This window comes from Phocoena phocoena, chromosome 10, assembly GCF_963924675.1.
Source record: "Phocoena phocoena chromosome 10, mPhoPho1.1, whole genome shotgun sequence".
Taxonomy (NCBI): Eukaryota; Metazoa; Chordata; class Mammalia; order Artiodactyla; family Phocoenidae; genus Phocoena; species Phocoena phocoena.
The window spans coordinates 71997716-72067706 of NC_089228.1; the positions used below are offsets into that span (position 1 = coordinate 71997716).

General features: G+C 51.9%; 2 protein-coding genes across 2 annotated transcripts; one reads left to right on the plus strand and one right to left on the minus strand.

Moving 5' to 3' along the window:
* Positions 1–7945: 7945 nt before the first annotated feature.
* On the plus strand, positions 7946–24253 carry TAF8 (TATA-box binding protein associated factor 8). Its single transcript, XM_065886052.1, has 8 exons — positions 7946–7990; positions 8767–8923; positions 11252–11350; positions 11697–11759; positions 13141–13265; positions 15494–15641; positions 17088–17230; positions 24110–24253. The coding sequence occupies exons 1-8, from the start codon at positions 7946–7948 to the stop codon at positions 24251–24253; spliced, it is 924 nt and encodes a 307-aa protein (XP_065742124.1).
* Positions 24254–42811: 18558 nt separating this feature from the next.
* Positions 42812–59734, minus strand: C10H6orf132 (chromosome 10 C6orf132 homolog). The gene is made up of 5 exons (XM_065885964.1): positions 59608–59734; positions 58217–58323; positions 48814–48889; positions 43563–46761; positions 42812–42929 (listed from the first exon to the last, which is right to left on the minus strand). Exons 1-5 carry the CDS (start codon positions 59732–59734, stop codon positions 42812–42814), a joined length of 3627 nt encoding a protein of 1208 aa, XP_065742036.1.
* Positions 59735–69991: the final 10257 nt, after the last annotated feature.

The window sequence follows — 69991 nt, forward strand, 5'->3', positions numbered from 1 at the left end:
AGGGTTCAGAGAAAATCCACACAATAGATTCGTACAAGGAATACCAAAAATGACTCCTAGAAGCTGCGATAGAGGAGAAGCAGGGGAGATGCAAGACTTTTGAGGACCACCCAGGAAGCACCAAGCTCATGTCCAATGGTTGGAAACAGTTTTGAGTTAGAACCCAAGAGGCTGGGCCCCGGACAGAAAAAGACTTGGAGACCAAGAGACCCAAGAGGAAAAACTCAGCCTGGTCCTAAAGGTAGAATTCTAAGAAAAGGTGGTGGCTGCCCCTAAGACCAGCAGGTACCAGCTGACTGGAAAGAAAAAGAGAGAGGGCCTGGGAAAACTACTAAAATGTTCTACATCCTGGCCTACGCTCAGCCATCCAGTACATCTGAGAGTTTGTAACCCCAAGATCCTTACTCACTGGGATGAAAATAGATTCCACCTCTGAACAGTCTCCAAGTTTGTGGTTCTGTAGTAGATACTGCTTAGAGAAAAGGGAATAGGGCTGGAAGGAAAGGAAAAAGCAGCCCTGACTCTCAGAGGCCTGGTGTTGGGAGGAAACAGCACTCTTCCCCTCCATAATCCAAAGACAGCTTGTGATATTCACTTGCCAGAGAAGAGTAAATCCTCCCCGGCGTCTTATTCCAAGCTGATTCCTCAGCACCCAGCAGAGTGACCTTAATAAACCAGAGCTCAGGAAGAAGAGTCTGTGAAGGACAGACAGGGGAAGGCAGCCTCGGGGCCTTCTGTGCCCCATCCTCCTGTCCCCTGGCCAGTCCTCTCCTCCTCCCACAGCCTCTAACACCTCCAGCTGGAGCCCAAGTTGGAGCCCAAGGTCTGCATCTGTCAGAGGCCCTGCTCCGGCTTCCTTTCCCAGAGCTCGGGGCCCTCAGAGGAGGGGCCAGGAGACGCAGCCTGGAGGGAAGAGAACAGAGAACAGAAGGCAGGACGAGCTGCAGCAGACGGCACTGGGGCCAGAACTGGGAGTTTCTGTCCCAATTTCAACTATTCTGTCCAATTGTCTGACCACAGGCCAGAACTGGTGGGTCGATTTTTATTCTAGAAAAGAGGATGAGATGAAGTCATTGGTGGGATGGTGAGGAAAGAAACCAGGGCTGCCCCCTTGTTTTTGGATAGCCCTCCACGCCCAGCGCCAGGAGCTCAGTCTTCGAGATGGTCGTGATGATGATATGATGGCGACAGAGGTATCACGTATAAGGGTCTATGACCTGTCTGGCACTTGGCAGGGCTTTGAGTGTATTAACTCCTAAGCCTGGTGCAGAGTGTGGGCCCTGAAGCCTCGGCTCCTTACCCTGTGTATCCACTCTGTGCCTCAGCTTCCTTGTCTGTAGAGACCTAATGATAGTACCTCTCTCACAGAGCTGCTGTGAGGACACAAAAATTTCACACCTGGCAAGGGAATCCCCTGGCAGAGTCCAATGGTTGGGACGCCACGCTTTCATTGCCGAGGGTATGGGTTCAATCCCTGGTCAGGGAACTAAGATCCCACAAGCCACCCGGTGCAGCCAAAAAAAAAAAAGAAAAAAAAAATCTACAGTGAAAAAAAAAAAAAAAATCTACAGTGAAAAAAGATCACACCTGGCATATTGTAAGCACTCGACGAATATCAGTACAATTAATCCTCACAAAGAGCCAGTGAGGTAGGAACTACAGTTACACCCACTTGACAGGTAAGGAAACCGAGTTTCACACAGCCAGGAAGAAGCCAAGCTAGGACTCAAACCTGGGTGGTTTCTGCACAGAGCACAGGCCCTCTGAGCCACTCCATGAGAGAAAGCACGGATTAGTGGTCATGTGTACAAACCTTACAGCCAAATGGCCACGTCAGACTTCCAGTTCGGCCACTGTCCTTCTGCGTACATGGAAGCCAGCTACTTAACCCTCGGTGCCTTGGTTTGCTCTTCTATAAAACGGGCCTCCTGCCTGACAGGGTTGTTTTTGGCGGGTGGTGGGTAGTGAGTTCCTAAGTGCTTGAAACATGCTGGTTATGGCCTTGCTCTCTGGGCCTGGCCTCTATGGCGCCCTCTGGCCACAGGGCTTGGAACTGCACTCTCTGTCCTGGCACACGCAGGGCCCCGCCTGCTGTGCCCCTGGGGCCCCAATGGCCCTGGGCCTTTCTAAGGGGCGGCAAGGGTTGGAGGGGGGCAGAGAACAGCAAGCAGATCTGAGTCAACAAACGAGGCACCAGGCAAGCCCTCTGCTGCCCCTCCTTCGTAGGGACAACGTCTGGGCCCCTGCTGTCTCTCCTTAGGAGTGGCTGTCCTGGGGTTGTTTAAGCAGGGTGGGAGAACTGGTCAGGCCGCTGAGGGCAAATAGTTTCCGAGAGGTGCGGCTTTCGAGTATCTTAAAAGAGATGACATGACATGGGTGTCATGCCCTCGAATGCTAGGAAAGGCCATGCCCATGAGGGCTACGGGTCTTACCCTCTGCTCCTGACACAGATCCTTCTATTTCAGAGCAAAGGAAGGTCAAGGAGGGGGAAGCGAAGGAAGGGAGGGAGGGGAACCCTTGACCTGGGGAAGGGAGACTGCCCCAGGGGCGGAGGCCTGCTTGTTCTGGCCTGAGCCCAGAGGAAACCTGAGAGCGCATTTTACAGGGGCTGTGCTGGGTCAAAAGTGGCTCTCTGGCCCCTGGCGTGTAGATTGCTGAGGAAGGGGTGGGGGATAGGCCCCAGGAAACCAGCTGGTGGCTGAAGGACCAGGTGGCGCTCTTCACCCCACCCAGCAGCCCTGGAGCCACACACTGGGCAACAGCTCCACCTGGTGGACAGATGGGGAGGGAAGCCGGTCAATAATCACATGGGAGGCTTAGAGGTGGAAGGGGCTCTGAGGCCTTACTTGTTCACAGAAGCCCCTCCCAGGCATGTGCTCTAGACTCCCCTAGATGAGGAATTCACTTCTGCAGAAGGGGATTAGGCAATTATTTGTTAGAAAGTGCTTATGTTTTTTGGAAATCTGTCTCCACCAGTCCCCTAATTGGGGGCTACCAAAGGCAACCTTTCAAATGTTTGAACACAGCTACAGAATCCCTCCCAAATCTTCTCCCCATTTGCTTCAAAATTCCAGTTTGGCCTTAACCTTTCACCCACTACATCTTCCTTTCCCTTGGGTATGTTTTTTTAATATATTAACTTCCAGAGAATCTCTCTTCCAATTCTATACCCAAACCACTCCCCACACACACTAGTAGCACCATTTTAAAACACCTTTGGATCTCAACCTCCTATTGTGCAGGGTCTGATATGTTGGGGAAGTTGATGCTCTAATTTGAGAATTAAATAGATGTCAAGAGCACAGCCTCTGAAGTCAGATAGACCAGTGTTCAAATCTGGGCTCTGCCACTTACTAGCTGTGTGACCTCAGGCAAGCTTCTAAGCCTTTCTGAGCTTCAGTTTCCTCATCTATAAATTGGGAATAGAGGCATTTACTACCTGGAGTTACGGTGAATATCAAATGAGATAAGGCAGGTAGGACACTTAGGACAGCTCCTGGCAACATCAGTCAGCTCCTATGTGGCCATTATAAACACATTTTTCTCATGTTTGGGGCTGTAGGGAGCACTTTGAGGAAGAGTAAGGTGAAAGGGCAGAGAGGAAAAAAGAAGACTTTGTGGAGTTAGCCTTTCCCATCTAGCACAAATCCCAGGTGAAATCCAACAAATGAGTACCTTGTTGCAATCCCATTTCCAGGGGTGTCTGACCACCTCCACACCCCCACCGACCCACACATAAACACACACACACACACACATAAACACGGGCGGGCCTTGACAGTTCTTTGACACTCAGAGGGTTTAAAATTTAAATGTCTTTGAAGGCAAGAGAAACACACCAAAATAAACACACCTCCGGCTCAGCAGAGAAAGGGAAACTTGGCAGGGGCCCCAGAACTTTCCCCACCCCCAGCCCTCCCTAAACTTCCTCTTGTGGTTTCTCAAGAGTACAACCTGTTCTCAACCTAGAGAACAGCGCCTGGGGCAGGGGGCTGGGGCTTGCTGAGGCTTCCATCGCACCCCACCCTATGATGAGAAGGAAGGAGGGTGTCTGTGTAGAGGAGTGGCCTAGAGGTCCACATAGTTCTGACCTTCACATCCTGCTTACCAGTGATCTCGGTGTGGCCGCCCTCTACCCTCAACTCCCAGCATCAACACCCATCCCCCCAACCCACACCCCTCCCTCAAAGGTAGAGGCTAGAGGTAGTTTGACTGCAGGCAGAGAAGGACAGCCTCTGGGCCTCCCCAGATCTGTTTAGAGGGCTAATGTGAGAAATCTAGAGTTTCAGAAAAGTAGTGGAAAAATGGCTGGAATCCATGGAACCTCTGCCCTGTGGCCCGGCTGGCATCATGGGCAAGTCCCGGTCTGCCTAGAGGGATGGGGTCAGATGCGTGGATGCAGCTTTGGGATGCAACAGCTGTGAGGAAGTAAGGTGTGCATCTTAAGATTGCTTCTACTCCCTGACCATCTTCCTTACTCAGCTACAAAGCTGGATTGTTCCCCTTGGAATCTAGAATATGAGGGTCTCTGCTCTTAAAGATTCCCAGCAAAAGAGGTATCTTGGTTTCTCATCTCCCCAGATTCTGGCACATCACCTCCATGCATCTTTCTTGCATGAAACCTTGATTTGTTCCTCTTGGTGACTGAGGCTTACTCAGGAGAAAACAGACACAGACACACACACACACACACACACACACACAGCCATTAGGAAAGGATACCAGCTCTGTGTAGTCTCCACAATTCCAGGCCTGCTGGGGCTCCCTGTAAACAGCACCAGTGCCCACACTCAGCTAACAGATTGCTCTCCTCTGTATCTCCCGAGACACAGGACCATAGCCTCCCTTTTGGAAATTCCTAAGCCCCTGGCTCAAGGGCACATTCCATGTGGTCAGTCAAGGAGGCAGGCTAGCCAAATGGTTAAGAACAGGATCTCCCAAGTCAAGTGACCCGGGTTTAAATCCCAACCCTGTCCTCTTTAGGAAAATTATCTCCTCCATGCCTGAGTTTCCTCATCTATAAGATGGAGATAAGCCTAGTGCTTACCTCATAGAACTGTTAGGAGGATTAAATGAGACATTACATCTAAAACATTTAGAAGAGTACCTGACAGTGCTATATAAGCCTTAGCTAGTATTCTGAACCTTTGAAGGAAGGAAATGGGAAAGAAAAGCCACTTGGGATCATGGAGATCATGGTCTCAAGGACGGATCCTGCTGGAATTCTCAGATATGCTTTTGCTCCTAAATTCCAGGGTAGTAGAAGCTCTGACTTGCTCACCATTATATCCCCAATATCTAGCCTGTGCAGACAGTGCAGCCACAGCAAACAGGTGGTGAAAGAATTCACCATGTCAGCCATCTCTCAAACGAGCCTGGGAATTGAAAGAGCAGAAGAATCTTCAGGAAAGCAATGGTAGATCCAGTTCTTTTCACTCATGTCTAGTTCCAAAGAGAATTGAGGGGGGGGGCAGAGAGCAAGGATTTGTTAGAAGAAACAGTCCTAGCAACCAGGGATGGGGGGAGGGTGCCCCAGGATTGTATGACTGTTACATCACCCTGGGGTAGACTCTCCCAGCTGCACCTAGCTGGGAATTTCTGGGGTCTTGGGGACCAGCCCAGAAACATGCCTTTCCCTGAATTCATCCAGTTCATTCCTATCTCTTCTTCAGGTCTAGACAGTGGGTTAAAGAGAGGAAGAGCTGTTTCTGGGTCCCTATTGTTTCCCAACGCCCAACACCACAGTCAGGGTTCAGTCCAGCTCTGCAGAATTAGTAAGTTCCCACAAAGACTTCCCCCCACTTCTCTGCCTGGTGACTATTCATCATTCAGAACCAACTCAAATGTCCTCTTCTCTCTGAAGCCTTCCCAGCCACCCCAACGTGACACTTTGTCTCTGTTGTTCTATGACTCAGGCGAGATCACTGCGGATGAATAACATCACTGCGCGCTCAGCATCCCATCCAATCCCACACACAGTAGGTGCTCAATGTTTGCACATGAATACATTAAGGCTCCCTCAGTAACAGCAACCAATTTCTTCAGTTATTCCTCTTGTTGACACATTAAAAGACACAGAAGAGGGTAAGGCCGTCACTTGCGTACCCATCAGACACCAGAGGGACCACCACTGAGAGGTCCCTCTTTCCAGTCCTGTCCTCTGGCCTCCTCCCTCGGCCCTGGCTGGCGGGATGACCCCAAGGCTCCCTGCCCACACGGCTTCTGCCCTCCTTCCGCCTCCCACCTCATCTCTGAGGTATGAAGAACGACAACAGACAGCCCAGTGAGGTCACTGGGCTTCCAGATCAGCTTGGAGGGTGGCTGTGCAGACACAGAGAAAGCTCAGGGCTTTGGGGGGCTTCTCCGCCCTTCAGCCACGTGCAACTCAGAAAGAAACTGACCCGAGCTTTGAGAGACAACCGGGAGGTGATGAGGACACCATGACCTTCTTAACCCCCCCACCTCAGACCCCCCCGCCCAGGTGTCCAGCCTCAGCTTGGAGGCTCCAGCGAAGAGGGCAGACGCTGACACCCATCTGTCTTGGCTTCTCCAGCCCTCGAGCCTACCTCCTCGGCAGGTGAGCCCCCCGGAGGACCGACTGTGGCTGCACACACTCTCTCCCGCTGCCTCTCGCTTCTGTCTTTGGGGAGATGGGGAGGGGGTCGCCACCTCCAGCCACGGCGAGGGGCGTGCACCCCTCCCCCAGGCGCCCAAACAGAACCAGTTTCCACCGCCGCAGGCGCGGCGTGTTTACAAAGTCGCCGCCGCGCCGCCAATCCCGAGTTTAAAGCTGGGCAGGAAGTGGGGAAGAGGGGGCGGGGGAGACAAAGGGGCTGGGTGCTCCGCTCAGCTAAGGTTTGGGCCCCGACTCCCCCCGGCGGCTCAGCCTGCGCAGCGACCCCAGCCCGCACATCCCGCTGCACGTTCCCCCGGTGAGGGGCGGGGGTGCCCCCCAGGCGCAGGTGCGCCCCGCGGGCAGGCGCGGCGCAGTTTTCCAGACATCTGCCTGTGAGCGTCTTCCACTCATCCACTCGCTCAGGAAATAACATTAGGCGCTGCTTCTTGACCTCTTACTCTACGTCTGCACAGTGATAGACTCTTTGAGTGTATTAGCTCATTTGCCCCCTGCTATCCATCCCATCCCAGTTTCGCAAAAGACGAAACCGAGGCACAGTGAGATTAGGTAATGTGCCCGAAATCCCACAGCTGCCGAGTGCTGGGATTCGAACCCAGCTTCTGCGCCCTGCCAGACACCCGCAAACGGAGACGAATGAGGCGTGGTGCACGAAGGACTCCCATCCGGAGAGGCTGACCCGCGAGTGAACCGCAGAAAACCACACGCACCACGTTGACGCAACGGCCCGGGAGTAAGGCGGGCAAGGGACAGCCTCTTACCGCCGGCGCTTCCCGGCTCGCCCGACAAATACCTACGGATTAATACACGGCGAGAAGGCAGCGGGATGCGTTGGAACCCCTGGACTGGGTGGCTGTTGGGATCTAGTTCCAAGTGGGCTGCGGGACCGCCAGCACAAAACAAGGTTTCCCCAAATTTCCCGCTCAGAAGAATCACCTGGAGGTTTTAAGAATACAGAATCCCAGACCCCTCCCCTAGAGAGTAAATGATGGGGACCCAGCGGGACCCAGGCAGAGGTTGCTATCAAGCACCTTTGGAGTGTTCCAGGGATATGCTTTTTACGAAAAGCGACTTCATTTCAAAATAGGTGTAAAACCGAGAGCTCATTTTCCTGGCCACTTCCGGGGCTTACTGAACGCACCGCTCACAGAAGGCCAAGTGAGCGGGGTCAACCAACACACCCTCCCGACCCCGCTGGGCCTAGGAAAGCCCAGAGGGGCGCGTGTCGCCCCGCCCCCTAGCCGCTCCTCCCCGCCCGGTGACTACAAGCCCCATCCTGCCCTGCGCTCATGCACATTACGCTAGAGCAAGATGGCCGACGCGGCGGCCACTGCCGGGGCTGGCAGCTCCGGAACGGTAAGGGCGGGAGGCGCGAGGCCGAAGCCGAGAGAGTCGGGGCATTCTGTAACTTTCCCCTAGCCTGGGCTACAATCTTATACCCAGAAATCCAGCCCCACCATGAGCTCTGAGTGGAGGAGGGTCTTTCAGGTCGTACGTGACCCCTTTCTCGAGACTCTGCGGTTGCCTCCTGAGTTGGTGGACTTGTATACTGATTGGCCCGTTCTCTGTTGGGGGTTGGGAGCCCGGAACACCTCCTGATTGGTGCAACGAGGCCGCTTTCGCCTTCTTATTGGCTCGCCAAAGTTGGGAGGGATTCCCGTTTCAAAATACTTCCTACTTGTAGGTCCTCTACTTAGCATCATGTGTTGTTTGTTGTTTTAATTTTCCTCGTTAGCAAAATGGTGTGGAGGTGGAAGGAACAAGAGAGAGGTCACTTTTTTTCTGGGAGATGGATATGAGTTCAATCCCATCGTGCGTGTTTCTTCAGCTATATATTCTGATAATCTGCTAAAATAGAAAGTAGAAAACAGCCGTTTTGTTATTGGAATTGTAAGTATTAGGTAGGCAGAAAGGCTGTCTCCGAATTTAGAGCCCCCGGGGTGCTCAGTTATTACTCATTTGGCCAAGAGCTGTAAGTCTAAACATCAGGGACTACCACATCTTATTAAGCACTAATAAATAAGTATTTAGCAAAAGAACCTTTGCTTGCCGTTGGCAGTATGTGAACTCTGTGATTGCATCCTTGTCCTCTGGATGAAAACGTTTTCTCTTTCTGGGCTGCTGATTCACAGAGATCAGGAAGTAAACAGTCCACTAACCCTGCTGATAACTACCATCTGGCCCGAAGGCGAACCCTGCAAGTGGTTGTGAGCTCCCTGCTGACAGAGGCAGGGTTTGAGAGTGCTGAGAAAGCATCTGTGGAAACATTGACAGAGATGCTGCAGAGCTGTAAGTACCAGGAAACAATAGGCCTTCCTCGAGTCAACCAAACATCTGTTCTGTGTCCTGCATTGTGATAGTGTTAGAGAGGATTTAAGAAAAAGAAGAACATTGTTAAGTGACTTACAGGCTTTAGAATCAGATAGACCTGGGTGTAGGTCATCACTCTGCTACCTAATAGCTTGGGTTAACCACTCGACCTCCTGAACCTCAGTTGCCTCCTTTGTGAAAAGGAATAATAATTTGTACCTCCTGGAGTTTTGAGTATAAGTGAGATGTATATGTAAAGCAGTCAAAGCTGGGAACGTTGTAAGCTCTCGATGACTTGTAGGTGCTGTTATTATTGCTGTTTGTTCTCTATGCTCAAAGAACTTACAGTTTCATTGGAGAGTCAGGATTAATTCCCGTGAAATAGATGCTGCACATTATATAATCAAATGCTATATTATGTGATACAAAGAGTGAGGGTGAATAAGTTTTAGAAAATGGAAAAAAGAAAAAAACGCTCTTTTGAAAGGAAGTATCTTGAGGTTTAGGAGCCTGGAACGGTCTCACATAGGCTTGTGCATGTACATTGTATTTCCCTCTTTGGGCCTTTGGAGGGAGGATGGAATGAGGGTTGTGGGTATTTAAGGTGTTTGAGGGCGGAATCAACCCTATGAATGGAAGGGAGAGAAGAGTTTAGGCAGAGAGAGAAGTTGAGCTGCAGTACAGGCCAAACAAAGAATTGGCCAACTCAGTGGGGTGCTCTGGAGCAATTATTGCCCATCAGAGTATCTGACATCAGTCCCCCAAAGCCCTGCCTTTGTAGTCTGGTCTTGATCAGTCACTAGATGTGGGCTGCCCCAGGAAGGTTGTGATCTGGGTTGAGGTGACTCTCTGCAGCTGATGTTTGGAACTTCAAGATACCAAATGTTTTCCTAAAGCAGCCATCAAACCCCATTAGACTCTTAAATATTGAGGACCCCGAGGAATTTTGTGTACATGGGCTCTATATATAGAGATTTTTGTCACATTAGAAAATAAAACTGAGAACATTTTAAAACCTAAGAATGCACAAGCACACATTCCATTATCCAGCAGAGCCATGATGTCATCATCATAGGGGACATAGCCTCCGGAAAACTGCATGAGAGAATGAGACTAAAAAAGTCAAAGGATGTCTCGTTTTATTATGAAAATGGTTTTGACTTGTGGACCCATCCCAGAAAAAGGCTCTTTTGTATGTAAAATTCACAATTTCAGAATTTTCCTGGAGCTGCCCGTCTACCTCTGAAACCCACTCATGGAGCCCAGCTTCATGCTTCCCCGTTCCCCTGAAGGAGTTTAGCATGGCTGAAAAGAGGTTCAGCTTCAGGTAGAAGAAACAAAAACTTGACAACCAGATAATAAGACCTTTTTTTTTTTTGTGGTGGCACAATGTACGTATCATAAAATTACCATTTTAATTATTTTTCAGTGTACAATTCAGTAGTGTTAAATATACTCACAATGTTGTACAACCATCAGCATTATCCATTTCCAGAACTTTTTCATCATTCTAAACAGAAACTGTATCCGTAAACAGTAACTCCCCATTCCTCGTTCCTCCCAACTCCTGGTAACCCCTAATCAATTTTTTTGTCTCTGAATTTTTTTTAAAATAAATTTTATTTACTTAGCTGCGTTGGGTCTTTGTTTCTGTGCGAGGGCTTTCTCTAGTTGCAGCGAGCAGGGGCCACTCTTCATCGCGGTGCGCGGGGCTCTCACTGTCGTGGCCTCTCCTGTTGCGGAGCACAGGCTCCAGACGTGCAGGCTCAGTAGTTGTGGCTCACAGGCCCAGTTGCTCCGCGGCATGTGGGATCTTCCCAGACCAGGGCTTGAACCCGTGTCCCCTGCATTGGCAGGCAGATTCTCAACCACTGCACCACCAGGGAAGCCCTGAGTTTTTTTTTTCTAGATACCTCATATAAGTGGAATCTTAAAATATTTGACTGTCTGGTTTATTTCATTAGCATGATGTTTTCAACGTTTATTCATGTTGTAGCTTGTATCAGAATGTCATTCCTTTTGAAGGCTGAATAATATTCCATTATATGGATAGACCACATTTTATGTATCCATTCATCTGTGGATGGACACTGGGTTATTTCTACCTTTTGTCTACTGTGAATAGTGCTGCTATGAACATGGATGCACAAGTAGTGCTGCTATGAACATCATGCACTCTGTTTGAGTCCCTGTTTTCCGTTCACTTGGGTGGATATCTAGGAGTGGAATTGCTGGCTCACATGGCAATTCTGTGTTTAACTGTTTGGGAACTGAGAGTAAGACTTTCTGCCTTTGATCCTTTCCTAGACATTTCAGAAATTGGGAGGAGTGCCAAGTCTTACTGTGAGCACACGGCCAGGACGCAGCCCACGCTGTCAGATATTGTGGTCACACTTGTCGAGATGGGTGAGTACACCTCCAGTTTCCATTTCTTCAGTGCAGCTGAGTTGGAGGCATGAGAGAGAGAGAGAGAGGAGTCCCCAGGAGGCAGCCCCCTCTGCTGAGCATTCTTAAATCCCCTCATGAGTCTCCTGGTTTGCTTTTAGCTTGAGAGAGTTATCAAAAGAGGGTTCCTCTGAACCCCTTTAAGAGGCCTCCTAACTCCCTCTTCGGGGATTCTGCTGGAGCTTCTTTTGAGCGGCAGCAAAGCTTTTGAGTTGGGAGTTTAAACTATTTCACCACAGTATTACTTCCCCTTCCATGTTCAGTATCCAGTGGTCTGGGCAGTGATTTTTGTTCTCCTGTTTCTTAGGTTTCAATGTGGACACTCTCCCTGCTTATGCAAAACGGTCTCAGAGGATGGTCATCACTGCCCGTAAGTGACTCTGAACTGAGGTACTCAGGAGTGCTCAGTTAATGCTGGTGGAATGAATTGGTTGACTAGGGCAGAGATTGGTGTGTAGCTACTACCTCGTTGCAGGCTCCCTTCCATTATTTGGGGCTACCTACCATGTAATCGTTATTTGGGCTAGTCAGATTAGGATGTGAAGTCCAGTCACCAGAAAGGTGAACCATCTCGATGCTACTTGAAAAATGTGAGAGTGCTTGTTCTTGCTTAGATCAAGGGTCAGTAAACTATGGCCTATAGGCCTAACGTGGTCCACCTCCTATTTTGTAAATAAACTTTTTTGTTTGTTGGTACACAGCCATGTTTACTTATTATCTATGGTTGTTTTCATGCAGTAATGGCAGAGTTAAGTAGTTGTGACAGGCTGCACAGCTTGCAAAACCTGAAATATTTACTTCCTGTCCCTTTATACAAAAAGTCTGATGATCTCTGCCTTAGATACACTGAGTGCCATAAACTGAGTTGATTGGAGTAACTAGTGTGGGTTTGCAGGACCTCGGGAGAATTCACTAGATTTTTTTTTCCATCACTCCTTTCAGGCTGGCATCTTTTCTTTTTTGGCTGTGTTGGGTCTTTGTTACTGTGCACGGGCTTTCTTTAGTTGCGGCGAGCGGGGGCTACTCTTCGTTGTGGTGCACGGGCTTCTCATTGTGGTGGCTTCTCTTGCTGCGGAGCACGGGTTCTACGCGCGCGTGGGCTTCAGTAGTTGCAGCACGACACAGGCTCAGTCGTTGTGGCTCTCGGGCTCTAGAGCGCAGGCTCAGTAGTTGTGGTGCCCGGGCTTAGTTGCTCCGCGGCGTGTGGGATCTTCCCGGACCAGGGATAGAACCTGCGTCCCCTGCATTGGCAGGTGGATTCTTAACCACTGCACCACCAGGGAAGTCCAGCTGATATCGTTTTAAGATGCTCCTCTCAAAGTGGCAGTGAAAGGTGCCATTTTCAACCCCTCTTGCTTTCATTGGCCCTCGCTTAACTTACCCTGGCTCCATGTCTGTCTTTGTTAACTGGGTTCTTGAAAGGACTTAGCAGCCCACCTAACTTCCTTAGGTCCTCAACCTGCTCTTTGTGTAGTTAGCTTGTCTCAGCCCCGCACTCACCGCCCCAAGAGGCATGCAGTCAGGATTGTTGTAGATGGGAATGTCACCCCAGGTCATGCCGTGCCGGGTGTTGTTGGGGGGCGGAGGCACCTTTTCAGGTCCTCAGGCCATTAAAGGCCTTTTATTGGTAGAATTACAAAGTGCCTGTTGCATAGAACATTGAGGTCCAGGATTTACTTTGAGAAAAGGAGGGTGTGGGTAGAGACGCGAGGCCTTGGGTGGAAGAGTAACCGCCGGTGACTCTGTTGCAGCTCCAGTGACCAATCAGCCGGTGACCCCCAAGGCCCTCACTGCAGGACAGAACCGACCCCACCCGCCACACATCCCCAGCCATTTTCCCGAGTTCCCTGACCCCCACACCTACATCAAAACTCCGGTGAGTGACAAGGCCACCCTGGGGGCTGTGACTGACGCAAAAGCAGACTCCATTTTCCTGGCTGTCAGACTGGAGTCCAGAAGTTTTTTGGTCACAGGGTAGTTCAGAACTCAGAATGTCTTTCCTCACTGGAAAACAATTCGGCAAAGGAGAATTATCTACTCCAGTTTGCTGGCAAAAATATACTTAATAAATAAGCTGAAAGTGGCACCGTTTCGCCTGTCCCACCCAAACACAGAAGTACCTAGCCACGTAGAGCAAAGACACATTCCACAAAATGCTGGTAGTAATTCTGGGTGGGATTATAGGTAACTGTTGTTTTGTGTGTGCTTTTCTGGGTTTCCCAAATTTTCCATAATAGGTAAGAGTTATTTTTGAAATCAGGGAAAGAGTTACTTAAAACATACTTGGGGGAATTCCCTGGCAGTCCAGTGGTTAGGACTCCGTGCTTTCACTGCTGAGGGCCTGGGTTCAATCCCTGGTCTGGGAACTAAGATCCCACAAGCTGCATGGTGTGGCCCCCCCCAAAAAAAACAATAAATGAAACTTGGTAATATGAAATGGAACTTATCGTAACTGTGAGCTCTGGGTCTGTATGGGACAAGTCTAGTTGTCCTCCTTAGTTCAGATGTCCTCCGAACATGTCCTCCGTGTTCCAATTTGCCTTCTAGCAATTTCACCTTCCTTTGGGAAGGTACAGTGTGCATAGGAGTCCCCAGAGGCTCTTCTGCTCGCTTCCTGTGTCCCCACCTCCACACTGCGTCCTGGTGCAAATATGGCCACGATGCAGGGTTGGGGCAAGTCCTCCAGGAGATTTTTCCACACCTCAGGATACGGGGGGAAAGGAGCAGGTGGTCAGCCACCATTGCAAGGCGGCCATTGCTCTTGACCAGGATTTCCTGTATTAGTGTCCTAGGGCTGCTGTAAAGTGCCACAAACTCGGTGCCTTAGAACAACAGAAATGTATTATCCTGTAGTTCCAGAGGCTAGAAGTCCAAAATCAAGGTGTCGGCAGGCTCCCTGTGAAACCTTTGCCCAGCCTCAGGTGGTTTCTAGGCAGTTCGTGGCACCCCTTGGCTTGTAGATGCATCACTCCAGTCTTCCTCTTCACACGGCCCTCTCTCTGTATCTCCGTCTTCACGTGGCCATTTCTTATAAGGACACCAGTCATATCGGATTCTTACCACCCTACTCATATGACCTCATGTTAACTGATTACATCTTGCAATGACCCTATTTCCAAATGAGATCATATTCTGGGGTCCTGGGGGTTAGGCCTTCCACACGTCTTTTTCTTAGGGGGCTATAATTCAACCCACAGCAGTCTCTAGCTCTTTTGTAGCATATGTCTGTCAGTACAGCGTTAAGCACACACTTCAGTATTTGTTTGCTCGTTTACGTGACTGTTATAACGTAACACAGTACGGAAACAACGTACGTTGAAAGATCATCTGACCCTTATTAAGGATTCAGGAAACTGGTGCTCCTTTTTCGTGGCAGCCATGTTATAGCCTCAGCTTTTGTATTCTTTGAAATCTTGGTTTAATACCTGGTGGAATACGAAGTAGGAGGTCTGGTTCTAAATTCAATTTATTTTGATACTTTCACAGCTGTCATAGTTGAAAAAGGTACAGTACAAAGATAGGTGGGATCTTAGGCTGCCCTTAATAAATCATAAAACTAATTTTTTTCATTCTCATCTACCAATTATTTGAAGACTTACGTTAAAATTTTCCTATTAAATTTCCAACTTTTTAAATGTCAAACGGTTATCTTAAAAATAATTGTAAGACCTTGCATTTTAATGTGTTTAACCAGCGTGTTCAGAATCCTGTCAAATTCTTCATCTTGGGAAGACTTCAGACATGTCAGAAAGTTCTGTTGTCATGTTACACTGAGGGCCCCTGGGTGGTCCCCGGCAGGGCTTCCCCAGCAGGTGTGTGGGGCTGAGAATTGCCTGAGTCCAGCTGTTGCTGGAGCTAAATGAAGGCCCGGGATCACGTAAATGTAAATGTTTGTATATTTCTTAACTTTTAAGATTCAAAGTAAATGTTAATCATAGTTATATTGTTTCTTTCTGCCCTTCCTCTGCCCTTGGGGATCTCTGCTCTCAGTGATGGTAGGGGTCATTTAAAGGGTGGGAGGACAGAGCAACAGCAAGGCAGGAACCCGAGGAGGGCAGTGTAGTCATTGGTATTTCTCTAGTGTCTTTGCTGTTCTCCCTTTAGACGTACCGTGAGCCTGTGTCGGACTATCAGGTCCTGCGGGAGAAGGCCGCATCCCAGAGACGAGACGTGGAGCGGGCACTCACCCGTTTTATGGCCAAGACCGGCGAGACCCAGAGTCTTTTCAAAGATGACGTCAGCACGTTTCCCTGTGAGTGTCTCCCCTCTGTGGACCCTGGCTTGTCCTTTGAGATCATCGCCCCACCTTCCCTCTCTCTCTGTGTCATTGGAAAAAACGAATAAGCTTTGTCCTTGTCTTGTGGAACTTGTTCTTCATTTCTGGCTCCTTTTTCTAGGTCTTAAGGGCCTGTCCCTAACTGATGACTCCAAAACAGTAATGGCCTCTGTTGGGATTGGGCACTTGAAGTGCATTGAGTTGAGGTTACCTCGAGGGTGACTGAGCCCCAGGCATCAGAGAGGCTCATTAGCAGAAGGGGCAGCCCTGGTGGTAGAAGGACCCTGGTGGCAGGGGGCAGGGCAGTTAAAGAACCTCTGCCAGGCTTTGCCTTCACTACGTCCTCTCACAGGACTCACCATATAATTTCTCATCTCAGCACTATCGTTTCACTGTGTGACCAAGTGTCTTCCTCTCCACAGGCCTCAGTGTTTCCAAAGGGGAGTGAGGGAGATTGGTTTAGATGATTCATTCAGTCAGCAAGCTCCTGTTGGATTCTCGCTCTGTGCCTTGCCCCGGAACCGCAGCGGCTAAGTTACTAAGTCCAGACACTGTGCTGCTCACTTTCCCTACGTTATCTCATGAGCTCCTCGAGTGAGCCTCTGAGTTAGGAACTGTTACTTCCACCATTCCAGGAGCCAAGGCTTAGAGAGAAGAGAAATGAAGTAATTTGCCCAAGGTCACACGGAGAGTAGATAGCATTCAAACCTAGCTCTTTCTGTCTCCATATCTGAGCCATGTTAAAAATAATCTTAGAGTGTCTCCTGATAATGACATTCTACCATGGAAGTATGCACAGAGACTTTCTTTTTATTATTTATTTATTTACTTATTTACTTACTTATTTATTTATTTATTTATTTATTTAATAATTTCTCCTACTCAGCCTCGGTGCTTTTTGGAGGAATTGGGTCACTCATGTACCTGAAGTGCCCTCTAGCTCAGTGGATATACTTCCATGCAGAGAGTTCTCAAGTCCGCTATCGGGACTTGAGTCCTTCAGGTTGAAGGGATCCATATCCCTGCTCTAGTAATGAGGCTGGGGGGGTTAACTGACCTTGGGTATAAGATCACTAAGCTGATGCTTTGCTAGGATTCAGCCCTAGTTCTCTCTGATTTTAGTGGTACTTGGTAAAAGTAGGCTGTGCCGTCATATTGCCCGAGTTCAAATCCCACTCCACCACTTCCGGTGTGCTTGAGGAGGTCACGTAACCTCTCCGGGCCTCAGGTTCCCCATCTGTAAAATGGGGTTGTTAATTGTACTTACTTAATAGGGTGGAGGCGAGAATTAAAGATAACACGTAAAGCCTGTAGGACACTGCCTGGCCTGTGCTAAGCGCTCGAGCGTGTTAGCCATCACTGTCATTCGCTGCTGCTCGCTGATCTGTCCTAAGGCTCTCGGCCTCTCTTCCAATCCCCCAGTGATTGCTGCCAGGCCTTTCACCATCCCCTACCTGACCGCTCTTCTTCCGTCTGAGCTGGAGATGCAACAAATGGAGGAGACGGATTCCTCGGAGCAGGATGAGCAGACAGACACAGAGAACCTCCCTCTTCACATCAACACGGTGGGTCCTGCCTTCTGCCCGCTTCAGCACGCCCCCCGCAGTAGCCCGTGCTGCTCTCTGCCTATCACCCTGCGGATTGGACAGGACCTACCTCAGGTCTCTGGCCCCATGTTAGGGACTTGCATGATGGGCCTGTGGTGATCCAATTGCGGCACGGTCTCTAGCTCGAGGGATAAGTCTGTGTCCTGGGGATCCATTCATTCATTCAACAAACATTGAACGAGCACCTGCCAGAGTCAGGCAGGTGCCAGGTGCTAGGGAATTAGCAGGAGGCAAGATAGACAAAATGTCCTGCCCTCATGGAGCTAAGGAAAAGTGAGAAATTAGGAGATGGGAGTAGGTACGGGCCTGGTGGATGTGGTATTAGATTGGGTGACTGAGAAGGTGACAGGTGAGTAAAGACCTGAAGGGAACAAGGCTCGCACGTATCTGGGAGTAGAGCGTTCCCCACAGAGGGAACAGCAGATGCGAAGGCCCTGAGGTGGGTGCTGTTATGCTGAGGAATGGCAAGGCCATCAGGGTGGCCAGTGTGGCATGAGCAAAAGCGGGGAGGAGAGCAGGGGACGAGGTCAGAGAGCTCCTGGGGAAGTCAGGTCTTAAGGGTACCTAAGCACTTGGGCTTTTTGTTAGTACGATGGGAGCCCCTGGACATACTGAGCAGAGGAGGGTCTCGGGATCGGTGAGGTTGCTGGGTCGAGGGTGGACTACAGAGGGTGAGGGCAGAAGCAGACCAGTCGGGAGGCTGGTGCAAGAAGCTGAGAGATGGTGGTAGAGGTGAAGACACAGGTGGATTATTTGGTCAGATTCTAGATTATTTTCGGAGCAGAAGCGACTGAAGGAGTGGATGTGAGAGAAAGAGTCAAAGATAAATGCAAGGGTTTTTTCCTGAACAACAGGCAAGATGGAAGTACCCTCAGCCAAGACAGGCGAGACGGTTGGGTGGAACAGGTATAGCAGGGAAGCCAGGAGTAGAGGTTTACACGAGGTAAGTTTGAGATGCTTATTAGACATACGGGTGGTGGGGTCAGGTAGGAAGGTGGACAGGCGCATTGGAGTTCAAGGAGCTTTTGGGCTCAGGAGATGCAAACCTGGGAGTCCTCGGCACGTAGATAGTGTTTAAACCACGAGACCAGGTGAGTGCCTAGGGGCGAGTGAGGACAAAATAGAGAAGAGGTGCCAGGACTGAGCCCTGGGGCTCTGCGCTGTTCAGAGGGTGAGGAGATGAGGAACCAGCCAAGAAGATGGAGAAGGCACAGCGGGAAAGGTGGTGGAACCAGGGAGGGGGTGTGGGGGGGGCGGGGGGCTGCGGCGTCCCGGAGGCCAAGGGAAGAAGGCGTTTCAGGGAGAAGAGGGTGATCGGCTGTGTCTGGAGCTGCAGTTAGTTCCAGTCATGTGAGGACTGAGATGTTGCCCATTAGATTTGGCAACGGGCATGCAGTTTGTGACCTTGACAATGGCAATTTCAGGAAGAATGAGAGCAAGTGAATTCAAAGAGAAAGAGAAGAGAGGAACCGGAGTCGGTGAGTGCGGACTTGTGTTGTCCATTACAGTGGCCAGTAGCCACATGTGGCTATCTAAGTCTAAATTGATGTAAATTAAATTTTAAAAATTCAGTTCCTTGGTCACACCAGCCACATCTCAATGGCCACCTGTGGCTCGTGGCTACCCTACTGGGCAGCGCAGATATGAACAGTTAAATCATCACAGAAAGTTCCATTAACGTAGACCACGGTTTCAAGGAATTTTGCTGTGAAGGGAAGGAGAGAAAATGGAGCGGTAACTAAAGGGGAAGAATTAAGGAGGTCAGAGAGGTGTTTTGTTTTTTATTTTTATTTTTAAATTTTATGTATTGATATTTTTAGCCGCACCTTGCAGCTTGGGGGATCTTAGTTCCCCAACCAGGCATCAAACGTGGACCCCCCCACGGTGGAAACGTGGAGTCCTCACCACCGGACTGCCAGGGATGTCCCTTATTTGTTTTTTAAGATAAATAACAAGATGTTTGTATGCTGATGAAAATGATCTGGTAAAGTTGATGCAGGAGAGAAAGAAACGTTTTGGAATGATGATCTTTGGCAAGGGAGAGGGCATGGGATTTAGTGCCCAAAAGGAGGGGTTAGCCTTATTGTGGACATTTCAGAGCCAGGATAGGAGATAAAATGTGTGGGCACAGAGACAAAGGTCGGCGGGGAGGTGTGCTCGTTGAAACTGGTGGGTGTTCTTTTCTGGTTACGCTGTATTATACTCGGCAAGTAAGAGGATAAGACCCACTCTTGTTCATGCATCAGGGGAGAAAATGCCAAGTAGAGTCACAGACCTGCTGAAGCTCTAATGCCTTTAAAGCTTACAGGACCCTAAGAGTCAGGTTACCACATTCATCCGTCCCTTAAGGTTGGCCCTGGCTTTTAAGCAAGGGATGGCTCAGTGGCTGTAGCTGGACTGAGGGTTCCTCGTGTTCTCTGAGGTGTGAGGCCCCAGGATGCGGGGGGAGAGTGCCAGGGCTGACTCTAATATTTGCTGAAGGTCTCCCTTGCCTGAATACACATTTCTTTAATGTTGAATTATTCCTTTCAGAATCAGGGCTGGGAGCTTTGTCATTCTACGCTTCTGTTTTGGACTCAGTTAATTTGGTCTGAGATATGGTGATTGTGGCACGGACTAAGATGAGGTCCACCTTATGAGAAGGCGGAGTCTTCTAAACAAACATCACCGTCCCTTTATATGTACAAAGCAGCTAAAGGGCTTGCAGATGTGTTATCTAAAACCCCGGGTAATGTAATGACATAGGTGAGGTCATGGCGGTGAGTGAACCGAGGCCGAAAGGATGTCAGGAACTGCCTGAGGCCAAGCCAGACTGGAAGAGTAGAAAGGTCTGAGCCTCGGAGTCAGACTGGCCTGGCCTCAGATCCAGACCAGGGTACTTTCCAGCTCATGACCCAGCATCTGAGTCTGTTTCCTCACAAATGCAAATAGGAGTAGGAACGCCTCCCTCAGGGGGAAGTGAGGAGCCTGAGGTAAAATGAGCTCATCCATATCAGGTGCCTGGCACAGGGCAGCTCATGGCACCCACTGCCCCTGCCCCTGCTGTATGACCATATGCTCTTCTGTACAAAATAAATAAAAAGACTGCAAGAAAAGGATTCCAGCAACAATTTATGACAGTCAGTTGGGCTTGTTATTTCGTTGGACTGGCAAATACAATCATATGTTTAAGACTCAGAATGTACGAAAAGATGTATGGTGACAGTCTTTCACCTGTCCTTGTTCCCTGTCATCCATTTTCCCTCCTACAAAGCAACCAGTGTCACCAGTCTCTTGTGAATCCTTCTAGAGATGTTTTTTAATTGTTATTTTAAGCACAAACAGTTCTTTCCCCTTGCTTGCTCTCTTTGTGGCGATATCTCGGTGGTCATTGCACGATATCTCGGTGGTCGTTGTACGCTGTATGTGAGGAGCTGCTTCATCCCTCCGCATAGCTTCCTCCTGTTCCATTGTATGGACTTAGTGAGCCAGTCCCTTGTGGATGTTTACATTGTTTTCTGTCTTTAGCATTTACAGACATTGTTACGGTAAGTTCAATAACTGGTGTTTTAAATTGTTCTTTTATCTATCAAGGTCACAACTGTCAACGACTGTTGCTAGGTAGTTACTTTGTTTAACTTGGTTCTGGTTACTCCATCTAGGAACATGAAGGGGCTATTCATTTTATTTATTTATGTATTGGCCACACTGCGCAGCACGTGGGATCTTAGTTCCCTGACCAAGGATCAGACCTGCGCCCCCAGCAGTGGAAGCGTGGAGTCTTAACCACTGGACCACCAGGGAAGTCCCAGGGCTATTCATTTTAAATTGGTGTATCAGAGGATTCTTTTCTCATACATTTCAACGAGCTGCCTTCTGCAGGCAATCCCAGTGTCTCAACTTTTACTCTTTTCTGAACAATGTACCATTCATGTACTCAGCAAGTATTTGTTTAGTACCTGGTAAGTGCCAGATACTGTTCTGAGTGCTTGGGACACATCAGTGACCAGAACAAAGACAACAGCTGCATCTCGGGAGCCCGTGTGTTGGCAGTGGGGGAATGACCATAGACGTAATACGTAAATGCATCACTGTATAGTATGTAAAAGATGAAAGTGCTACGGGGGGAAAACTGAGTAGGGGAGGATCCAGGGTAAAGGGTGGAGGTTTCAGTTTTAAATAGGGTGCTCAGGATACACATCACAGAGAAGGTGACGTCTGAGCAGAGTCTTGCAGGAGGTGAGGGAGTGAGCCACGTGGATCTCTGGGGAAGGGTGTCCTGGAAAGGGAACAGCCAGTGCAAAGGCCCTGGGGAACAGCACAAAGGAGAGTGGAGGTGTGACTGAGGAAGGTGGGGACGGGGACGGGAGGGAGAGATCAGGTCAGGCGGAGCCTTGTGAGCAGTTTTAAGAGCTGTCTTTTCATTGGATGAAGTGGGAGTGCTGGGAGGGTGTGGAGCAGAGGAGAGGCAGGTCTGAACTTCTCCAAGGAGCACTGGCTGCGCTGGTGAGAATGGGACAGGCAGAGGAGGGACTGTGACGGGAGGCCAGTTAGGAGGCTGTTGTCCATCCGGGTAAGAGACACTGGTAGGTCCTACCAGGGGGGTCGCGGTAGAGATAGTGGAAGTGCTCAGATTCTGCCTGTATATGGAAGATAAGGCCAAGAAGTTTTCCCAACAGATTGGCTGTGGGATGCCAGAGAAAGAAAGCAAGCAGGAGTGACTGCAGAGTTTTGGGCTTGGACAGCTGGGAGGACAGGACGGGAAGACAGTGGGAGAAGCTGTTTGTGCTCGTGGTTTAGTTATAGGCACGTTGAATTTGAGATGCCTGCTTGCCCGCCACGTGGAGATGGCAGGTGGTTGAGCGACAGTGGCCGTGCAGGCCTGGAAGTCAAGGGAGATGTGAGGGCTGGGGAGGTTCAAGTGGGGGATGCTGCTGTGGAAGTGGTGGTAGAGGCTGTGAGGCTAGATGCAGTCACCCAGGGCGCATGGGGTGCATGAGGGGGGTGCATGAGGAACGTGCCCTGAGTCTGGCCTTTCCCGGCCCAGGTCGCTCCTGACAGACCTTTCTACTCCCACCTTTTTTTACAAATCTCAGTCATTTTAGTACTTTACTTTTTTTGTCTACTCCTCCTGTCCCTCCCCATCTCAAGGCTGCCTGTCCCCAAAGACAGCAAAGAAAGTGGCATTTCCAGAAGCTCTCCTTGGGAGTAGAGAAGCCTGTTGTCCCATGACTCGTGCCCCAAGTCCTGGCCTCATGAGGTATAGCGAGCTGAGTGGGGGGAGCCTCCAGCAGTGATCCCAGGGCACCCCTGACTGGGTCCCCTCCACCCTGATCATCTCAGGAAGCACTTAAGGCACAGTTGAACTTCCAGTAACTTTGAAGGTTGGGCGTTTCCTGTAGAGAGATGAGAGGAGGGAGGTAGGGGTGAGCTACTAAACCGAGCCGTTAAGAACTTCAGAAAGGTCAGAGCCTGGTATCCAAGGCAGGTCTGGGTGTGGGCAGACGTTGTGTCCGGCACCTAGTCTGGCACGAGCCAGCCAGGCTGATCTTGGGGTATTCGCTTTCAAGAGAGCCTCCAGGAGGTCCACAGTGACTCTAGTGCCACCGGACTGGGTGTTGGAGAGGGAAAGCACAGGGGCCCTGGATGAACTGGGTCTCTGGGGAGAACAGGGCTGATGGGCAGTGAGAGGGCACGCAGCCGAACCTCAAAGTCATTGCTTTCTTCAGTCTCATTGAGCCCAGACTGGCGCCGCCGTCCTAGGCCAGTGGTCCCTATGGGAGAACCTTCCATCTGTCCACTGTCCCGCTGTCTTCTGACAGCATAATCTCCTGGTTGAGGTCAAGTCCTCTTGCCTCAAGTTCCAGAACGGGAATCCCAGTGACAGAACCACTGGTCTGTCACCAGGGGGCGCAGCCCAACCAGCTGCTTCTGGTCCCTTGTAGCCCCCTGGGCCTGAGCTGCTTCGCGTGATTTTTATCCCCTTCGCCTGCAGCTTCTGCTCATTTTAAAGAACTTGGAAAATAGAAGAGAGTGCAAAAAAGGAAAGGAGAATCAATCACCCATATTTCCAGAAGCCGTTTGTAAAACTTTAACATATTACTGTTTTCTATGTCTACATCCCACTGTGATTTTTTAAAAATCTTTAACTGAGATCATATGGAATATATTCAAACTTATAAGCTTTTCTCCAAAATCACTTTCCTCAAAAAACGAACAGCAAAAGGCCTGATCCAGGGGCTGCAGGTGGAGATTTGGGATGATGTTCCTGTGTGGGTGCCCGCACGTGCTGCTTTGCCCTCGTGGGAGCTCGCAGGGCTTGAGCAGTTTCTGGCCTCTGCTGGGATATGATCATTTGTACCATGTTGCAAGTACCAGATATTTGAGAATTTGCGGGAAAGTCGATTATGATTTACGTGAGCTTTGGTCCGGGGGTGCCCTATGCACGTGGTTTGTTTCAGTCCTGTACCTCTCAGTCCTGCAGGGCATCGGGAGCCACTTCTCTTTTCCTTTGACTCCGCACAGGCTGGGCGTCCTCCCTGAAGCGTCTAAATTGTAGCCCCTGACTCTGCCCCTCCCAGTTCTCTGTTCCTTGTGTCCTGTCCCTGCCTCTGAAGAGGTTCAGGGTCTGGTGTTCTGTGCTCCACTGTGTCAAAGCTGGTGCTCTCGCCTTCCTCTGATAGCAGCCGCTGCCTGGCCTCCTTTCGTCTGGGGCAGAGAGAGGCACATTAGCCAGAAGGTGGTGCTTGGGCTTCTAATTTCTCAATGAAAGGGATGCTAACAGTAGTTCTTACCGTGGGCATGATCTCTTTCCTTATGCCATTTGGTATTTTGCTTTATTTTGGCTTTTGCTCAAAGGATGATTCTGGAGCCGAGAAGGAGAACACCTCTGTCCTGCAGCAGAACCCTTCCTTGTCGGGGAGCCGGAACGGGGAGGAGAACATCATCGATAACCCCTATCTGCGGCCTGTGAAGAAACCCAAGATCCGCAGGAAGAAGTGAGTTGGAGGCCAGGGTGCAGAGAGGCCTCCCTGGCCAACCGAGGTGGCCTTCTCTGCTCCTTGGCAGAAAAGAGAGGCTCACCGGTGGTTCTGAACCTTGGGGAGAGCTACTCTGGTGAGAGGGGAATATTTTCCCCTTTCCTCTCCGTCCTCATCTCCCGCATGTACCTTTTGTTGCATGGAGGTTGAGCATCCTGCAGCCCAGGGACCAACCCTCACAGCCCAGCAGTTGTTCCCCCGCAAGAAGGAGAGCAGCTGGGGCCCCCACCAGGCGGGCTCCATGGATTCCTCTTCTTTCTAGGTCCCTCTCATGAGCTGAGAAGGAAGCCTGCCTTGTAGAGAGACGCGGATGCCACCCTCCTGGGGGAGTTAAAGCCACTCGAGGGAAGAAGAGGGTGGCCGCCTCGGGGACAAGCCGAGGCTCTAGGGTGTGACCGGGCGTGATTTTAATAGCAAACTCTCTATTAAGATTACCTGTTTTCACTGGACGTTTGGGTTGACGAAGATACGATGGTAACAATGAGGCTTTTTAAATCAGCCGGGCCATACCGTGGGGCACAGGGGCAGCCAGTGACTTCGTTTATAGTCATGGAACTTGATTCCTTGAAACCTGGGAGACCAGGGAAGGTGGCAGGAAAGAAAGGTCTCTTTGCCTGCGTTGCTCACTGCCGGAAAGACTTTGCTTGGTTTGTATTTCAGGATATCCTGACCCCTTTTATTGACTGACAGTTTGTGGCACCTATTTTATCATCCTAGAACCTCCTTACTTCTCACCTCACCTGGGCTCCACGTGCCCTGTAGAGCTGACCGAAGGTGACTTTCCCTCCTTTAACATGTTGGAAACAGGAGGCCCACCCATCGCAGCCTCAGTGTGGGGCCGGCAGGAGTCAGGAGGCATAAGCAGATGCGTGTGGAGTAGAATGAAAGGCAGTACTGACTCTCGCCAGCGTCTGACGAAAGCTCCCTAAAGCAGGGCAGCACCCTCTCCTGAAGGGTTTATCATTTACTGTCCCTCTGTGGACCATGTGCTTGGGAACAACCAAGTGCTGCCCCATCCTGGGAAGAGAGATTTTCTTTGACAAGAGCCTACATCAGTGGATATACTATGCTGTGATTTGATGGAGGAATCACTGGTTTTATGCAGTAGGAAAAGGATTTGCTGGGGGGTGAGAGGTGGCGGGGATGAGATTTTGAAGGCCGGGCTTAGCCTCATGTTCTGAAAGCTGAGAAACCTGTTCGGTCTGCTGGAAGTTGGCGTGGATGGAAGGCCATGTGCCCACCTTATGGCAGAAGTGGGCCAAGAAGAGCCTGCAGGTCTGAATCTGTCCAGCCTCTTTGCCTCTTTATCCTTGATGTGCCCTACAAACCAAAAACGAAAGATGCTGGGCAAGCTGATACCTTTTGACCGTTCTCCAAAGGAAGAGGTTTTAAAACCAAGTTGGAGGAAGAGGAATGCCAGTGACACCTGGAGGTTAACACAGGGTAAAGGAGGAGAATCCTGGGTTAGTGTCCTAAGGTCCATACTGAGCTCTTCTGATACTCGGCTTCCACAGTCATCTCTTAACCTTCCGTCCTCTTGGTGAATTTGAAAACTCGAAAAACCCGGTGACTTGACAGCAGGCTCCATGCTCCTCTGGCCTCACTGTTCTCTAAGCATTTCATCCCACTGGCTGGAAGGAAAGTGGTGCTCGTCAGCACCTGAAGAGAGGATACTGAGTGAGAAAATCGGATTCCCCAGCTCTGCACCAAATAAGAGTTTTTTTGGTTTGTAGTGACCTGAAACTCTTCCAGTTGAAAGTAGTCAGATCGGGCCTCTGCTGACCCCCTCTCAGCTTGTCAGTTGGCTCCTGGTGATTCTTGGCCTGTTGAGTTTAAATATAGCTCCAGGTTTGAGCCATGGCACGTGCAGGGCTGAAACTTTCCCAGCTTGCTCTTCTCACCCGCTCCCGGGAGCAGTCATCCCAGAAATTCCTCCTGCTACTGTCCCAAACAAGCACCTGTTGAGTCCTGTAACACTAAGGGATGAGGTGGGATTTGGAAAAGAATTTCCCTTTCTGCTGTTGAGATTTCAGAGGCCTTGCTGCTGTAATTCAGTTCTGCATGAGACACTGGGAGATGGTCGGACAACCTGAAACATTGACCTGACTGTCGTGTAAAGACTGTGCGTAATCCTCATGGCTATTTATAAGTTTTTATTTTTTATAACTTTGGGGGAATCATGGAGGGAAAAAGTAGTCAACAGAACCAGATTAAGCATGTGATTTATGAGCTCTTAATAAAAGGTCATAATAAAAACTTTGTAAATGAAACAGAATTATAAGCTTTGAACTTAATTTGTATGCACATGTTATAGCAGTGAGTAAAGCTGTATACGAATAAGTAAGGCTTAGCCCTTATGTTGGACAGAGTACCCTTTTCAACCGTCTAAAACTTTTTTTATTTGGGAAGTCTGCAAACACAAAACTAGGGAGGAAAGTATATATACTTTCCCTATGTATTCTTCACCCAACTTCAACACCTATCAACATCTTTTCTGTTTCATCTATTTCTTCTACTTTTTTTCTTTTATTTTTTATTCCTAGAGTATATTTTAAAACAAATCTAAGAGCTATGTCACGTAATCTGTAAATATGTTGTTATGCATCTGATAGACTTTTTAAAGGTTTTCTTGAGGTAATTATAGATTGAGGATGTTGCCCAAAAAAAAAATGTTCAGGAAGGTCCCATGTACCCTTCACCCAGTTCCTTCACTGGTAGCATCTTGAATAACTGTAGTATAATACCAAAGCCAGGAAAACGACATTGGTACAATCCACAGGGCTTATTCAGATTCCACCATTTCGTGTGTGTGTGTGTGTGTGTAGTAAAAAGAGTGGATATATGTATATGTATAACTGATTTATTTTACAGCAGAAACTAACACAACATTGTAGGGACTTACCTGGTGATCCAGTGGTTAAGAATCCGCCTTCCAATGCAGGGGATGCAGGTTTGATCCCTGGTCGGGGAACTAGGATCACACATGCTGCAGGGAAACTAAGCGCGCGCGCCACAACTGCTGAGCTCACATGCCTCAACAAGAGAGCCTGCGTGCCGCAAACTACAGAGCCCATGCACCCTGGAGCCTGCACGCCACAACTAGAGAGAAGCCTGCACACCACAATGAAGAGCCCACACCGCAATGAAAGATCCCATGTGCTGCAACTAAGACCCGACGCAGTCAAAAAAATAAAGAAAACATATTTTTATAAAAGAACAATGTAGCAGATAAACTTATTTTAAAAAAACTAACAACATTGTAACTATACTCCAATAAAAATTAAAATATATATAGAACATTTCCATAACCACAAGGTTCCTTCATGCTGTCGCCTTATAACCACATCCACCTCTCACCTCTTCCCCATCCCTACCCCCTGGCAGCCACTGCTCTGTTCTCCATCTCTATAATTTTATTTTAAAAATATTATATAAATGGAATCAAATCAAAGTTTGTGACCTTTTGAAGTTGGCTTTTTTCACTTAGCATAAGCGAGTGAGAGCCATCCAGGTGGTTGTGTGTGTCAGTAGTTCCTTTCTTTTTATTGCTAAGTAGTATCCCAAGTATGGGTGTACCATGTCTGTTTAACCATTCACACAAGGAGGGACATCTAGGCTGTTTCCAGTTTGGGGCTATTACGAATAAAGCAGCTATAGACATCTGTGTATAGGTTTTTATGTAAACATAAGTTTTCATTTCTCTGGAATAAATGCCCAAGAATGCAACTGCTGGGTCCTGTGGTAACTGTATGTTTCATTTTAAAAGAAACTGAAACTCTTTTCCAGAGTGGCTGTACCAGTTTGCATTCCTGCTAGCAGTGTACGAGTGAGCCAGTCTCTCCACATCTTCGCCAACATTTGGTGTTACCTTTTTTTTTATTTTTTAATTTTAGCCATGCTGATAGGTGTGCGGCAATACTCATTGTGATCTTAATTTGCGTTTCCCTAAGGGCTAGATGTTAAACATCTTTTTTTCTTGGCTGTGTTGGGTTTTTGTTGCCACGCGCGGGCTTTCTCTAATTGCGGCAAGCGGGGGCTACTCTTCCCTGAGGTGCGTGGGCTTCTCATTGTAGTGGCTTCTCATTGCGGTGGCTTCTCGTTGTGGAGCATGGACCCTAGAGCACACAGGCTTCAGTAGTTGCGGCACACAGGCTTAGTTGCTCTGCAGCGTGTGGGATCTTCCTCAGCCAGGGATCAAACCCATGTCCCTTGCACTGGCAGGCAGATTCTTAACCACTGTGCCGCCAGTGAAGTCCCTAGATGTTGAACTTCTTTTCATGTGCTTTTTTGCTGTCTGTGTATCGTTTTTGGTTAATTATCCATTTAAATCTTTTGTCCATTTTCTAACTGGCTTGCTTCTTTGTTTTTAGATTTCTTTATATATTCTGGATACAAGAACTTTGTCAGACGTGTGGTTTGCAAATACTTTCTCTACAAGCTGGTCTTTTCATTATCTTCACAGGGATCTTTTGCAGAGCAATAGTTTCTAATTTTGATGAAATCCAATTTATTTTTTCTTTTATCGACTGTTTTTGGGTTGAGCCCTACGTCCTGCATTTTTTCTAATATTTTTATAGATGTAAGTTTTATGTTTTAGGCCTTGATCTAGTTTGAGTAATTTTTTTTTAAGGTTTTTGGGATCTTTTTGTTTGGTTGGTTTGGTTTGGTTTTTTTTGGCCAAGCTGCTTGAGGGATCTTAGTTCCCTGACCAGGGATCAAACCCGGGCCCCTACAGTGGAAGCATGGAGTCCAGGACCACCAGGGAATTCCCTTGAGTAAATTTTTTTATAAGGTTGGGGTTTAGGTTGAGTTCACTATTTTGCCTGAGGATGTCCAATTGATCCAGCACCCTTGATCAAAAGTTACCCTTCTTCCACTGAACGATGTTTGTACCTTTGTCAAAAATTAGGTTTTTGTATGGGGGGCATATTTATGTGGGTTGATTAAGACTTTCTTTTTTTAACATAATCACCATATCAATATCACACTTAACAAATGAACAGTGATTTTATAACATCCCCTAGTATCCAGTTCATATTCGGATTTTTCCAGTTGTCTCAAAGATGTTTTTATTTTATTTTTTAATAATTGGCTGGTTTGAATCAGGATCAAAATAAGATCCACACGTTGCACTGGGTTTTCACATCTCCTAAGTGTACGGCAGTCCCTCCCGGCTCCGGCCTGGGGATGAGGATGCCCCTTTCCTTTGTTTCTAACCACGAGGCAGTTAAAAGGTGATGAGTGCAGTTAACTGAAACACCAGTAACAAAGTGGCCTGGCTTTGGGGGCCGGGGGCCGGGGTGGGGGACAAGTGTAAAAGGAACTGGCTTTCCTGGGCTTTGTTTTTGTGGAATCCTGAAGTCGCTCAACTTAGAGGCATGTGGTTCAATAAAACAAGACTCGGTGATATTGGTACTTATGGCCCGACCACAGCCCACCAGCTGTGAGATCTAGGGCAAATCCCTAAGCGTCCAAACCAGTTTCCATAAAATGAATACTGATGATACCTCGTCAGGAGGATTTAATGAGAACGTCTGTACCTGTGCCTTATAAACGACAACGTTATTCCACTGCCAGACTTCTCTTTTTTCTTTTCTGTTGTCTTTAAAATTATACACAAGCTAATACTAATTGAGAACTTAACCCTTGCCAGTCACTGTTCTAAGCGTCTTACGCATCTTGACTCATCTAATCCTCACGATTACCTCAATGTTCTTACTGTCCCCACTTGCAGTTGAGGACCTGGAGACCCAGGAGTTCAGAAACACCTCAGTCCGCTTGGCTACTGAGGAGCGGAGCTGCGGTCCTGCCCCCAGGCATCCTGCTCAAGTCCACGCTTTTTACCTTCCACACTCGTGCTTCGAGACCGCAGGATTCTGTTCCTCGAAGGCACTGACACTACTGTGTGCAGAGTGGCTTCCACCGCACACCCTACACGGTCTCTGGGAAGGGAGCTAGAAACGGAACCAGTTACGGACAGAGTGATGGTGAGGCTGCTAATCACTGTTATTCATTCCTTGAAGAGTTTTGCGTGGTTTATGAATAATGACTCTGTAACAATGGCTCATCTTCCTATAAGCTCCCCCTTTGTCCCCCGACCCCCAGCCCCGCACTAGGACTTGTAGTTCATCCCTACTGCTCTCCATGCAACTTCCAAACTGCCCAACCCGGCTTTCCACGTCCTCTACCAGTTCGCTGTTTCTTTTGGATAACTCATATCTTTCCTTCATCTGACAAGTATGGATCTAGTGCCTTCTATGTATGTCAGGAACAGTGCCAAGCTCTAAGGATACCATAGTGAACAAGACAGACATGGCCCCTGCCCCCAGGGAATCCATTCTAGTCGGAAGACACACAAAGAAAACATAGACCAAAATCACCAGACCGTGAAGCGCGAAGGACAGAAACAGGTTTTTATGCCTTGAGGGTAGGCGGCATCCTCATCCCCACTGCCTCCTGTGCCTCCATTTGTGCGCTTCCTCCGCATCGCCTCCTAAGACCTTGCCTGTCCTTCCAGCCTCTACATCCTCTCTCCAGATGACCTCAATCCCTCCCTTCTTCATTCACTCATTCGACAGATACTTATTGAGCTACTGTACGCAGGCGCCGAGTCAGACGGCGGGAGGCAGCGGAGGATAACTAAGCCACTATCTTCTCTGACCTTCTGGTCTCTTTGGGGGCCGGGCAGCTCACAGACCATAGGCATGTAATGGCTGGTGAATTGGGGGCCTGAAAGAAAAGCCACGGTATATCCAAGCTGGGTAATGTGAGGAAAATTTAATAAAAGGGTCACCTCCAAGGGTGTGGGCCAGGTATAGGGGAGCACAGCATAGGTAGCCAGACCTGGGTGACTGAGAGGGAGGGGAGTGAGCAGTTACTAGAACCTGGAGAGAAGCCGAGGTGAGACCCTTCTGCTTCTGCTAAGAGCTGAGGCTGTGGCCATTGAGGGGCCAGTGGGCGGCAGCCACCCTGCAGGGAGAGAGCCAGTACGGGGATTAATGCCCTGGCCTCCTGCCCCCTCCCACCTTCCGGGATCCTGCCTGTTCTCTGCTGAACAGAAGCCAGAGGGCGTGGGGCCTGTCCCTGCAGGCAGAGCGGCCAGCCTCCCAGGGCCCTGCGCCGGATGGAGAAGTGGTGAGTGAGCGGATCTGGAGGGGCTGGGTACTGAAAGGGTGCCATTTTAGAAAGGGTGGGGAAGGAGAGCTGTTGGAGCAGGGCCCCGCGTGCATCGATGGGACCAGCTGCATGGAAAAGCATTCCAGGGAGAGGGAAGAGCCAGCACGGGAGCTCTGAGGCAGGGTGTGGGCTCCTCGACCCTGGAGAGCGGTGGGAGAGGGGGCCGGGGAGGAGCAGGGCCCAGTCAGTGCAGAGCCTCCTGGGCCTGAGTCAGGGCTTTAGGTGCTCTTCAGAGAGAGAGATGGGTAGCCAGGGAGTGACAGCAGTTGACTTAGCTTATCAAAGGGTCATTCGAGCTCCTGGGTGGCATTCTGGCCGGAGGGACACCATTTCTCTTCAGTAATTTTCACATAGTCTGGCACTTAGCAAACGTGATGGAACTGGGGGGAAGTGAGTCTCCTCAGTGAGTTGGAACTGGGGGGAAGTGAGTTTCCTCCTCTCCCCACAGGAGAGCCAACAAGGCCGAGAGTGACTACTCCCTGCAGACTGAGCCCTGTACCAGTACCAAGGGGAGAGGAGGAAACACAAACACGGATAACTCCCTCCCCCTGAGGTGTATCCCTCCCCCTGGGGTGTTCGTCAGGGAGACAGATAAACACTGGAACCTGTTTAACACCACTTACCAAGACGGAGGAACCACTGTCAATAGAGGGTCGAGTTGAGGACTTGAGGACTTGAGGGATAAAGGCTGTGCTGAGGTCTGAATGGGGAGTGGTGAGTAAGTGAAGCTTCTGAAACAGGTAAGGACAGGGGAGGGCGGAGATGGCTTGAGGGGAGGCGGAAGGGCAGGTGACCCAGTGACTGCCCCAGCACAGCCCCTGAGGCCCCTGTGCCCTCCTGTTGCGGTCTGGTCTTCTCTTGTGAGGCTACTTTGGTGTCAGCGGTCACCAGCCTTCTCCTTTAAAAGATGGCGGAAGCCCCCTCCGTGGTATTGGCCCTCAGATTGAACCCCCGCTGGGCAGGTTGGGTTTTGGAGCGCGTCTGCCGGCTCTGTACCAGGGTTGCCCCAGGAAAGGGGTCATTTGGACTGGTGGGGTCCAGGGCTGGAAGGGGCCCTGGCCCAGCTCCTTTACCCAGGTGAGTTGCTGATGATTTGAGAAGCTTTTAAATAGAAGGGCCGGCATCCTCAGAGGCTCTTAGAAGTGTTTGTATGGGGACAAGAGGAATGACCCGAGCCCTGTCAGTTATGTCATCACGAAAGAGCCCTGGGGCCCCAAATTGTAGTGGTATTTCTTTTGGATTTTGTTAGGCGTTCATTTATGAATTTTCTTCAGCCACTGATAGTGGGGTCTATCATTCTTCGGTTTTACCCAGGCTTGTACTGAAACAAGTTTCTAATTCTCTGAACATCACCTGACAGTGCCTGGGTACAAGTGGGGAGCAGCTGGCCTGAGGGTAAAGATTTCCCATGGGCACTGTCACTCCTGGAATCAAGTTCAAGGTATTTTTCTTCCTCTTGGAGCAGGGGGCTCACCGTCATCTCCATTTTATTACGGTTTTTTTTTTTCCTACTTTACTAAAAAGTTATTTAATTTTGGGCTTCCCTGGTGGCGCAGTGGTTGAGAGTCCGCCCGCCGATGCAGGGGACACGGGTTCGTACCCCGGTCCGGGAAGATACCACATGCCGCGGAGCGGCTGGGCCCGTGAGCCACGGCCGCTGAGCCTGCGCGTCCGGAGCCTGTGCTCCGCAACGGGAGAGGCCACAACAGTGAGAGGCCCGCGTACCGCAAAAAAAAAAAAAAAAAAGTTATTTAATTTTGAATAGATAATATATGTACACAGTATAACATTTAAAAGACAGAAAAAGATATAAGTAATAACTAAGCATCCCCCTCCTCCCCTCTCTCCCAGACTCTCAGTTCTCCTCCTTGGAGGCCTCCAGTATGTTGATATCAATATTATCTTATGTATTTTCCCAGAAATAGTCTATGCATTAAACACAAATGCCCGTATATACTTTCTTCCCTTTTTATATAATGGTAGATAATACCCATGTATAAACTATCCATGTTTTTTATTTCCCACTTCTCAGAGTATATTTGGTGATAGTTCCATGCTAATAATAAGAAGCTTCTTCTGTTTTATGGCTGCATCGTGTCCCATTGTATGGCTTTACTGTAGCTTATTTATTTAACCTGCTCCTGGTGGATGGACACTTAGGTAGTGTCCAGCCTTCTGTTCTTTCAAGTGTCGATGCGATGAGTAACTTTGTGCCTCTGTGATTTCACTGCACGTGCCTACTAACTGGACAGATGTGCAAGCAGGTGTGCCTTCCACAGCCTCTTTCCACCCCCATGCTCAGACATCTCTGACCACCTTCACCAAAGCCTGCTCCCTAGTAGTCATCACGCTGGGAGTCCTTCAAAGTAAAAGCAGCTGAGGGACCAGGCTCTAAAGCCAGATTACAGGGTTTCTCAACCTCAGTACTACTGACATTTTGGGCTGGCTTTGCTTGTTGTAGGACATTTGGTAGTAATTGTGACCTCCACCTGCTAAATGCCCTTAGGAGCCTCCCAGGTCTGACAAAAAAATGTCTCCAGACATTGCCAAAGGTCCCCACCCCCATAAGAACCACTGAGTTAAAATTAGGTACCAGGGCTGTGTGTTCAGGCACCAGTGAGAGGCCTGTGGAAAAGAATTGGGAATAGTAGAGATTATTTTTCCCTCTCAAATCAGAATATATCTTCTTCAACTGTTTCCTTTGTTTAATTCCTTCACGGCTAGACCACAGGAATGTTCTAGAAGACAGTGTGTGTAACACTTCAGAGCTTGCATAGGAATCCTGGCTGTGCAGCTTGCTAGCTCTGTGACCTTGGGCAAGTTACTTGCCTTTCCCTCTGTTTTCTCATCCATAAACTGGGGATAATAAAAATACCTACATCCTGGGTTGTTGGGAGGGTTCCTTGAAATTATATGCGTGAATGCTCGGAACAGTGCCTGGTACATAACAAGTTGTGGCAGGATGGGTTCCCGGGAGACTGAGATTTGTGTGCAGGACGTGTCTGGGGAGAGCCTTCAGGATGCACACCTGTGGGGTAAGGAGGGGAGGTGGCGGGACAGAGGGAGAAGCTGGGCCGCCCTGGGGAGCCCTGGAGCTATGAGGCATCTTCAGAGTTGCCCTGAGTTGGAAGGAGGGACCGTCGGCGAATGTGGGCCACCCCCAGGGAGCAGGCATGACCTTGGGTGAGCTGGCTGTCTCATGGAAAGAGCAGCCGCATGGGGTGGGGGTGGGGGGTGGGATGAATTGGGAGATTGGGATTGACATATATACACTAATATGTATAAAATGGACAACTAATAAGAACCCGCTGTATAAAAAAATAAAATAAAATTCAAAAAAAAAGCAGTTGCATGGAAAGGACGGTCCAGGAAAGGACCCAGGTGAGCGCAGTCAGCCGCTGCGGGAGCCACACCTTCAGTCCTGAAAAGGGAGGGGTGTCAGGGCAGCAGCAGGGCGTCCACGGTGTGAGCGCTCATTGGCCAGTATTGTGAGGCTAGATTCCAATAGAAGCAATAGTGCTTCTACACTGCGGACACCAGGAGTGACAGCCAGCCTAGCAGCACCCCGTGCCTCCTCTCAGTACCCTGCTTACCCCTACCCTGCTCGCTCCTCTTACTGCCTTCGCAGGAGAGGGGCTCATAGCCACCCCAGCCACCGTGCCCTTGAGGCAGAGGGCAGAGCAGCCCGTGCTGGTTGGCTCTTCCCCATTCTCCAGCTCTGTGGCCTAGGCCAAGTCGCTTGGCCTGTCGGGAATTTAGCTTCTTCACTGGTACCTGGATGCTGCCTGCCCAGAGAGGGGTGGGGTGATTAAATGGGATACTGCACAGCAGCAGTTCTCAAAGTTCGGTCCTTGAGTCATCAGGACTGGCAGCCGCATCTGGGGACTTGTTAGAAATGTGAATTCTGAGGACCCACTGCGAACTCACTGAATCAGGAGCTCTGGGAACGAGACCCAGGGATCTGTGTTTTCAAAAAAGTCCTCCAGTGATTTCTGATGCACGCTCTATTCTGAGAAATACTGGCAGACGGGGCAGCACTTAGCTCTGTGCCAGGATCCTAAAGGGACCCCTGTCAACCTCAGCAGAATCTGAACCTGAACTCCACCTCCTGGGCTTGAGGTCAGGCACCTATGAGTAGAGTGCCACCTGCTGGTTACAACCTGTCTCGCGCGCACACACGAGATTCACACAAGGGATTCAGGCTAGACCCATGGGGCAAGGACAGCAGTGCTCGACACCAAGGCAAGTGACACAGACGTCCTTTCCTCACTCTCCTCCACTGTCCCTGGAGAAATCAGGTTAAAGTGAATGTCAAGGGCAGCTTTAAATGGCCAAGAGGTCACCAAAGATATCAGCAGTGTGTGTGTTTGTGTCAGCGATAACAGGTACCCTTTCCCAAGGGTTTGAGTGTCAGACACTGTAGGAGAAACAGGCAAACAGACAGCAGCCCCCCTTCCTCTGCACGCTTGTGCATGCACTCCCTCCAGGGTCACAGGGCTCAGGGCAGCCTTGATGACCTGGTCACAGGCCAGCAAGGAGGGCCAACCACAGTGCTGTGTCCCATGTGGTCACCTGCTCTGTTTGACCACCCGGCTCCCCTGGGTGGGAGAACTTTGAATTCTCCTGCCTTATATTCCAGTTACGTGTGTGTGTGTGTGTGTGTGTGTGTGTGTGTGTGTGTGTGTGTGTCTCCTGCACTTGACTGTGAGCCTCTTGCCTGGCTCCTGGCCTTGCACTGGGTGCCCCCTGCCTCACTGAACTGTGGGATTGAATTGATAGAGGTTTGTGCTACCTCAGATATTTGGAACAAATTCTGGAAAGTTTTGAGCCAAAGGGCAGGAAGATCACAGATAGGGTAGGAAAGAGACAGACAAACAGAGAGGGAGGAAGCAGGAGACTACCAAACCCTTTCTGAGTGGCTCAGGAAACAAACGAGAGTGACAAGAAGTGGCAGGAGATCGACCGCTGCTGTGAGGAAATCTTAAAGGAGACCAGAGGCTCAGTCTGGAGAAGACAAGATTGAAGAAATACAGTTTTCAGGAATGAGAAGGGAGCATCCTGCAGTTGGGGTGCCAGTGGCATCCCACCCCTGAGAGCAGCACTGAACGCGTGCTCCCACACTAAAGTGGGAGGAATTAAAAACAGCAAGTCTGCTGGGTCCCCACTCCGTGCGTAGATCCCTCCTAGGCCCTGAGAACCCTGTGCAGGGAGCTCGCTGTTTAACAACAACAACAAAAACCCCAGGGGCTTCCCTGGTGGCGCAGTGGTTAAGAATCCACCTGCCAACGCAGGGGACACGGGTTCGAGCCCTGGTCCGGGAAGATCCCACATGCTGCAGAGCAACTAAGCCCGTGCACCACAACTACTGAGCCTGAGCCTGTGCTGTAGAGCCCGTGAGCCACAACTACCGAGCCCGTGTGCCACAACTACTGAGGCCTGAGTGCCTAGAGCCCGTGCTGCGCAACAAGAGAAGCCACTGCAATGAGAAGCCAGCACACCGCAACGGAGTAGCCCCCGCTCTCCAAAACTAGAGAAAGCCCGTGGGCAGCAACAAAGATCCAATGCAGCCAAAAAAAAATAATTAATTAATTTAAAAAACCCCTAGAACCATAAGGCTTTCTCCTGAGGGAGGGCTCTCCAGGTGGGCGGGACAGTGAACAGGTTGGTCCTAACTGGCTTCTGCCACCCTGGCCCCCAGCTGTGCTGTTCCTTCTCGTTGTGTGATCCACATTTGACAGAAACATTTCCAGTGGCCCCAGTAGCACAGGAACAGGCTGGAGAGCCCAAGGAGGGTGCTGAGGATGGAAGGAGATCAGAAGAGGAGCAAATGTGGAGTGCAGGTCGCTGGGCTGTCTGGCACTGGCAGCTGCGGGTGGCACAGGGGGAAGTGGACCTGACCTGATGATACGAGGGCTGTTCGAGGCCCCCACGCCTAGTCCTGTAAGGACCAGATGGGCCGCACCTGGTACCATCACTGCCCAGCTCCTTGTGTCTCCCCTTATTATCTTTTTTTGGCCACACTGAATGGCTTGCAGGATCTTAGTTCCCTGACCAGGGATTGAACCCGGGTCTACGCCAGTGATAGCGCCGAGTCCAAACCACTGGACCTCCAGGGAAGTCCCTCGTGTCTCCCCTTAGAGGGCATCGAGTCTCAGCCCATCAGGCAGGAGCCTCTTCAAGGCATCTTGACGCCTTTATGATGAAATGCAAGAGGCCCATCCCTAAAACCATAACTCTGTGTCACACAGGAACCTCAGCATTAGATCAGGTCACACACCTCTAGAAACAAGAGGGTTATGTGGTCACGCGTCCAAGGGAGACATGGCCTTTGCCCTCAAGGAACTTAAATAGTGTGTGACAGCATTTGATTAAATACTAACAGGTAGTCATTCAGCAAACACATATTAGTACCTGCTGGTGCCAGAAGCAGCTCTAGAGGCTGGGGATGCTGTGATGAATAAGACAGGCAGCCCATGAGTTGTGGCGCATACGAGCTGCTGAGGGAGGGAGATGTGGAGCAAGTAACACCACGCGAGGGGGACTGGGGGCCTTTAACAGGAGCTGATGTGGCAGAGGGGGTGAGGGATGTCCGGCTGCGCCTGAAGGATGAGAAAAAGCCAGCCGCGGTAAGTGGCTGCAGCTGTGTGGAGGAGGGAGGGGTCTCCAAGCAGCTCGGGGCTGGGGTGGGCTTCCCGCAGGAGCTGATTTATGCTGGGCTTGAAGAGCGAGTCAGCCTTGAGGAAGCAGAGGGGGCAGAGGAGTGAGGCCATCAGTCTGGCTACTCTGGCCTCAGGATCCTGTGAGAGGGAAGTAAGGGGAGAGGCGAGGATGAATCTGAGTGGCTGGCAGGGATCCACGTGGAAATGGCCGGGAGGGCACTTTCAAGTTAGAAATGGGGAGCTCAGGTACAGGTGAGACGGGGGTGAAACTCAGTCTCCTGAAAAGGAAACTATGGAGAAGGAAGACTGGGCGGAGAAAGGGAGCCAGGCTGGAGGACAGGAGACATCAGAGCACGTTCTGTAGAAGCTCAGAGAATGGTTCTCAAGGAGGGGAGGGAGGAGTGGCTCTTCTGTGCCAAGTGTTAATGAAGCTTCTAGAGCTCTGAGAATTGGGCAGGGAGCACAGGATCATCCAGGTAAAGAGGGAGCATTCGCAATGCGTTGCCTTGGTCACCGCGCCTCTCCCAGAAGCTTACCGTTTCTCACCTTCCTGGCCAAAAACATCCCCCGAGGCCCCAACTGCGGGTCTGCAGCAGCCGGCCATCCCTGTGCCGTCAGAGGGAAGAAGCCCAGCTCCTCTGCCTGGAATCAGTGGCCGCCCATCCTGGGCAACTGACTCATGGTGCAAAGACAGCATCGCCTTCGAGCTGCAGAGATGAAAGCGGCCACAGCCACTGAGGGTAGGCAGGTGGTGGGTGAGCAGGCAGGGGCAGGCCCGCCTGACATCTGAGCACTTAGGAAGCTCCTCCCTTACGCCTCCCAGGTGGAAGGCACCTCTCCCATGCAGCTTCCTGCAGGAGTGGGAGGAAGCCTCTCTGTTTCAATGAAGCCCAGCCCTGGAGAAAGCTGTGCTCCTTTTGGGAGAAGAGGACCCTTCAAGTATTGCTGACTGCAGGCCCCAGGACCTGCCCCCACTGCTGCTTTGGGCTGGGCCTCAGAGAGGGGTTCTAGCCACTGGGGCTTGGGCCATGTCCAGGGAGCAGTGAGGAGGCTCCAGAAACCAAGGTGCAACCAACTTGATCCAGGAACACCTGTGCCACCTACCCCCCATTAACTTTTTGTATTAGCTTTTCCCTCCTCAGGCCTTCCTGCATCCCTGCCCTGATAGAAAGGTATAAAGTTCAGGGGCGGTGTGATTGGGAGAGGAATGAATGGGTGGGAATGGATACAGCTAGAAGGGAGGCAGCTGTGAGGAAGCAGAGTTTGGAGTCAGGTGGGCTATTCTGAGCAATTCACCTTTCTTCTTGGAGCCTTAATTTTCTCATCAGCAACGTGGAATTAAGAGTATTACAAGGCCAACACATTTCAGAGGACTGTTGTGAGTAAACGAGGGAAGGAACGAACTTTCCAAACTGTCAAAATGAAGCATTGGTGGTTACCATGACCACCGTTGCATCAGGAGTGCTCAGTGTGAAGTCCACGGAGCCCAGTTTGGGGGGGTGGTGGTCTGTGGAGTGCCTGAAATAATGTGTAAAAATGCATGCGGGGTATCTTTCTGGGGTGAGGATCCATGGCTCTCGTCAGCTTTTTTTTTGTGTGTGTGGTACGCAGGCCTCTCACTGTTGTGGCCTCTCCTGTTGCGGAGCACAGGCTCCGGACGCGCAGGCTCAGCGGCCATGGCTCACGGGCCCAGCCGCTCCGCGGCACGTGGGATCTTCCTGGGCCGGGGCACGAACCCATGTCCCCTGCATCGGCAGGCAGACTCTCAACCACTGCGCCACCAGGGAAGCCCTCCCCATCACTTTTGAGATGAGTTAGCCGAGACCCAAGGTCACACAGCTTGTCAGAGGCAAGGCCAGATGTGGGACCCTGATGCCCCAACCCTCCGCTCCCGCTGCCCCTTCCTTGTCAGGCGAGGGGAAAGAAGAGTTAGGAGGGAACAGGGGTGGGGCTGGGGGTGGAGGAGCAGCCAGAGGCAGGGCCCCTGTCCTCACTGTTACCAGATGAGGGCCTCGCAGTACAGGGCAGGGGACGCTGAGAGACAGAACAGGGAGCCCCAGGATGGGAGAGGGAGGCCCTTCCTGGAAGCACAAGTTGCTGAATAAGTGAGTCGTCCTCCCAGCCTCCCTTTCCCAACAACCCCCCACAAAAGGCTCAGACACAGGAAACACAAGGAACGCACTCTCTCCCTCACACTGTCTTGAGGTGACCTCTGGTTCTCAGTTTCCTCTTCCGGGAAATTTAAAGATGCCACGTCAAAGCTTTACGGAAAACCGTGAAGGGCCACATGCAAACGTAAGGTAGTCATCACCCAAAGATGGAGCTTCCTGAGCGACTCCTGAGTACCAGACACGTGCTGGATGCTTGGCCTAAATCGGCATAAACGTCACCCCTTCAAGAGGCCTCCCCTGACCAGCCAAAGTAAATCCACCTCTCTCTCCCACCCTCTAGTTATTCTCGTAGTGTCTGTTCCTTCCCTTCCTACCACTTATTATAATAGAGGCTGTTTCTGTGCGTTCCTTCCATCCTCTCTCCTCCACGAGACTACTGTCTTGCCATGGGCAGGAGGCATGTCAGTGTGTTGATGGCTGTACATCCATGCTAAGCACAGTGCCTGCCATCTAGTAGTCACTCAAATCCTTGTTAAATGAACGCATGACTGTCTCTAGTCTTCACAACAGCCTTATGAGGTAGGTTATCACGCTCACTGTACAGAAGAAGAAACTGAGGTTCAGAGAGTCAGAGACTTGCTTAAGGGCACAGTTTGTTATCACCAGACTTCAGCTCTGCTCCTTCCCCTTGAAGGACTTGGAGAATGAGAAGACCTAAGGGTCAGAGAGAGAGTTGGGTCCAGCGTACTGGCTCCAGTTCAGCCACCACCCTGTGCTCAGCCTTCCCCCGCCGAGTTCCCCCAACCTCTGATCATATCCCAGTAGCTCCCAGTCATCAATCCATAGCCACAGAGCTGGAGGCCATCCAAACTGGCCTGTTTATTTCCCAAGCCAAGAGCGAATCAGTCCTTCCCTGCCCACTCCAGAGCAAGATATAGTTGGGAATCCACACCCCACCCCTCAAGCCTTAACACAGCAGATAAATTAGTGAACTCTTTTATAAAACATTGTACAGGGAAAATACATACATATATATAGAGCCAGTGCTGGCACTGGGGTGGGGTTCGCTTCTTAGACACAGGTAACCGGATCCTGCCCCATCAGGGTGCCCACCCACCCCTGCACTCTCTTTCCCTGAAGTGGTCATCTGCTATCCCCACACCCCGGTACCCTGGCTGGTTAGCACAAATCATAGAGGTCCATCATCGTGCCCCCAAAGGGAACTGCTTCCTGGCTGCCCCTACCAGCCTGCTCCTCTGAGGTGGGCACCCCCTGCCCCTCCTCCTTACCCAGGTAGCCTTCCTTGGCCTGGCCCCAGGAATTCGGCCCACCAAGACCTGAAGACAGAAGATTGACCAAAGAATATTATTTCCTGATATGTCTGGTGAGCATATATTATCTAAACCAGGACTTTTTTGAAACTGGAAGGGGTTCTCACTCACTGGAAAACAGGCATAAACCCAGACTTCCCAGCAAAGTACAAATGGTCACCCTACCGATAGGGCTTCCCTGCTCTGAACTGGCCCAGTCCTGCCACTCTTGACTTTCCAAAACACGTTCCATACTTGGAGCAAACTCCTCTCAGACCTCTATTCCCATCTCTGTCACCTTCTATTCTACAAGGCCTTCTGGCATCTTGGTTACACATTCTAAGGCCTCAGTAATATTGGAGACCTGTAGTATTGGGGTTGGGAGGGGTGGTCGGGAATGAGGCCCCTCCAAACCCCATACAGGACCTGGCCAGGTAAGGCCTTTGGTGTCAAGCCCCAGGCTTTCTGGCTCCTTGGGCCCGATCCCCCAAATCATGGCTGCCTGGGTCTGAATAGAAAAGCAAGCCTTAATCCTCTGTCTTCCATCCCAAACCTGCCACGTCTTCTCTCTCTAGGCCTTCCTGTAGCTCAGGGCCAGGGAGAAATGAACCACCAGTACCCCTATCCCCACCCTTGGTCAATGCAAAGCACTTTGTTCCAGTACCTTCTCTACATGTTATGTATGCATATTCCTGCTCACACCTCAATGTGGCTTCTATGCTAGGAACCCCAGGTGTCGCCTCTGGGAGTGGCAACTGGTGGACTGGTGGAGGCTGAGGAGGTCAACCTGTAGCACCCTGCACCCCCAACCCAGATAGGGCTGGGCCTCAGCCCCTCATGAGGGCCTGACCAGCAGTCACAGCCATCCTGATGGGTTCCCTTCTGAGTGAGCGCTCCAGCCCTTGCTTTTAGAACCTGCTCAGTAGGCTTGCTTGGAAAACTGCTTTCAATAAGCCTTGCTAAAGCAAATAGTACCAGACAGTGAAAACTCAGGCTCCAGCTCCTTAAAGGTCCCTCCTCTCCTCCCTCCTTCCCCCTCCCACCCCCATCTGCAGACAGTCCACAGCCACACCAGTGCTTTGGGAAACAGAAGTTCAATCTTACTGGGCCCACTGCTTCACTCACTGTCCCCCTGTCTGTCTTTGGGAAACAGACTCCTCTGTGTCTCAGTGAGGCCACTTAACACCTGCTGCGTCCCTCCCACCCCCACAAAAACAAGTGCCTGGATCCGACCCCTTGGAGAGGAACTGAGAAAACCCTGGGCTCAGGATGGGGCCTTCCGATGGGCCCCCGAGTAGGCATAGGAGATGGGATGGTGGGTCCCAGGCCTCACGGTGAATGTGTTGATGGAGCTTCCGTAGTGGGGGTTGCTGTGGGGAGACCTGGTGGGGAGCAGGAGAGAGATGAGGTTAATATCTGGTTAACCAACACCCCTTCCATCTCCCCCAGGGCACAAGAGGAAGGACGTGGCTCAGTGCGATGGAGCTGCCCCACAAGCTCAGGGCTCACCATCCCCAGAGTGGGACCCCAGTATTGACTCACCAGACACAGGGCTTCCCTCCTGTCTAGGCCCTGATGCCAGAGTACATGCCTCATACCCTTCTGCTCAGAACCCGTCCCTCCTAGCCTGGCTCTGGACGCGTCTCTGCAGGATGGGAAATCCCAGCACCCAAGGACCACTCAGGTCTCCCCCCACCCCGCGCTGGGGCTCCAGGGAGTGGGAGAGAGGAGAGAGAAGAGGGAGCTGGTGGGGAAAGCAGGAGGAGAGGGAAAGAGAAAACAAAGGAGATAACGGGATATAAGGAAGCAGATAAAGGAAGCGCGAAAGGCGCCCTCTCCAGGCGAAGTGTGCCTCCCTCCCCCTTCTCTCTGCCCTGAGAGCCAGAGGGGAGAAAACCAAATGTCCCAGACTGATGGCCGTGGCCTGGCCAGCTCCCCCGTGGTCCAGGGGAGAGCCTCCCTCTCCCCTGGCTTCCCAGCCCAGGCTCCCGCCATCACCCTGGCCCGCAACTCACCTGCGGGTAGCCGGGGCGCAGCCGCAGTCGCCGCCGCCGGGCGCTTTGTACTTGGCCTCTCCGCGGGGGCCGCCCTCCAGGGGCATATTCCGCGCGTGCAGGCCGGCGAGGGGCGCGCGGCCCGTCGAGTTGACGCGCCGCATCTCCAGGCCTCCGGGCGCTGCGAAAGGCCCTCTGGGATGTGGCCCGAAGCAGCTAGGGGAGGTCGGGCTGCGGCCAGTGCTGCCCCGGGGCAGCCTGGGGCTGCGGTGGGTCTCCCCGACGACGTACATGCGCTTCTTGATAAGCGAACGGCCCCCGCCCGAGAAACGGTCCAGGCCCTTGGCGGCCCCGGTGGGGCCCGCACTGGCGGAAAAGCGCGAGGAGCCGTGAGCGGGGCCCGCGTCCGCGAGCTGCCCCAAGTCTGAGAAATTGTTCTGGTGAGGGGAGCCCCGGCGCCCCAGATACTGCAGGGCGCGGGGCGAGGGCTCAGGGTAATTGCTGAATTCTGGTGGCGGTGGGATGACCTCAAGGTTGAACTCCTCCTCCCTCTTGTGGGAAGGAGAAGGAGGGGAAGAGGAGGACTTGGGCAGCAGGCGGCCCTGGGGGAGGCTGGAGGGCACTGGTCTTTCCCAAGCCACGGGGGCCTGCGGCTCCGTCTTTGTCCAGCTGTACCCGCGGCTGGGCTCCGTGCCCTCTGGGTCTCTGCGGGGCTGGGGCTTCCACTGACTGGGTACCTTGGGCTGTCCTGGCAAGGTTAGCTGGGGGTCCTTCTCAGTCTCCTTGGGTACCTTGGGGACCACTGTGAAGGAGTTGGGCTGGCCGTCGTTGTAGAAGATGGTGTCAGAGCCTGCCCCGGGCTGGCTGTGGCCACGGAGACTCCCTGGCAGGGAGGACTGGCCCAGGGCAGCCCCTCTGGACCTCCCCTTCTGTGCCCTCTGCCTGGCTGCAAGGAGCAGAGCCATCGGGGAGCCCTGCTCCACCACCTGCCCTGTCACTGGATGCCTGAGGAGTTCCTCAGCAGGCTGGGCTGAGGCAGGGGGGTTGGCTGGCAGCCTCCGAGGCTCCTTCACCTCCACAGGCTCCCATGACCCTACAGCCTCTCCTCTGGACAGGGTGGGCGTCACTACGGCCACATCTCTGCTGGGGATGTTCTGGCTGCGATGGGGCTTATAGAGAAATGGCACCTCTTCTCGGCCAGGGGATATCTTTGCGGGGAGGGCTGGAGATGAGAGGGCTCCCTGTGTAGGCTTACTGGTCTCTGAGGAGCACCCTCCTGCCTCTGGCTTGGAGGGCACTGCAACTTCTTGAGGTTCTGGCTTCTCCCACTGCCCAGCTGGGACTAGGTTCTTCTCTGCTATCAGTTGGGATGATGTGGTGGGCAGAGGTGTGGCCTTGAGTGGTGCGGCTGGTCCAGGTGTGGCTGGCTCAGGTGTGGCCTTGGGTGGTGTGGCTGGTCCAGGTGTGGCTGGCTCAGGTGTGGCCTTGGGTGGTGTGGCTGGTCCAGGTGTGGCTGGTCCAGGTGTGGCTGGCTCAGGTGTGGCCTTGGGTGGTGTGGCTGGTCCAGGTGTGGCTGGCTCAGGTGTGGCCTTGGGTGGTGTGGCTGGTCCAGGTGTGGCCGGCTGAGGTATGGCCTTGGGTGGTGTGGCTGGTCCAGGCGTGGCTGGCTCAGGTGTGGCCCTGGGTGGTATGGCTGGTCCAGGCGTGGCCTTGGACTGGAGTGGTGTGGTTGGCAGAGGGGTGGTGGATAGAGGTGGCAGATTCTTGGCCGCGGGCTTGGAGAATTTGCCATTATCAGCCCTGTTTTCAAAGATTCTTACCCCTTCTAGCTGAGGTTTGGGAGGCAGAGACCCTCTGCTGGGCTTGGCTTCCTTCTCTGCTGATGAGGAAAGCTGGGCCTCCAACTTACTCCGGATCTGCCGGATGCTAGGAGTTGGCGAGTCTTGGGGGATGTAGTCCAAAGGAGGGAGGGTCAGGCTGGTGGCAGCCTTCCTCTCTGGCTGGCTGCAAGGACTCTCCTCAGGAACACTTGGGGGCGCCTCCTTCTCTGGCAGGCTGGGGCCCTTCTGACTCTCCTTTCCCTGAGAGGATGCAGTTGGGCCTGGTCTATGACTGGCAAACCGGTCCTCTCTCCTGGAGCCACAGAGATAGGCTGACAGCTCGTTCCGCAGCTTTGCCATCTGGCTGGGATCCCACCAGTCCACGGACTCTGAAGAGGCTGTGTCCTCTGGGCTGGGGGGGTCAAGTTTGGGTTTGGGAGCAGGAGAGCTGGACTTGGGTCTTTTCATAACCCCACCCGGGGGAGGGGCTGCCTTCTCAGCAGATGGCAAAGGAGGGGCAGCTGGGGGCAGGGGGGGGGCCGGGGGAGGGGGTGGGAGTGGAGGAGGGGGCAGGGGAGAGGCTGCAGGTGGAGTCTCGGCTTGTTCACTTGTCCAGGCCTGGGACTGGCCCGGCCTCGGACTGGCTGGTGCCGTAGCCCTGGGCTCCTCGGGATGGTCTGGTTCAGTGGCCCTGTCGGGGTAGACCTGGGACGCGGGGCGGATGTGAAAGCTGGGAGGCAGTGGGAGTCGACTGGGGGCCTTCTTGGTGGCCTCTCTTTCCTCAGGAAGAGCCCCTTGTGCTTCCTGAGAGGAGATGGATGAAGACCTGACTGGGGTTGGGGGAGGCACCTTGAGCGAGCTGGGGAAGGTGAGGTGGGTCTCCGGTCCCAGGAGGCTCCCCTTGGGCTCAGCAGGGCTCCCGGGGGGGCTGCCTCTGGGGACCTCTGGCTGCCTGTCACTCAGCGCTACCTCTGATTTCCACTTGGTGACACCCACAGCGGGGAAGGGGTGAGTCCCCGGTGTACGAGGAGACACTGGAGCTGGGGGAGCCGGGGCTGGCAAAAGGGGTAGGGGGGGCGCAGGGGGAATGAAGTCCGGAGGGGTGGGTGTGGATGGGGAGGGAAGGCGGGGTGCAGTGGATAGGGCCCCCATTACTGGGGGCAGAGGTGGAGCCATGCTGGGCGGGGACGGGGGTTCCAGCAGCAGCGGGGGAGGCGGGGGAGCCATGGAAGGTGGAGGTGGTGGTGAGGGCTCCTCTTGAGGCTGCGGAGCGTCTGAGGGTGGTGCCGGGGCTGGGCCCGGGGGCGGCGGGGGGATGAGCAAGTCTTGGCCATACTGCCCAGGCCTCAGGTCCCCCACAGAGCTGTATAATCGGAGGTTGCCATTGATAAGCTTGCTGCCTGCAAGGAGGGAGAGGCAGAGATGAGAAGGGCGAGAAGGCAGCCGGGCTTGCCCATCTCTGAGTGCCCAGGGCAGGGCGGGGTGGGCTCCTGAGGGAGTAGCTGGCCGGTGTCATGTCTTTCCTTTTGAACAGCACGTGAGGAGCAGCCATGTCTCGAGTCTCCTGAGCTCTCCTGGGAGTGACCCTCTTCTTTCTGGGGAGGGGCCCCTGCCTGTCCCTGGCACAGCCTCTGGAGCCTGTGCTAAATCTCCATAAGCTCCCGAGGCTCACCCTTCTCTGCCCCCGCTCACAGTCCTGTATATAATCCCTTTACTAAACTCTCTTCAGTTAGGCCCTTCAAGGGCACCAAGTGTTTCTTACAGGTGCCTTGGCTGGTACAAAGCCAGAAAGGCCAGGGTTCAAATCCTGGCTCTTCCACTTACTAAATGTGTAACCTGAGACACACTCATTAACCTTGCTGAGCCTCAGTTTCATCATCTGAAAAATGGGAACGACGTCAGCACTCACCTCATAAAGCTGTTGGAGGATGAAGCAAGAGAATTCATGTAAATGCACGGCAAGAGCTCATCAGGTGCTAGGCCCATGGTAGGTGCTTAACAAATGGTAATTGCTTTGACTACTACCACCTGTGCTTACCTTTTCATTCGGCCGTAAGACAGACAGGGAAGGTGGCAGAGATAGGAAGTCATGGATGGGGGTGGGGGCCTGGAGACCTCAGTAAGGAAGTCTGGGTGAAAGTTTGGGAGGGAGAAATTTGCATGAGCACCTCCTGCTTTCTAAAGATCCTGAATCTACCAAGAACCCAGCTTTCCACCTCATAGAGAACTTCTGGAACAGATTCTGGACTGCAGGATGGATGGGGGTCTGTGGAAATGAGGTGACCTGGACGATCGAGGCACCAGAGAGATGCTGAGCCCCCCTGGCCCCAGCGGCTCACATCCCTCCCTTCTTGGCCCCAGCCCCTGCCCCCTCCCTATTGTCTGCAGGCCACCAGGATGCCCTGATTACTTCTCTCTGAGGGGTACCTGTCCTTCACCTCTCCTCCTCTCAGTTTCTAGGGCAGAGAGAAACAAACCTGGGAATGTGCAGCTCCCAGCTGTCTGACTTCAAAACAAACGCCATACAGAGAGTAGGGGGGGCGTGGAAACCAACACCCATTGAGCACCCATTGAGCACATTGAGTAAAAGACAAACCAAAAAATAGTCAAAATACTGGCTCTCGTGGAGCTTGTGCTTTAATGGGGCAATGGGACAGGCAATAAACATAATATATTAGTAAATTACTACCACATTAGGTGATGAGTAATATGGGGGAAACCCAGGAGGGGTGGTAGGGGTGCAATGTGACTAGGGTGGTCAGGGAAGACCTGGCTGAGAAGGTGACACTGGAGCAAAGAGGAAAAGAGGGAAAGAGGGAGGCGAGAGCTGTGCACACGTGCAGGCAAAGAACTGTCAGGGCAGTGGGAACTGCAGCGCAAAGACCTGAGGGTGGAAATGTGCCTGGATGTTGAAGGAGCAGCAAGGAGACGGGAAAGCCAGTAGGAGATGAGGCCAGGTAGGGCCAGATTCTGGCGGTCCTGGCAAGAACCCTTCCACTGGGTGACAAGGGAAGTCACTGGAGGGTTTTGAGCAGGGTATGACAAGAAGTGACTTGCATCCCATCCAGTACTTAGTTTACTCTTCCAGAACTGGAATTGTCTTGCCCGTGGCTCATTGGAAGATACGGAGGTGCAAGGGGTTACGTGATTTGCCCCAGGGAGCAAAGCTAGTATGCAGGGGAGCTGGGACTCGAAGCCAGGTCTGCCTGACTCCGGGGTTCTCTCTACCACTCACGCTGAACTTGTTCCTGCTCTGGCCTCGGCCCTCACCATCCTTCCCCCACTGGGCCTTAGCCAACCGTGGCTCTCCTCATCTCCCACCCACAACAGCCAGCAGCCAAGAGGCCCAGGGACTCCAGCTTTCTCACCAGCTGGGGAGGGGGGACCAGATGCTTGGGCTTAAGGAGGAAAAAAAGAAAGATGGACAAGCCCCAAGCTTAGGGTCCTCTTACCTGTCATTTGTTGGTCTGCAAAGTTGTCTGGGACAGAGGGGGTGGGCACAGCCAGTCCATGGTTCTCCTGGGCATCCTGAAAGAGAGCAGAACAGTTAGGGGACAGGGAAAGACATATGGTTCTTAAATCGCTACTCGTGAGACCATTTTATTGCTGGAAAATCCACAGTGATGGTTGCACAACCTTGTGAGTATACTAAAATATAAAAGGGCTCGTTTAAAAGGGTGAATTTTATGATATAGTCGAGTCTTGTTATTCGCGGTAGTTAGGGTCTATAAAGTTGCTGCGAACACCCAATTAGCAAAAACTGGATCAAAATGCCCGAGGGAAATGCCCGAGGGTTAGGTTCCTGTAAACCTTGGTCAAGGCACCTTCATCAGCTGATCAATACATAACTTTGTTTTATGCCTGTTTCTGTTTAAAGAGACCTTATTTAATATCTATTGTTGACTCACTGACACTGAACTCACGGCCAACAGCACCATAACTCACACCTTCGGAGCTTACATAACGCACATAGAGGCACCTCACCTAGCCTCCTCGCATGTAGGGATGTCAGACGGCACATCAGCCCTATGCTTGGGGACCATTTTAAATAGCAAAATCACCAACAAAAAGCAAAGAAATATGAAAAAACATGGCACTAAATAGAAAAGGACGCTTATTTACCGCATGAGGGCTGAAACAAGAAAGCAAAGTGTCTTGTTCGACCTCAGCAGGGCCCGTGTGCATCAGGTGACCCAAATTTTTCACTACTCTGCGTATGTCCAGAGCATCTTGAGTACTGATGTGGGGGGTTACAAATAAATTTTAGCAAGTAGGCGAATTTGCAGATACAGAATCTGCAAATAATGAGAATCAACTGTATATAAATTGTATCTCAGTTAGAACAGAACAAACAAAAAAATTCTGCGTGACTCCCCAGGGATGGCCACAAGATAAAAAGCCAAACCCCTCAGCCTGGCCTCCTGTTCACGCTTAGCTTTCATTAGGTATTTACAGAAAAGTACCTAAGTAAAAAGTGGTGAACTGGAGCTGTGGAAGGTGGAGACCATAATGCGTTTATACAGCTGTCGGTTTGTACATACTATTTTACATTCTTTTTTTCTTTTCCCCAAACACACATTTCCATATGTCAACAACGTCCACACACCTGTCCTTTGGAGGAGCTGTGGAGCATTTTATGGTCACTTTCAAGGTCCTCAACACCCTGGCCTCATCCTTCCCAGCCAACGTTTATTTCCACTCACCTGTTACAGCCATCCTGCATTCCAGCTGGACCAACTCCCTCCCCAGGATCCTTCCAACCCACACATCTGGTTCACGTTCATCCCTGACGCTGGGTGTTGGTCAGGCTGTGCTCCTCTTCCCACCCTCCATTTCTAACAATACCACCCACTGCTCTGTGCTCTAAACATATGATCGCCGTCACACCACTCTGTGAAGAAGCTATCCCCATTTGTCAGAGACCGCGGAAGCTCAGAAATGTTTGGTAAGTTATCTATAGTCATATGACCAGTGCCGTCAAACCCAGGTCTGTGGAGCTCCCACCCCTGGGTATTTTGCTTCTTTAAAGTCTAAGTCTCTCATCCTGCAAGGATTAGCTGAGCCCCTCTAGAAAGATGGTAGCAGGGAAGGGGAAGCTCTGAAGCCAGACTGTCTGGATTTGAATTCCGGCTCTGCCACCTACTAGCTGTATGACTGTGCCAGTGACGTAAACTCTCAGGTTCCCTGACTATGCAACTGTGATGAAAATAGAATTTACCTATTCTAGGGAAGCTGTGAGGATTAAGCGATGCAATACACAAAAAGCACTTAGCTCCTGGCATGTAGTGAAAGCCCAATAAATGTTAGCTCTTGTTGTTATTCCTAAGGAGCCATCCCCTGTCTGCACCAGCCCACACTGACCTACCCTGTTCAGAGCAGCCCACAGCCAAGCCCCATAGGGAGGACTTCTGTTTGCTCTCTAGATATTACCCCAGTTCCTCCAATAAGATGTGGTTGCTCCTTGGAGCCCAGGGACATGTTTTACACGAATCCCCCAAAGCGGGACACATAGTAAGCCAAGTTGTTACTCGCTGATGGTGCGAACTCTCTAGACTTAATGGTTTAATATATAAGAAGGGGGATTCAAGGTAGATGTTTCAGAAATATCCACAAGACCCTGGGTTACCAAGGGCAATCTCAGAATTACTCTCTGGCCATTTGAGGGCAACAAACAACCCATCTTCTTGTTCTTAAAGAATTTTGGGGACTTCCCTGGTGTCGCAGTGGTTAAGAATCCACCTGTCAATGCAGGGGACACGGGTTCGAGCCCTGGTCCGGGAAGATCCCACATGCCGCAGAGCAACTAAGCCCGTGCGCCACAACTACTGAGCCTGAGCTCTAGAGCCCACAGGCCAAAACTACTGAGCCCGCACACCATAACTACTGAAGCCACGGCCACTCCCGGCACTGCTGCCACAGAGCGGCCCTTGCTCAGTGCCTGGGGTAGAGTCCAGCCCTGGCCCTGCCAGATGGGGCATTCCCCATGGAACTGGGCCTCAGGCCTTCTGTGTCCCTACACCCAGACAACACCCAAAAGCTAAGATCACTGGTCACCTCACAGAGGGGTGCAAACCAGCTCCCCAGCTCAGTCAAGCAGCCCTTTAAAATCCCTCACAGCCTCATATATTGAAAAGTCACCCAGCAGTGATTAGCTGGCAGGGAGGCTGGGGGCAGAAGTGCCGTTCCAAGAATATTTATATATATTTTCTTCCTTATACTTGTCTCTATGTTCAGTTCTTAACAATGAATTTCTGTTTCCTTCATAATTTAAAAAAGCACACAGTACGTAGTTTTGTTTTTTTTTTTTAATTCTTGTAATCAAGAAGAAAGAGCATGGATTTTATAGGCAGGCAGACCAAATTGGCAATTTTTTTTTTTTTTTTTTAACCACACCGCGTGGCATGTGGGATCTTAGTTCCCACACCGGGGATCAAACCTGCACTGGAAATGTACAGTTTTAACCACTGGACAGCCAGGGAAGTCCCCAGATGGGCAATCTTAATTTAACTCCATCATCTCAAAGACAGAATCGGACACAAGGTCAGTGGTCAGGAAGTGTGCCCCCCTCTCGCCTTTTGAGGCTCAGTTTTCTCATCTGTAAGATGGGGTTGATCCCACTTCCCTTCGGTTTGTTGTGATACCCCACACCTAGATAGATCCTGCAGAGAAGCACTCAAGGAAGGACATTTCCCCGGGCTCCTGGCCCTCAGGCCCTAACAAAGCTCAGTAGGTGAGCAGTGGCCTGAGTCCATGGACACTCTGCCTGGGCACAGCTCCCGGGACGTGTCTGCCCAGCTGGACCTGAAGAGATACATGGGTGCTTCCCCGTAGTCAGGGTCAGGCAGCCGGGAATCTCCTACTGCCCTTTCAACCACAGACATTTCAGAGTTGAAGAGAAGGAGGAAGGAAAGAGGAAGGGAGGAAAGCATTCACTATTCAGGATGAGGTTGTCTCCCCCTTAATGTTACAGGGGGTCAGAGCCCATTGCTAGCCCCCTGCTGCACCACCAAGGGCTCAGGGGACAGCCTTACCCCACCGAGGGGCCCAGCCCTGCCCCCTTGGCCTCCCTGGGACTGGGACACACACGTGCTCATGCCTGGGATTCTTCAGAACCCAGGCAACCCCCAAGGGTGGGTCACCAGGAGCTTGGCCAATGGGCCACACACGGTTGCCTTGGACACAGGCCAGCTCGGTGCCTTACTGACACATTGTGGAATGCAAACTTCCTCACCAGATTCCTCCAGTAGCCTGGCTGCGGCACCTCAGGGTGAGGTGTGGAGCTGCAGGGGGTGAGGGAAATGACCCTGAGTCAGAGTCAGAGCCAGGCACGGCTGGGGACACTGCTGTAGGCTGGGGGAGCAGGGGGACAGGCCCCCAGAGTGAGAGCCACAGGAAACCCCTCCAGGCACCCAGTGTCCCCAGCGGGGTGAAGCCCAGCCGGTTAGTTGTTTCCTGGCTTCGCGGGGCAGCGTGAGGGTACAGAGTGTGACCCCCACACAGCAGCTTCTCTGAAGCTGGGAACCAGTGAGCATTAAAAAAGAAGAGCTCCAGGGCTTCCCTGGTGGCGCAGTGGTTGAGAGGCCGCCTGCCGATGCAGGGGACACGGGTTCACGCCCTGGTCCGGGAAGATCCCACATGCCGTGGAGCGGCTGGGCCCGTGAGCCATGGCCGCTGGGCCTGTGCGTCCGGAGCCTGTGATCCACAACGGGAGAGGCCACAACAGTAAGAGGCCCGCATACCACAAAAAAAAAAGAAAAAAAAAGCCCCATTACTTCCCCGCCCTGCCCTCCACCCTCTGCCACAGCTCATACCCCCTTCCTGGGGAACAGAGAATTCCACCAACAAGGCCGTCTTCCTCTGGACCAGCCTGCCATCCCAGAATTGCTCTTAGACCCTCGTTTCAGGGTCCTGCCCTGGACTCTGAGCTACAGAGGGCCCTGCTCTGGTTCCCTTTAGGGCAAGGAGTCCATGGGATCAAAGGGACATGCCCTAAGAGCCCACAACACCCCGTTCTTGATCCTGCTCCAGGCACCAAGGTCCCTAGAATCCCCCATTTAAATGGCCCTGAGCCCATGTCTAGAGCTTCTTTCCCAGTCAGTCCTGAGGGCAGCCCAAGCTGGGGGTGCACATCCCTGAGCCCAAGGGGTGGCCATGCGTGGATAAGGATAAGGGTGTGGGTGGAGCTTTGGAGGTTCAGGCTGAGACCTCCACCATGGAGGAGGAGCCAGGTGGGCAGAGGCGGGGGTGGCTACGGTGGGGAGAGGGTGCTCCATCTGTACACTGGCTGCAAGCTTCTGACACCCACCCCCCAGGAACGCATGGAGCTTCCCCCACCTGACAGCCCTCCCAGCTAACGTCAGCCGCGCGAATCACTCGAAAGCCAATAAGGACTGCCCTTCCCAGCTCACCCTAAGGAGCTCAAACCCCAACCCCAAAGGGAGCCTGGGCCTTGAGTTCAGAGATGAGCTCCCACGGCGGGGGATGGGGTGGAAAAGTGGGAAGGAGAAATCCGGCTGACTTGGGCTGCATCTTTGCGTTTCAAGGAGGGCAGGGTCCAGACAGTCAGGCTTCCTGCCCGGAACCCAGGCTGACACCTCCCCAGGCACTGCCAGGCCTGCCTGACTCAGAGGGTGGGGTGACCCAGGGAGCTCTCACCGCCTGCAGCAGCCCAGGGGACCTGTCCAGCCAGTTTCCCCATATTTGCCACGTTGGCATTTAATTTTTAACTCCTCATATGCATCGCCCTGGAGATGGCTGGGCTCAGACTAGGGTAGGGCAAGAGGCAGCCCCAGAGAAAAGTATGACCTTCCTTCCACCAGTTGTTCCACCAGATCAGCTCTCAAAAGCTAGGGACAGGCTCTGGCTTGAGCTCTGGGCCGGGTTCCCCCTTGGAGGTAGAAGGAAGTGGGGAGAAAGGATCCTTCCCCGACTCAGCCCAGGCCCACGTGGTGGAGACAGGACTGGATTGAGAGGAGGAGACCTGGGCTTGGGTCCTGTCTCCACCTCCTTTGATCTGTGTGGCCTGGGCAGGACCGTCCCCTCCCTGGGCCTCAGTTTTCTCGCCCTGATGAGCACTAAGGTCCGCCCCTACCCCAGCTCTGAAGTTTGCAATTCTAATCCAGTTCCTCAGAGCTGGCAGAGCAGGAAGCGGGGTGGCCCTGGTGACTGAAGCATGTCCTTTTCAGAGGGCCTGGAGTCTCTGGGGGGCTCCAGGGAGCTGACCCCACCTCCTGCCCCTCTGTTAGCAAGCTATTTTAACACAGAAAATCACAGCTGAGGAGACCCTAGTGGACCATCCAGTATAACCCCCGCTGGTGGGTGAGGAGCCAGCGGCCCTGGGAGAGGAAGGGCCTGGCCCTTAGCCACCCTGCAGCCCAGTGGCAGAGCGGGCACTGGTGCCAGTTACCTGAGGATCAATGCAGATCCCATCCCAGTCACTGAGGGATCCCAAGGTCCTCTTCATAATTGGCCTCCGGCTGCTGGCTGCCTGGAAAAGTATTTCTTTGTTCTCTGCACTTTCACCTCAAACAGGGCAAGGAAGCTCCAGGAAGGGGCCAGTAGCACCTGCTGTGGCCCTTCTCCACCTCATCTTGCCCTCCCCTCTCGCACCAGCCCCTCTGCGGGCTCCTGAGAGGTACTGACAGCCACAGTGCTCCCAGAAGACGGTCCGGCCCGGACGGCGCTCAAGGAAGAACATGGGCCTGTCGTGGGCATCGCCGCCTTGAGCCTCCCCTGCCCCAGGGTGGCCTGGCCTGGGAGGTGCCCCCTGAGTGTGGGAAGGGAGGAGAGGGAGGGGCAAGGCCCAGCTGGTTAGGACAGTGTCAGGCAGGGCTTGGCCTCGACCCAGCTCCCCACCCCTGCCCCAACTCGGTGGGGCTGGGGGCCAGGGTGTGCGCACGTGTGTCTACGTGTGAACCCACAATTCTGTCCTCCTGCCTCTCATTCTCCCGGCCTCCTGCCCCAGCTAGAAGAAAGCAAAGGATCCAGCCCAGAGCCTAAGGGAGAGGAGTCAGACTCCCCTCAACCCAGGAGCCGGTGATGAAGGATATCGGGGCTGCTTTGTATCTTACGACCTGAGTCAGGAGTAAAACATGTCCCCGGGATACGGGCCACCATGCCCAGGGTTCCTAATCTTAAGATGCGTCATAGGTGGGCTTCCAGGGGCCTGAGATCCCTCTGTTGGAATTGTAAGCAAAATTACGTGTACGTGGCTCACAGCCTCATCATGCTCTCAAAGGGGCCTATGACCCTACAGAGGCAAAAGCCCTGGTGCCCAGAAAGCCCTGGCTGCCAGGCAGGGGTTCAGAGAGGCAGACACGGGAGATGCAGGCGGTGCTGCGGGCTGGTGCTGGGAGGGAAGAAAAAAAGCTTCTAGGCCGTGGGTGGAGGGGAAGATAGGACGGCCTGAATAGAACTCGGAGCCTGGAGCCTGGCTACAAATCCCAGCTCTGCCACTTATGAGCTGCCTGTCCTTAAGCAAGTTACTGCCCCATCCTGTGCTTCAGTTTCTCTACCTGTAAAAGGGGGATTCACAGCAGCATCTTCCCAAGAGGGTGGCTCCAATGACTCTGTTAACACACGCGAGGCACTGGGGATGGTGCCTGACGCACAGTAAGTGTCCCCCACGTGTCAGCCACGATCTCACGGCCCTGCCACTGGCTAGGACCACACAAGCCACCCAGCCGGCACCGACGGCATGGAATGACCTTCCCTTTCTGGGTTCAGTTCCTGCCAATGTAAAGTGAGGCTGGTGTGGACCCGACGAGGCCCCTTTCAGTCGTGGGTTCACAGTGTGTTCATTCCCTCGCCTCCACCAGTGAGGGGCCGTGAGTTTGGTGGCGAGAAGCCCCATCTCCTGGGACTGGGTCTGAGGCTTGCCCGGAAGGACTGCTCCCAAGCCAGTACCAGCCAGCAGTCCCTAACCCTGTGCGGCCCCCCCAGTCATGCTCGGCTTGGCCCAGACCAGATCCAAACCAGAGGACCCAAGCCAGAAAGGAGGAGAGCAGAAAGGCAGGGACCTGCACTGATCACTGAAGGGGCCCAAAGTGGGTGGGTGGGTGGGAGCGGGGATACAGGATGCCGGCCCGTCAGAAGAAACTCAGCTGCAGTGCATTAACACTTTACTTGCTGGTGCAGATCTGAGGGAGGAGCCAGGACAGCAAGAGCCACTCAAGGGGAAACAGCCATTTATTTAAATATTTTAACAACCAGAACAGGCACTGGTGTGTCAGCCCTGGGCGCCCACCACTGCAATTCTGAGTATGTGTGCTGGGAGTAGGTGAAGGGAGAGAATCGAATTCACTTCCAGCGATGGAAAATCTCAAAATTATTTCATCTGCATGTATGGGTGCGATAACCCTGTAACAGTTTTATGCATCTCTGGAAACAAAGTTAGGGGTGGACTCATTTGCTTTATACCTTTTTGTTGGTGGTGGTGTACTCTCTCTATTCGTCTGTGATGTCTGTGAATTGCTTTTGTAAGCAGAAAATAAATTACTTAAAGTTGTATTCCCAGAGGTCTGTGTGTTCAGCCCTCCACATACAGGCCTTGGGGTCGCAGCAAGGAGACTGTAAGACTCAGTCCCTCTCACAAAGAATCTCGGGGTCTGGTAGGTGAGCTTGGACAACCCAGAAAAAATCGGTGATGGTGCAAGGGAGATGGTTGTGCTGGACAGAACTTGTGGGTGCCCCAGACTGAGGCATGGGGTGCCATGAGGTCTAACAGGCCCCTGAGAACTCAGACCAGGATTAGGTGCCTTGTCAGTTGAGGTATGGGATGCTGTGACCCCAGTGACTGTATTGTCTCAACCGGGACCCAGGTCTCACAGACAGTAGTGAACCTGGAATTTATGAGGCTGACAGTTTAGGCTCTAAATCTGGGCTGTCGCATACGGTAGCCACTGGCCACAAGTGGCTATTGAGCCCTTGAAATGTTGCTAGTCAGAAGTCAGATGTGTGCTCTAAATGTGGCACACCAGATTTTGAAGGCTTAGTATGAAAGAAAGAATGTAAACTACCTCAGTAGTATTTTCTACATTGATTAAATGTTGAAATGATCATCTTTGGACTAATTTTACCTATTTCTTTTCCATGTACCTACTAGAAATTATAAAATTACACATGAGGCTCACATTATACTTCTATTGGATGGCGCTGGTCTCGGCTGTCCCTGAAAACCCAGTCACAGAGCAGTTGTTTTGAGTGTCTTTCCCTTTAGAGAACAAAAGCCCAACCACAGGCTCCAGAAGGGAGTTTTTGGTTTCTGGCAGTTCCAGATCCACAAACAAATCGGTCCCAAATGCCCTTCTCCCAAGGGTCACTGCTATTTGACCTTTGAGACAGTTCAGGTGCCACCTCTTCCAGGAAGCTTTCCTTGATCACCACCCTGTAGCTGGATTGGCCACTCCTGCTCTGGCCTATATTCTAATAGTCTGTTTAGTGATTCATCCCCTGCACTGGGCAGGGAGTTCCTTGAGCAATGCTGGCTCAATCATCTCTGAATCCCAGAATCCAATGCAGGGCGTGGCACAGAGCAGTCAGCCATCGGTGATTGTGGAATATGAATCCTGCTGAACTGGAGGTACCCACTGCTGCATTGCCTCTGCATGCAACTTCCCCATAACCTCTCCTTAGGTTTCGACTCAGAGGAGCTGACACCCCTAATCCCAGCCTTTCTGCCATGAGCCATGCCTCCTCCCAGTAGCCACCCTGGGTTGGCATCAGGACGGAAGGAAATGGACAGAGGGTGAGGCTGATGACCACTCGGGCCAGGGCAGGTGGGGCTCCCTCCTCTATGGCAGCCAAGGTGGCCCATCCACAGCAGACCCACAGACCTCAGGGCAGAACAGTACTCACCAGTGGAAGAAAGGTCAGCAGGGGCCGGACTCTTGGCCGAGCTTTCAGTGTGGCGGTTCCCGACTCACTCACTGTGTCAACTCGGTTGTCTCCAAAATAGATCCCATCTAGGGGAGACAAGTGAGGGGAGACCATGAGCTGGAGATCAAAGGCACAGGGGCCAATGGAGTTTAATCAGGAAAACTGAGTTTAATCAGGCCCCGCAGTGGCCCCTGCTGGACCCAGCCCAGCACCTCTTACATAACAAGATCCTACGGGTGGGGCGTGTGCTTTTGGGACCAAGTGAAGCAGGATTGGGAGGGACTCCAGGGGCGGTTTCTTGGGGTCTCCTGAAGCTTTCAGCCACCAGCAGTCCTCTCTCTCCTCATCCACCCCATACAGGTCCTGAGCCTTCACTCCCACAACAAGTCCCTCCTTTTGCGGCCCTGAGAGCTTGATCAAGGCCCCAGCTAAAGCTTATCTCTGAGAGAGGGAAGAAAACAAGCTGGCTTTTCGCTTGAGTGTTTGAATTTCTAATCTGGAACAAGCAGAGCAGATTAGGCCACCCAGTGGCCCAGCACCCACCTTCTGGACTCCTCTAACCCAAGATTTCTTTAGCTCCCAAACCATCAATGGTTGGAGGCATGGCTCCATCTGATGCGCCCTTGAGGACAGAGCAGAAATAGGACAGTAGGGTCCACCTGACTTAGTACAAATCCCAGCTCTGCCACTGACTCACCATGTGGCTTAACCTCTCTGGGCCTCAGTTTTCCCATCTGTACAATGGGAACAATGACAGCGCCAGCAAATGTGGTCCCGTCCTCTGTAGGAAGACAATACAGGACCTTTCTCTTCCTCTAGTTGCTGGACCTGTGCTCTGGGCTGTTTCTACAATAGTGGGAACTATTGTAGAACATTTTCTCAACCAATCTCCCTCATAACTCTTAAGACACATTGATGAGAATTTCACACACTGTCACCTCTGACAGGCAGGGGTCACTGTGGACCTCCTACTACATGGGCCATGAGCAAGGAGGGCTTTCTCCATTTACTGGGGCCAAGGGACTTTCTCTTCCTCTATAGCAAGGGACTTTATAGCAAGGGACTTTCCTTTTCCTCTATAGCAAGGGACTCTATAGCAAGGGACTTTCCTTTCCCCAGAGGGGAAAGAGGAGAAAGGTCAAAATTCCAACTAACCAGAATCCTACTAACTGGAACATTGGATGAATGGTGGTTACCTTGCCTCTTGCACATGACTTTAGGAGAAAAGTGCAAGCGTTTAAAGATTCCCACATAGAGGGCCTTGACTGTGACATGGAGGCTCTGGGGAGCACCCCAGAAATGGGACACAGAGTCCTTTATGTGATGCCCTACCTGGCGGAGAGTCGGCTGGCACATTCCAGATTCTCTACCTCTCAAAGGGGCCAAAATGATGAGTTTTCCCCATGTCTCCAGAAATTCTAGTTCCCAGCGCTGCCCCGTCCCGTCCCGTACACTCTGGGCAAACATGATTCCCCAGTGGTGGCTGCCAGGCTCCATGCCTAAGGCTGGAGACCAAGATGCCAGAGGGTGGGTGGGGAGGGAGAGGGTGGGTGGGGAGGGAGAGGGGGGTTGTAAGAGTGCAGATTTGGCACAATCAGAAACAAGAAAAGTAGAAATAACAGGACACCCCCAACAGCTACCACTGAAACCCACCCAATTCTCACTGGCTTCTAAGCGTCTGTGTGTTGACAACAGGATTTCCTGGGACATTCTCTAGATAGTGCTGTTTTGATCACCAAGACGTTATACTGGGGGTGGGGTGGGGACTAACACAGGCACGCTTCCAAGCAGACCTTCTCTCTCATTATTTTATTTAATCTCTGCACCAGTGTTGGGGTCTAGGGAGCGTCCTTTCTGCAGCTGAGTTGCCACAACATGAATGGTCCCTCTTAGGGTGTGCCTGGGAGTTTTAGAAGCAAGCAATCTGGCAGGTTGATCACTATAATAGCAGTAATAATATAAGACTAGGTGGAATGTATTGAACACTTGTAATGGGCCAGGCACCCTTCTAAGCATCTTATACCTTATTAATTCATCTAATTCTCAAAACAGCCCCTTGCAATTGGTATGATCACCATCCCCGTTTTACAGATGAGAAAACTGAGGCACAGAGAGAGATCTAATAACTTGCCCAAAGCCTCAGAGTAAGTGGTGAAGCCGGGGTCTCTGCTCCAGGGCTGACCTCTGAACCACTATACTGTACACACTGCTCCCAAGTGGGGAATCCTGATCCCGCCATTTATAGGATGTGGATGGGAGGATGGGGGTGTGAGGGGCAGGGGTGCTATTGGAGGGTATGGGAGGCTTGGCTGTAGCCAAGAAGCAGTGCTGGGGAGGGGTGGGAGGTGAAGCAGCTTGCCCAAGGCCCACACGGTTTAGGGCAGAGCCAGATCTGAGCCGGGGCCATCTGACCCCCATATGCTCCCACTCTACACACCTCACAGATTCCACGACTCAGCCCTGATTCTGAGCCACTGTTGTCTCAGTTGGTTTGTGGTTGTTTTGAGCAGGGGAGCCCTTTCTAAGAATACGACTGTTCTCTGGAATACCTGTGGAAGGCGAGCAGCTGTGGTAGACAGAAGTGGAAGGCCTGCGTGGCTCCCTCCCAAGGGGGCACCTCTTGGAAATGCAATTTGATTTCCCCATTCTAAGAGGTGTGGCTGGGAGTCGGGGAAGGAAATGTGATGAGAGAAGCAGAGTCAAAGTGGTGTGATGTGAGAAAGACTTGGCTGGCCACTGCCGTGTTTGAAGATGGAAGGGGCCATGAGCCAGGGAGTGCAGGCAGCCTCTAGAAGCTGGAAAAGGTGAGAAAACATTCTTCCCTAGAACCTCCAGAAAATAACACAGTGTTGCTGACACTTTCATTTTAGCCCAGTGAGATCAGTGTCAGACTTCTGACCTACAGAACCGTAAGATAATAAATGTATGTTATTTCAAGAAAAAAAAAAAAGAGGTGTGTCTAGAACCTGACAGACTTTCCCTGGGCCCCTCATACCTGGGCTCAGTTCCCAGTTGGTCAAGGTACACCAGCAGGTGAGTCAAGTGTGGCCACTACCATAAGCGGGGTCCCCCAAGAGTTCAAGGTCAGGGCTGGGGCTTTCTGAGCCTCACGGTCAAGGTCCAAAACTAAACAGAAAGACAATAGAGTCCAACCTTGGGGATTTTCCTGTGGAAGTAAATGAATGCTGCTAGGATCAGTGTCAGGGATACCAGAATGGGCCTTCCTGGGAAGCAGCCCCCTCCTCAGTTGAAGAGATTAAAGGAGGGCCTCTTGGGCTTCCACTGCTGCTGCTGGTGGCGCAGTGGTTGAGAGTCTGCCTGCCGATGCAGGGGACATGGGTTTGTGCCCCGGTCTGGGAGGATCCCACATGCCGCATGCCGCGGAGTGGCTGGGCCCGTGAGCCATGGCCGCTGAGCCTGCACGTCCGGAGCCTGTGCTCCGCAACGGGAGAGGCCACAACAGTGAGGGGCCGCATACCTCAAAAAAAAAAAAAAAAAAGAAAAAAAAAAGGAGGGCCTCTTGAAGAAGGAATGGACAGTGAGGAGATGAAGCCAGAGACAGACAGGAGGCTGGACAACCCTACCCATGGTGGGGAAGCCACTGGGAGGTGGGTGGCCCTTTGCCCTCTTGTCAGGGAGAGCTCTGAGTCTGGATGCTTGGGGCTGCCCTCTTTGCTGATGGGGAGACTGAGGCCCAGAACAGATGGGGCTGGTCCAAGGTCTCAGAGCAGTGGTGGTGGTGCCAGGGCTCAAACGAGGTCCCCAACTTGCAGTGCTGGGCTCCAGGCACAAATAATGGGGTGCCTTACACATGGCGCGTGGCTTGCTGCCTCTCCCCGAACAGGCTGAGCTGGTTCTCTCAGTCTGGGGCAGGGCGTGTGTGTGTGTGTGTATGTGTGTGTGTCTGTTAAGTGGAGGGGGGAACAGCCAGCTTTAGGGGAGCTGAGGGCTGGGCACAAGTGGCTGCCTCACTTCCAGCCCTTCCTTTCTCCTTCTCCCCAAAAGAAGGAAACTCTCATTGGGCCTTTGGCATTCGCTTACTTACAAAGGTCAGGGTTGAAAGCCTGATAAAATGCTCTTCTTCCCCCAGCCCAAAAGCTGCCCATGGATCTCCATGGAGGCTGAGCTCTGAGACAGTTATTGAGCTCTTTCCCCAGATCCTAGACAGGTCCAAACTAGAGAGGAAATGAATGATAAAAATGTAACTTTCTGACACCTGATATGCCATATTACGAGCTGGGCACCATTCTAAGTGCTCTTTACATCCCCCTTCACAAACCTGTGCGGGGCTTCCCTGGTGGCGCAGTGATTCAGAATCCGTCTGCCAATGCAGGGGACACGGGTTCGAGCCCTGGTCCCGGAAGATCCCACATGCCACGGAGCAACTAAGCCCATGAGCCACAACTACTGAGCCTGTGCTCTAGAGCCCACAAGTCACAACTACTGAGCCCATGCGCCGCATCTACTGAAGCCCATGTGCTCTAGAGCCCGTGCTCTGCAACAAGCCACCACAATGAGAAGCCCGCGCACCACAACGAAGACCTAACACAGCCAATAAATAAATAAATAAAATTGTTTTAAAAAAAACCTGTGCGGGAGGTACTCTTATTATCCTCATTTGGCAGATGAGGAAACTGAGGCTCAGAGAGGTTAAGTCCCCTGCCCAAGGTCCCACAGCTGGTGAGTAAAAGGGGCCAGGATTCAAGCCCAGGCAACCTGACTCTAGAATCCAATTCCCTCTGGTCACAGCCAGGACAGCAAGGAAATCACACAGGGATTCAGCATCTCTTTCCTTGGTCTCCTGTTCTTCCAGAGTGAGACTGGAAAGTTGGTGAGGTCTAGAGGAGACAAATGCATCTTGGAATCAGATCTGGGATCACAGCCCAGCTCCTCCATGTAGCACCTCAGGCTGGGTTTCCCCACCCGTCAAATGGGGATCATTTTGGGAGAAGCCTCCCAAAATCAAGGGAGACAAAAAAGCTAGCAGAGGTGAGAGGAAGGCTGGGGTAACGGTGTGGGGGTCCCAAATTGCCAGGACCCCCCCCCCCAATGGCCCCAGGAGCACTGGCCACAGGTCTCATCAAATTCCAGGTGCTTAAAAGCGGCGGTGTTCTAGCTTGGGAGAGTTTGCTACCTTGACCAGTGTAACCCAGAACCCAAAAACAGACCCTCACCTCCACTCCACTGAAGTGGGTTACCTGATCCTTGGCCACTAGGGGAAGCCCAGCCTTTCAGGGACGCAGCAGGGGGCCCCAGGTGAATGTAACCCACAAATGGCTTCCTTGCTAATTAACAGGGCCACGTGACAGGAACCTGAAAAGGCTGGTCTGTCCCAGTAAGCCCCAGCAGGGCTGACCTGGTGCGCCAGAGAGAGGCTTTGTCCAAGCGCAGAGGGGACTCCAAAGGTGGCACTGGGCTGGGCTAGAGCCACAGAGTGTGGGGGCGGGCACAGTGGGAGGAGCCTTGGGGTTGGGGACTGGAGGGGGGAGGAGTGCAGGAAATAGGCCCTCCGCTAGGACACGCTACCCAACGTATGGCCTGTAGACCTGCCGGACTTCACCTGGGAGCTTCTCAAAGTGCATCTGAATCTGATCTTGACAAGGTCCCGGGTGATTGGATGCACTTTAATTTTTCAGCTGCCTTGAGCTGAAATGCCTTTGAGTCATTCAACCTATCTGAGCCTCTGAGTGTTTCCTCAATTGAGAAAACATAGTTTTTAGTACACTGCCTGTTTCAATAAATAACTGATAATAATAATGATGATGTTATTATTGTTATTAATTTATTGGCTGGGAGAGAAGGGGCACCCTGTAGCCAGTCTGCAGTGGTCAAGGGAGGGCCTGGCTTTCTGAGCTGAACTACAGGAACAAGAGGAGCTTATATAATGGGACAGTAGAGGGTGTGTGTGTGTGTGTGCTGAGCTGCAAGCAAACCACACCTCCAGGGGACGGGAGTAAACAAAAATCTCCTTCACACCCCTGCCATGCACAGGTCAGCTCTCCTTTCGGTAGGCTGGTGCCAGCCTGTCCCTGGCCAGAAATATGTGCTCAGCCCCTGGGGTTCATGGCTTCCTACCTGTTAGCCTGGCCTGAGACACCAGGGCGGGACCCCAGGAGCAGGAATACCAGAACCAGTAGCCACCTTAGGGAGCACTGGGGTTCTCCTGGATAAGGAGCTGGGACAGTCCCTATATATTTATTTAGAACTGCAAAAAGTCCTCAGGGGAAAGAGAATGGCCCAGCTCCATCTGGGGAAGGAAACCCCAGGATTCTCAAATATCCCCATATAAAAGAATCACCCAGGAGCTGGTGAAAAGTCCAGAATCTGGGTCCTAGTCCAGTGATTCTGACTTCACGTACCCCAGGTGGGCCCCCTGGACCTGCATTTTAAATAAGTGTTCTCGGTGGTTGGGAGGAAGGTGATTTACATTTTGGAGGAACAAGAAAGAAGGGCCCCCAGCAATCAGGGCATGCTATTGGTGGGGTGGGGTGGTGGTAGATAAAGAAGCTTGGCTCAACTAACCCAAGAGGCAAGGGAGGAGTCCTGAGTGACTAGCAGCCTTGTCTCAGGCTGCAGCAAGTCCCTTATCCTGAGATTTGTAAAGATCCACATCTCTGCTTTCTCACCTACTTTAAAAGCAATTGTGTAGCCTTTTAAGACCCTTGTGTGGGCTCACAGGAGGCTTAATTAGGATTGCAATTGCATTAAGTGAAGCCCTTCTAATAGTTACTGGATAAATGTTAGGGAAATCCTGTAAAGAAAAATTTACCTGTCACCACCTTCACATGACTGTTTGCATTTTACCTGCTGCACCCAGCCTACCCTTGTGCAAACAGATTTTTACATGACTGTAGCCACAGAGCAAGTGGTTACTCCTTAATTCCCCTACACACTCCCACACTGATTCTTCCCCCTCCATCCTAGCAGCTATTCTCCAAGGGCTGGATACCGCCAGCATCTCAGAGAATTTCACAGACTCAGGGACCCTATGAAACTAATCCCAACCCCTTTGAGCTCTTATCATGGCCTCTACATGCCTCAGCTACAGGAACTGAAGCAGGAAGTGCTCAGAGTTGGAAATGCCCTGATAATAATAAATCATGCAGGAGTCGACAGATTTTTTCTGTAAAGGGTCAGCTGGGAAATATTTTTGGCTTTGTGAGCCATACTGTCTCTGCTGCTGTGACTCAACTCTGCCCTTAGTAGCATGAAAGCAACCACAGATGATATGCAAATGATGGGCATGGCTGACTGTGTTCTAATAAAACTTTATTTACAAAAACAGGCCATGGGCCATAATTTGCCAATCCTTGTTTTAGTGTTTTTCCTTTTAATGCTCTTCAAAGCACTGTCATATACCAACCTCAAGCAGTCATTCTGTAAGCAGTCTGGACACCAGCCCCATTTAACAGAAGAAAAAAACTGGCCCAGAGAGTGGCTAGGCCCCCACTTATTAACAGAGGTGGACTCCAAAACAGGTCTGGGATCTTCATCACATCCCAGAATCCCCAACACTGGTCCTTCCCCTCCCCAACTCCGTGCACATGTCCTGTTCAGCAGGAAGACCTCTGCTACACCCACTGGCACCCTGAGGAACACCCCAGAAACACTGGAGAGCCATCCCGCTGGGTGCACATTGCTTCCCACCCCTCCATGTGGTGCAACCAGGCTGAGTCAGATGGAGACTCAGCCCTACCCTGGGGAACGGGAGGAGGTGCCTCCCTGGGCTCCAGCCCTGCTGGTGGAGGCAGCAGTTGGCTAGAGGCGACAGGGCACCATACCTGCATCTCTCTACTGGAGGGACTGAACCCCACCTGCAGTCTGTTCAGTGCAGGCAAAAATGTAGAGAAGTATGTAAGGCAAAAATGTACAGAAGTGTGTAAGGCATTCCCCTTGGGGAAGGAGTTGGGGGGGGTGAGGGGGGAGGTGTTCTCAAGCAGATGCCCCTCCAGTCAAATTCCCCCTTGATTACCTTCCACAAAGTCCACTCTGCAAGCCGGCTAAGAGTGTGGTCTCTGGAGCCCCACTGCCTGGGTTCAAATATTGGCTGTGCATCATGGGGGAAACTGTGAGGTAATGGAAATGTCCCAAAACTGAACTGTACGGACGGTTACACAACTTGATAACTCTACTAAAAAAATCAGTGAACTGGACACTTGAGAAAACCCTGGCTCCGTCATTTAAAGCTGTGTGATCTTGGGCGTGTTACTTAACCTCGCTGTGCCTTGGTTGCCTCATCTGTCAAACAGGATCATAGGCTAGGATTCAACAAGTCAACAACACAAGGACTTTAGAACGGTACGTTGCACCTAAGAAGGGGTCGATAAACGTTTGGGACCCAGGCGAGGAGAGGCGTTTAGGCCTCACAGAGTTGTACTTGGCAGGACATGTGTGTTTGTTAAGGTCCTAAACCCTGCCTCCAAGCCACCCTGGCCCTCGTAGGCTTTGCTCCTGCTGTTTGCTCTCGCAGTGCTGGGTGCCCTTCCCTCTCAGCTCACATGCTAGTTCCAATCAGAGGTCATCTCTCTCTGTTCCTTTTGCACTTACTCTTTTATAGCAAAGACTCAGAAAGGGCTAAACAGCATTCGGTCAGCTCTGTTCACCAGCTGGTCTGAGATCCTTGGGCCAGAGAGAGGCAACGTCTTGTTTGCCCTGCTCCTGTCAGGGTGCCTTGTGTCCCAACTGTGACAACTTGGGTGCTGAAGTGAATCCAATAGCAGGGGTTGAGGCTGTAACATCCTCTGTGGGTCCCCACACAGTGGCCATAAAGATCAGTGAAGGTAATGGGGTGACAATGAAGGCAGGTGAGGTAAAGCAGTGATGGGTGACCCTCCTTGGGCCCAGAAGCTCAGATCATACACAAGAAGTGAATTCCTGTCCCCACCCCCTGGATTCCCCCTCAGTTATATAGGGTACAAACTGCAGAAAGATGCAGTGATAAGGTGACCCACAGGCAGAACCCCTTTAAAGGCAGGGTGGGCATGGTGTTTTCAGATGCCTGCAGACACACCACCCTGACGCAGGGGCCAGGGGCGGCTGGCAGTCAGGAGGGGCTTCCTCAGCCTCCCTCTGACCTGGCAAGAGCCTGTGACCCCAGTAAGTGACTTGGTGTCTGGCACAGGCTGGTATCCTGCTAGCAGTGGCTCCTGTGGATTTTTCCTGGGCCTCCCCAGGGCAGAGCCAAGTGTGTGGGCACGCAGATAGCAGCTCTCTCTGCCTGTGACCCCGGGCCAGGCGAAGCAGGGCTGGGAAATGGGGGTGGGGGGATGGCGGAAGCGGAAAGAGTGGGGGGTTGAAAGGACCACCCTCAAGTCCTCAGATCCAGGGGAACACTTTGTACTCAACAGTACTGCTGGGGGAAGGGTGAGGGAGGGCACTGCAAACCGCGGGAAGCCTTTCTGGCAACAATTAGGCAAATATAACTTCCACAGAGGAGGGAAAATAAACACCTCGGAAGAGGGACTAAGATCAGATGCGGGGACCCCCGCAAAGGTCTCCGACCTCGCTGTGGAGAGGGGCCCCTCCTTCCCTTTCCCAGAGACACCTCTCTCGCCGGGGGCTCCTGCCCGGCCAGCACACAGATTCAAACGCGTTCCTTCCCCTCTGCGCTGCCGCGTCTCCCGCCCTGGAGGCCGCGGATCGCCCGGAGTCCCGGGAGGGAGGTCGCCCCCGGGGTGGGGGGACCGCCCGGCAGCCCTGCGCCCTCCGGCTGCCGGGCACACTCACCGAAGTCCCGGGTCCCCTCCTCCGGGGCCTCCTGGGTGAAAATCCAGGGGGGGTTGGTGGCGTAGAGGGAGGTGGCGGGAGGGTTGGCGTGCTTCTTGCCGAAGAGTTTGCTGAAGGTGCCCTGCACCGTCGGGTTCTTTTTCATGCTGCCGCCGGCCGAGCAGGCGCCGGGGAGGAACGTCCCTCCGCCTCCTGCCCTGCTCCGGACTGGACTCCTCACCGTCTCCCCAGGGGCCTCTACCAGGCCATGCCCCCGCGCCGTCCTCCCCGCCCACCCACCGGGAGACAGGTGCTGCGGGCGCCGCCGCTCGCCGGGAAATGCGAGCTACCTGGACAGGTAAGAGGCTGCGGCTGCGACCCGGCCCCGCCCCGCGGCTGCGGCCGCCGCCGCCGCCGCCGCCGCCGCCCCGCCGGCCCGCCGCCCAACTCCCCCGGCCGCATTCCTGCCGCCTCCTTCCACAACTGGCCATTGTTGGCGGGGCCCGGTGGGCCCAGGACCTCGCCCAGCCCACGCCCAGCCGCGGAGACGACCCGCCCCCTCCCCCGGGTCGCCTCCCGGCCCCCCTCCTCCACCCCTCGTCCCCCGGGGAAGGGAGGGGGCAGGCCAGTTCCCAGCTTCTCAGGAGGTGCGTGACCACGTCGATCCGGAACTTCGGAAACGACTCTTGCGCCCAGCACTGGGGAAGTGGCTGGACACAGCGCGCGCGCTGAAGGGTTCTAGGGGCCCTCAGAAATGTGGGCCAGGCATCTTCCATGCCTGTAAGGAAATGCCCATAAGAAAAAAAGGTAAAAGCAATAAATAAAAAAACTAAAAAAGCAAAAAACTAATGTCCCGATCTGATGACTAGGGCGGAAAGTATCCTCATTGACAGAGCTCCAAAGAGCATGTAGGATGACTAAATCTTGGCATTTTTTTTTTTAAACACCAAATTCTTTTTCTTTTCTCTGTGAAGCTAAGTGAATATATATTTTACTTGTCTTTCAGATGTTTCAGGATGAAAAGTTGAAGGGAAAATATCTGGTACAAAGAGCAGTGCCACCCCAACTGTCTGGGAGAAAGAGGAGGAGAAATGCAGCGGGGGTTCTGATTGGGTAGCTCAGGGGAAACACTCTATCTGTGACTGGATCGCCCCCCCACCCAGCCTTCCACCCCGGCTGCCCAGAAAGCATCCAAATCTAACTAGAAATATAGTTGACTTACGACATTATATTAGTTTCAGGTGTACAACATAGTGATTTAATATTTATATAGATTATATGCCATTTAAAGTTATCATAAAATATTGGCCGTGTTCCTAGGCGGCACAATATGTCCTTGTAGAGTTTTTATTTTATACATAGTAGTTTGTGCCTCTTAATTCTCTACCCCTATTTTGTCCTTCTTTCCTTCCTTCTCCCCACCTCCACTAGTTTGTTCTCTATATCTGTGAGTCTGTTTCTGTTGTGTTATATTCATTCCGTTTATTTTTTAGATTCCACAAATAAGTGTTAGCATTCAGTATTTGCTTTCTCTGTCTGACTTATTTTAATAAGAATAATACCCTCTGGGCCCATCCATGTTGTTGCAGATGGTAGGATTTCATTCTTTTTATGGCTGAGTAGTATTCCATTGTGTGTGTGTGTATATGTATATACACATTTATAGGTATATATATAAATTAGATATCTTCTGTATCCATTCATCTGTTGATAGACACTTAGCTTGCCTCCATATCTTGGCTATTGTAAATAATGCTGCTGTGAACATTGGGGTGCATGTATCTTTTGAATTAGTTTTTTCATTTTCTTCGGATATATACCCAGGAGTGGAATTGCTGGATCATATAGTAGTTCTATTTTTATTTTTTTGAGGACCCTCCGTACTGTTTTCCATAGTGGCTGCACCAGTTTACATTCCCACCAACGGTGTACAAGGGGTCCCTTTCATCCTCTAAGTGGATGTAATTTTTAAAAACTCCAGGTGGGTCAAGCCCACAGAGGTTCAGTTCATTCTCCAGGGAGATGAGCTGTGAACCTTTAAGTTGCTTC

Excerpts from the sequence above, each read along its gene's own strand:
- TAF8 (XM_065886052.1), top strand. The coding sequence starts at position 7,946 with ATGGCCGACGCGGCGGCCACTGCCGGGGCTGGCAGCTCCGGAACG. Across the intron at positions 11,760-13,140 it reads GAGGATGGTCATCACTGCCC|CTCCAGTGACCAATCAGCCG; the intron begins GTAAGTGACTCT and ends ACTCTGTTGCAG. Across the intron at positions 15,642-17,087 it reads TGACGTCAGCACGTTTCCCT|TGATTGCTGCCAGGCCTTTC; the intron begins GTGAGTGTCTCC and ends CCAATCCCCCAG.
- C10H6orf132 (XM_065885964.1), bottom strand. The coding sequence starts at position 59,734 with ATGGAGCCTGGCAGCCACCACTGGGGAATCATGTTTGCCCAGAGTGTA. Across the intron at positions 58,324-59,607 it reads CATTTTGGCCCCTTTGAGAG|ATGGGATCTATTTTGGAGAC; the intron begins GTAGAGAATCTG and ends TGTCTCCCCTAG. Across the intron at positions 46,762-48,813 it reads TGCAGACCAACAAATGACAG|GCAGCAAGCTTATCAATGGC; the intron begins GTAAGAGGACCC and ends CCCTCCTTGCAG.